We start from the raw sequence: 72,089 nt of genomic DNA, 5'->3' as shown, positions 1-72,089 counted from the left end.
TCCTTTTCCCATATGAGAGAAGGACAGAATGAACTGAGAAAGCAAATTGAACTTTCCAACAACAGTATAGGTCCTGTCCGAATGTAATGTTTCACTCTGAGGCCAGGTGCTCTAGTAGGCAGAGATGAGGAATAAGATAATCCAGGCGGGATGCAGGAAAGTCAGCAGTCACAGCTTTGTCTGATTAATTTTCTTGATCAATATAGAAAATGCATCTTTGAAGTGGCACCAATGCTTATTAAGAAGTAAGTCACCACCACAGAAGGCTGGATCTCTGGGTATGAAGTTCTTTCAGGGTATTTTACAGTACTTTCAAACAGCACTTTGTGTTAGGGGTTATGGCATCCCCTGAGCCTGATGGTTACTTGCTTGAAATGGTGTCTTTGCCTAGCAAAAGACTGCAAGTAGAGACTGGGGAGTGTTCAGTGGCTGCCTTACTTTGACCATTTCCTCAGCATGCTGGGCCTGCAGCAAGCCCTGGCTTGGACGTTGGTGAGCTAAGGTCTAGCTCTCCATTCCAAGTTGTCAGCTTTTAGCCTGCTGATGAGTTTTCCCACCCCAAAATGTGTACAGTTAGACATCTTCATTTCTATGAGGACTCAGGAGAGTCAGAAAACATTTGGATCAGTGTACTGTTATGTCAATTATAAAACTGGAAAAAAAGAAAGGATGTGCTAGGTGCAAGGCAGCTTGCAGCTTCTCTCTGCCTTTCACAGCAACTTCATTTAAAAAATTGTGCATATTTAAAACAAAATTATAGCTATTGTACAAATATGAGATATTGATATTTTGAATTATTTCTTTGTTTTTGGACAAAAATTACAGATAAACAGAGGTGCTTTTCAATTCTTTAAAAAGCAATTATACAATTTTTGAATGATGAAACATTTCAAAATTTGAGAAAAATTTTGAAGATAAAATATAGTCAGTGGGGAGTATCGAAGTTTTGAGATCAGAGGAGTAACAAAATGTGTAGTCCATTTACATAAATTTCCTTAAAAATATTGCTTCCTGTAATATAGTTTATGTGGGTAGGTGTGTGCTATCTTGATCCAGTTTTGAGGCCTGGGCTAGAGGCTGGTCGGTTCCTCTTCTTGAATAGCTGATTAAGTCCATACCACTAAACAACTCCCTTATCAGGCTCTCACACACTCTGTGCCACAATATACCTACCCCAATTGCCCCAGGGCCAGGTATCGGACAACGAAGGATAGCTCCTGTGCCCCAGAGCTCACTGAAATTATTCAAATTAGCCAATTCTAAACCTGTTTGCCCTAATACTTTCCTTCCAGCAAAAGCCACAATGAAGGTGCTTGCCCTCAGTTTGCCCTCACTCTGCCTTGTGACTGACCTGGTGCTTCCCTTGGGTGGCATGCTGTGTTCCCCCAAGAGCTGTGAGTATTAAAAAAATGGAAAATTCTTTCTAGTTTCTCTCTTGATTTGCATCTGACTTCACCATACCTCACCCAAGATAATATGGTTAAAACAGTTCCTTTCCACTGCAGCTACTATTTCAAAATCATCATGATTGGATTGGTGAAAGGGAGCTTGACACTGAGGTGCCTGCATTAGCCCCACATTCCTCCTGAGTACTAGCCCCTCAGCCTCTTGCCTCTGGTTCTTCTTTGTGCTCCCCAAAGGCAAATGAGCAGAGGCCAAGGTTGGCCAATGATTCCTGATCTTCACTTGGGAAAGAGGTAATAATAGGTCAGAAGTGTAAGCCCAGGTTATGTGGGTTCCAGTCCTCCCTCTGAAATCTGACTATATGTAAACATTTTTACTACTTATGCTTTTGCTAGAAGTTCTCTTTTTTATCACTTGGGATTTTTTTAAGCAGCAGTATGTCCTGCTAATATTACATTTTGAACACTTTATTTATTAAAAAATAAACCCCAAGTTTTATCCTGGAAAAATGGAACAAATCTGAGATTTTTATCTTCCTAAAAGGAGTTCTTAATGTTGACTTTGAAAGTTTCTGACCTAGAACAGAAAAAATAAGTTTATAAATTAAAGATCAGTTAAGTAAAGTGGTTTGGTGTGTGTGAGTGGTAGTGAGAGAGAGAGAGAGAAAAAAAAAGATGGGATAGGGTTTACTCCTGTTCTGTACAAGGAAGAAGAAATCCAAACTTTTCTGCATCACAGCCTCAAATCAGGAGCCACTAAAACTTCCTGGACTCTTGCTCTTGTCAGGGCACCCCAAGGGGTAGGCCATATGGGATGCTATAAAGAAACCAGGGGCTGTGGCTTCATGCTGTATCAGCCTGCCTAAGCTAAAGGACATTGCCCAGAGTTTCCTTCCCTATGTATTTCTGGTTGGGGAGGGAACTATGAGAGAGATTTTTGCGTGAGATTTTGGGCATGGAACCTGCTGTCCCTTATCCTCCTTGGTGGACGGCAGTAGCCAGCCTTTCAACTGCTTCACCTCGTGCTGGATCCTGTTTTAACTTCTCTGACTCTTTGGCCAAGTGTGTGTTGAGCTCGGCAAGGAAGGGTCTTCTACTAGACGCCCCCACTACCAAGGTCAGAAGCAAGGAGAACAAGGAGAACTGAGTGAATTCAGCTCCAGCTGACTTGTGAGTTCCAGCTTGTTCTTGTTGTCCTCCACTTTACATTCATCTTCCCTTCTGTTTAACTAGCTCCCACAGTGGCATAACTATCAAATCCCTGTAACAAATTATACATACACATCTCTTGGCGGTTCTGTTCCTCTCTTTGAACCTTGATAGATGCAGAAGGCCACTCAAAGTTTTAGTTGTACCTATACAATAAATGGGTACTTAGTGACATGGCTGAGTTCTTAGTGCTCTCCTACTTAACACATCTGGGAGAGAGAAATCACCTGATCTGACAAGCAGTTAACTCTGCTGCCTTTTTGACCTATGGCAGCAGAGCTTTTTTCTTTTAAGTAGTCCAGTGTACATTTTCCTAAAATGATGTATTCTGGTATTGTGATTAAATGTGCAATATATATCTATATACATTAAGAAGTTCTAGAAGGTTGTACCTGAAAATGTTAACAGTGATTTCCGCCATGATTCCCCTCTTCTGAATATTGGGAGAACCACCTGTTTCCATTATTCTAGCCCTTTGTCCTTCACAGTTTCTCCAAACTTTGGGGCCTCATTGCAGCAAACTCATTTGCAGGTTGTCCGGGAGCCTTCTGAAACAAGCTGTCTCTCTTTGTTTTTACAGGACTCAACTGCCTATTATTAACGTTAATTTTTCTGGATACCACCAAAATCTGAGGAGCATTCTCCGCATCAGAGAAAAAGTTCTTACACTCTCTTGAATGACCATTTTATAGGAGTGGAAAAAGTGCTAATAAAGACTGAGTCATCTACCTTGTTAACCTTAATGCCTGTGACTCACCAATTTAGCTGTACTTTTATGTATATACTCTTGGAAAAGAGCAGTGACATAGAAAACTAATAGAAATATTATCAGAAAGATAATATTACTTTTATGTATATGTTTATTCTTGCACTTGTAAATAGACTGGCAAATCTAGACATTACTGCAAACCAATTAACGAAGCTCCCATGTAGATATGACTCAGAAAAACAGAACATTGGGCAGAACCTCATCCCTTTCCTTACCGTACACCTCAACTCCACCTCCTTTCTCCCTGGAAATAAGGCAACTGTCCTCTTAGGTGGTTATAAGTTTTCTTGCTTTAGACATTCTCACTTCCTTCACCGCCCCTCAAAACTAGATATCTTAAGTCAGGGATCCCCAACCCTCGGGCCATGGAACCGGTTCAATGGCTTGTTAGGAACCAGGCCACACAGCAGGAGATGAGCACTAGGCAAGCAAGTGAAGCTTCATCTGTATTTGCAGCCACTCCTCAGCACTAATATCACCGCCTCAGCTCCGTCTCACATCATCAAGCATTAGATTCTCACAGGAGCACTGGTCCTTAGTGCCAAAAAGGTTGGAGACCACTGCCTTAAATAGTTAAGAGGTTTCAGGCTACAAGAAGGTGAATAAATATGCTTCCATAAAGTATTTTATTTCCCTCTGTTTAATTACATTAATAAGAATCTGAAAGCAATTTTGGAATTGTCTATGGAAAATTTAGACTATTCTACTTGTCCTCGCATGCTTGGTAGGCATCCGCTGAATGTCGTGTGGAACACGTGTTCACAACTCATAGTAACCTTGAGAGATGGATAGTTTTATATCAATTTTATAGGTGAGGGACTTGTCTAAGGACATCCTGATAGGAAGTGACAGATCTTAGATCTAAACCAGCCTGTTGAACCCTCAAGTCTATATTTTTCTTAAACTCTCTACTAGATTGTACCTGGACACAGCCAGGCCTGGCTTTGTAGGATTCCTATAAGAATAAATTTCACTTACTTGGTTTTGTTACATAACACCAGTCCCCTAACAAGCATGGTTTAAATTTCAATTACTACAGTATGATAACTGTAATTGCATAAAATATACACTTGGCTGCTAGCTCTGCAGATCACAAATCATTATGTAAATAACAGGTGTGCATCATGATCAGCGAACAGTTGGGTAAATTCTCTTAAGTCTGTCGGTGACCACTGCATTATTTAGTTTATGCATGTGGTTATGTTGCTTGTCTCCCAAAATAAACCATATGAAATTTTACAAAAATGGATGATTGAAAGAGGGAATTGACCAACAAAGATGAAAGTTCAGCAAGTAAATGAAAAGTAGTAATTCTGGGAGTGAAATTGGGATTGAGTGTAAATGGAGTTTTAGAAGAAATTGCTGACCAGGGGAATGTTGACACTGCTGCTGTTCAAGAGACTGTAGTTCTGGAGCTTGTTGAAGGGGAGCTTATCAACATAAAAGTGGAAAGTGTGGTAAAAAGGATAGAGGTGTCCTAGGGGGAAGTGATGCTGGCAAAAAACTTCTCATTAGAGGAGGCTTGGAGATATTTCATGACATTAAAAATGCAAAGGAGAAAATGTTGGAAGGTGATTCAGATTTATAAAGTATGACAATTTGCCAATGCATAGAAAAATGCTCGCTCTATATGGTGAAAAGAAGAGGCAAGCATTGTTCAAATTATAACACTCTAGGCAAGTTTTTACAAATAAAGACATTTTAATTCTCAATGTTTGTAATATACTAAATTATAGAACACTAATATTAGTATTGTTTTCATTTCCAAATACACTTATAACTGTCAGAGTCTTTAATGTTTTGGCAAACAATTTTAAACGAGCATTAAGACTGCTTTGCATGGTTTCAGCTTGCATGGTCACTTTTACAGTCCCACACTACTGTGCAAAGTGAGGAACACACAATGCACATGTATATGAACAGTGAATAATCAGTCTGGCTTAAGAGGAAGACCATTAGACTGGGTTCTTGGGCTGAGTCTTCTCAACAGTGAAATAAGGGGTCCTAGCCATGACTTGCTTCTGTCCTGGCCAGTCTGACTTCTGCTAATTGACAACCTATAAGTTATTATTGGTTAGGCTTTCCTTTTGTCCTCTAAGTGAAAGGGCCACCTGACTCAATCTACAATGCAGTCATGAATATCGAATCTATAAAAAATCTACTGAAATGTGAAAATGCAATGAAAAGCAATTAGGCATTTCTTGAAAATATGAACTGTAAACATTTAGTTTCCTATTGGGGACATTGGCTGATTTGGAGTCACAAAGTTGGTTTTTGTTCATACTGACTGCACCTGAGGAAGGCACCATTTCTGTGGCTAAGCTCCTGTGAGCATAGCTTTTCCCAGTGCTGAATATGCCCTTGGGCAATTGTGCCCCTTAAATGTGCCTTTATGTATATAAAATCTGAGATGTCAAAAACCTCATTTGCTCTATTTTAAAACACTTAAAATATTTATGAGAGTTCTTCCTAAGGATTAATAAATGCACTTATCTATTCGTTTTAAAGCATTTTACTTTAAAAAAGTTGTTAGCTTTCACTTATTTATCTATTAATTCAACAATACGCATGAACACCTACAGAAGAGACATTTCTAGCAATCACAAATACTTATTGAGAACTTATTTGAGTTCGTGCTTAATGGTATAGAAGATAAAGAGAATTAAATTGTTCTGTCCTTGTGTTTAGAGAGCTTACCACCATGCCAGGGATTTTAAATTATTTTAAAAACTTTACTGAGGTAACAGTTAATAAATTATATAAATCTCAGCTGTCCAGTGTTATAATTTGATATCTGTATACTCTATTGTGTACTCACCACCCAAAGTCTAGTTTCTTTCCATTACCATATATTTGACCCATTTTACCCAATTCATTCTCCCAAGCCCCTTTCACCTCTGGTAACCACCGTTCTGTTGTCTGTGTCTGTTTTTTTTCATTTGTTGCTTTGTTTTATATTCCACATGAGTAAAATCATACGGTTTTTGCCCTTTTCTATCTTATTTCACTTAGCATAATACCCTTAAAATCCATTCCTTGTTGTTGCAAATGGCAATATTTCATCTTTTTTATGACTGAGTAGTATTCCATTGTACATGTATGCCACATCTTCTTATTCATGTCAATGGACACTTAGGTTGTTATTGTAAATAACGCTGCAGTAGAGGGGTGCATATATATTTTTGATTTAGTGTTTTGAATTTCTATAGGTAAATTACCCAGAAGTGGGATTGCTGGGGTCATATGGTAGTTCTATTTTTAATTTTTTGAGGAACCTCCATACTTTTTTCCACAGTGGCTGCACTAATTTATAGTCCCACCAACAGTGCACAGCATTCCCTTTTCTCCACATCCTGCCAACACTTGTTTTAAGGCTGAATAAATTCCACTGCATGTATATACCATGTTTTGTTTATCCATTTATCTGTCAATGAACTCTTGGGTTGCTTCCACCTTTTGACTAGTGCAGATAATGCTGCTATGAACATTGGTGTACAAATATCTCTTTGATACCTTGCATTCAATTCTTTTGAGTATATATCTAGAAATGAATTGTTGGATCATATGGTAATTCTTTTTAACTTTTTGAAGAATTGCCATACCTTTTCCACAGTGGCTGCACCATTTTAAATTCCTATCAGTAACACATAAGAGTTCCAATTTCTCCATACCCTTGCCTCAATTTAAATTTAAAAACTGATGCTCAATTTAGTTATTGGAAAACTTTTAATTGTGTGTGGAACAACATGAATATGTGAATCTACTTTTTCAATTGTAAATTTTATGAGATCTAAATATACAGTCAGTAATCCCAATAAAAATTTAGTGTACGTATTGAGATTGCTGTAAGTGGAAAATATACATCATCGAAATTTAATACAGAGAAAAATAATACGATGTCTCATTGATAATTTTATATGTTGATTACATATGAAATATTTTGGGTATCTTGACTCAAATAAAAATATTAAAATTAATTTTACTTTTTACTTTTGTAAATATAGCTACTAGAAAAACTTTAACTTACATATGTGGCTAGCATTATATTTCTATTGGATAGCAGGTACTACTCTTCCACTATATAATGAAAGACAACAGATTCCAGAGGACAAACTCCTCCTGAAGTCTCAATTGTTACAAGTCAAATAAACCCTCTCCATCCTCTCTTCTGCTATTAGTATTTACATCCATCATTTTTACTATGGGAGGACTCGCTGAATGAAAACTATGAATCGTTACTGCAAAAGCTGGGCTGTTATATCTAGTACCCCAGTGACTATCTGGTGCCCAGACTTGGGTATCCTATTTCCTATGTTTTGTTAGTGTATCATAGCCCGATCCCTTCTATTATAGTCAATTAACTCCTGCACTTGGGGTGAAGGCTGGGGCCTTCAGGACAATGCCACACTAAGGAACACTCAGGAGATGTGTTAATATGTTTGCAGAGTTTCCTTCCTTCTCCTTTGGTTTGACAATGCTACCTTGAATCAAATTCTGTGCCTTTGTGGTTCTTACCTACTTACAGCTTATTTAATTATACTCTGAAAGCAGTCGGGAATCCTGTAATTATTTTCACCTCTGTGACAACAAAATAGTAGGGCAGGACCTAGACCAGGTGTGGTCAATTTCAGTGACTGAAGGCCACATGTCCAGAGGGGTTGAGGGTGTGTGTGTGGGGATCCAGAAAATAACCCTGGAATGCTGGGAAGAGCCAGAAGTTGGAATTGAGGCAAAAGAGCTGTTGTGACTATATTTATCACTTATGCCAGGGTACTCAAGATGAAATAACCATAATCATCACATGAGGTAAGGGCAAAAATTAGCCTTGTCTCTGGAGGATAATTTGTGCATAAGTTTAAAATAAAATTATTTCAGAATAACTTAAAATCTACAGAAAAGTTGTAAAAATAGTACAGGGAGGTCTTGTATATGCTTCACCATTTCTCCTACATTTAATATCTGATACAACTATGGCAAGTTTGTCAAACTAAGAAATTCACATTGGTATAATACTCAAGCTACAGACTTTAATCTGATTTTTACCATCAATGTCCTACTGTTTAAAATCCAACCCACAGTCCCAATTGCATTTAGCATATAAGCTTTGTATATACCAAGGTCATGCCCTATTTCACCATTCATGTTGTTTTTCTCATTCATGTATAGGCTTTAAGGTTTTATTTTTGTTACCATCATATGTAGTTCAAATAAGTAAATTTATACTGGTAATGCCTACCCAAAGACATAGTTATGATCAATGAAGACTTATTAGCTGTTATAGTGAGGAAGATCTCTCACCATGGGGAACCACAGGTTATCTCATGGAGGAGGTGTTAAAGAGGGCTTGTGTTAGATGATTTTTGGGGAGGGTCCAAGCCAACAAGGGTTTGTTCTGGTGCTGTCAGAAATTTGGGGCAACTCAGTGATTAGCTTAATTTTTATCTATAAAGCCGGAGAAATGGAGCAGAGCTAGAGTTGTCATTGGAGAAGGGGGAGGGATGTTTGGTTATCTTTTTGTTATATCTGTTCAGGCATGATTAGTCTTGTTTTTTCCTCCTTCCATCCCATTAGAGAGAGACCTCATCTAATGTCAATATTCCATGACATTGCTTATGTTCATCAGGGCATTCAAACCAGTCACCAACCCATGGCTCTCAGAGCTTTTCTTTTTAGTGCTGCACCTGATCATTAAGATGGAAAGCAAAAGGAGATTGCTTATCAGCTTTTGCTACATCAATTCTTGGTCCTGCTAATTCCAACTGTATACATGTGCTTAACAAAAATTCCTCACCAAGGGCTGGCAACTTCAGTTTGTCTATAGAGCAAAAACACAGGTGGCCTGGATGTAGCAGGAACTCATAATATTGAATTGGCCCGTTTCTCCAGCAGTGACGGTCTTAGTAGTGACACTCTCTGCCCTAGCACTTTGTCCCTGAAATCAGATCTCAGGCCAAAGCCCTGCCCTCCAGAGGCACCGGGAGCTAGGTGGGGCGACTTGACGGTGCGGAGTAGCGACCCAAGAGCAGTGTGCTCACTTCTCAAGCCGTCGGAACCGCAATTATTCGTCCCCAGTTCTCTTTCTTCTTTGGAAGGAAACGGTTCTCATTTTCTTCTCTCACGCTGGTCTTCAACCCAGGCGTCCCTGTGCTCACAGTTTGGGGGAGGGCTCTGCCAGTCAGCAACTTCAAGGACTCAGGAATACTCTGCAGAGAATTCTATCCCGAGTTCTGCTCACCTGCGTCCCGCCGCTTCCCTCCAAAGGACTTGAACCTGCCCGTCCGGGTGACGGATCCCCGGCTCCGCTCGGGGAGCCTCACAACGTCGCCCTCGCGGTCCTGGACGCCAGTCGAGGAGGCCTTGTCCCGCCGCGGTCTTTGCGTCCTTCTGCTTCGTCTGGAAGAGAGACTGCGTCGCGTTCTCTCGGAAAGGGTGGGGTTCCGTGGGGAAACCAACCTGCTGTCACGCCGACAACCGGAAGCAGGTGGGGGCGCGGGCTTCCGAGTGCTGGGGCGCAGGGCCCAACCTGGGCCAGGCACGCCCAGAGCAGCGGCGCTTCCGGAAGTCCCTCGTCCGTTCTACGGACGGGAGTTGTGGACACGGTGATGGTAAATAAGCGTCAACAGCCTTGGCTACAACTGCCAAGTCCCCTGCGTTCCACTCTGTAGGTGCTCAGAAGGACGACTGAGGTGCGAAATGTAAAGAAGAGGTGGAGCGTGGAGACCGGGAGTCCGAGGTGAGGGGAGGGACCTGGGGGTGGGGACAGCAGGAATGAGATTTGACACGCGTCCTTGCAGAAGGAGCCAAGTGAGGAGTCGCCAGCCCACATGAGTGTGCGGAGACAAGGAGAGCCAGAAGCCACTGACTTTCAGGAACCCCTTCCTTAGGGCAGAAATGTCAGGGGAGTCCTGGATGGGTGGGCATTCCAGGGTCTGAAGGTATGAGGCGTCTATGCCAGCTTGCAGGAATACCTTCAAGGGTTTTGAAACTTCGTGGAAAAGAGGCTCTTTTTTACTTTAGTTTGCTTTATTACTCAAAAACTGTTTTCTTCTCACCTTTTTCTTGCTCCCTGAGGAAATATTTTCGAACCTTTGAACTTCTCTTCAGCAGTTTTATTTCTTCCTCTTGTATCTGCATTTCTTTGTGCTCTTCATCAGCTTCACTAAATTTGAATACTTCGGTCTGAATTTTTTCCTCATTGTGACTGCGGAGCAGAGGAAATCATTGCTGAGATATTAATAGGTAATGTGTCAAATCTACACAGTATATCATTTTGAGAAGAACTAACATCTTTATTATGTTGGGTCTTTCAATCTGTGAACACAGTATGTTCATTTACTTAGATTGGATCCCTTTTATAATCTTTTTGTAGTTTTTAGCATATGAGCCTTGCATGTTTTGTTAGATACCTAAGTAATTTTAATTTTTTTTTTAGCTATCATAGTGGTATTATATTTTAACTTAGATTTCCACATATTTTATTGCTATTGTGTAGAAATGTAATTGAATTTTGTATGTTGATCTAGTAGTTTGATTATGCTTTATCAATTATAGGAATTTTGGGGATACATTTCTTGGTATTTTCTATGTAGCACATCATGCCATCTGCAAAAGGGGTAGTTGTACTTCTTCTCCAATTTGTATGCTTTTAATTTCCTTTTCTTGCCATATTTTGCTTACTAGGACCTAAAATATAATGTTGAATTAGAGTGGTGAAGTGCACATCCTTGACTTGTTCCTTACCTTGGGGAGACGCATGTCATTTTTTACCATTAAGTGAGGTTTGTAGATGTTCTTTATTAAGTTGAGGTGGTTCTCCATTTCTAACTTGCTGAGAGTTTTCTGAAGGTGGTGCTGCATTTCGTCAAATGCTTTTTCTGTGTCAATTCATATAATTATGTAATATTTCCTTAATTCATATAATTATGTAAATTTCCTCTTTAGCCTGTTGATATGCTGTATAGATTTTTCAAATGTTGAACCACCCTGGCATATTCCAGACTCTACTTGGTCATGGTGTATAAATATTTTTTTTGTATTACTGAGTTCTGTTTGCTAGTATTTTGGGAAGGATTTTACATCTGTGTTTATGAAGGATATTGGTCTAGTTTTCTTTTTTTGCACTGCCTTTGGGTTTGGTATCGTATAACTTACTTCATTTCATAAGTTGGGGAAGTGTTTTCTCCTCTTTCATTTTCTGGAAGAGATTATATAAACTTGGTTTTAATCCTTCTGAAATATTTGACATAATTTTCCAATGAAACCATTTGGATCTGGAGATTTTGGGAGGAGTTTTTAAATTACAAATTCAACTTCTTTAGTAATTATAGCACTATTCCAATGATCTGTTTTATGTTGGGTGAGCTGTGGTAGTAGGCTTTTGTAGAATTGGTACATTTTAACTCAGTTTTCAAACTTATGTGAGTAGAGTTCTTTATAGGTTTTTTCACCAATGAACTTTGAAGTCATTTTGCCAAAATTGGAATCTTTTCAGTCCTTATTTCTTTGGATACTTTCCAGCCCCACACACTTTCTCCTTCTCTTCTGAGAGACTCTCATGACATGAAAGATCTTTTGTTACAGTCCCACAGGTCCTGAGGCTCTGTTCATTTTTTGCTGCTGTGTTATTTCTGTCATTCACCCTGGGTAATTTCTATTATTCTGTATGCAATTTCGCAGTCTCCGCCCCTCCCCCCCTTTTTGGCTCCATTCTGATTTTGAGGCCATCTAGTAAGTTTTTTATTTTGATAATTATATTTTTCAGTTCTCAACTTTCTGCTTAGTTCTTTTTAAAAATTTTTTAAAATTTTAATTAGTTTCAAGTATACAGTACGTTGGTTAGACATCTGTATAGTTAGTAAAATGATCCCCCCAATTGCTCCCTCCCTCCCCTGGCCCTCCACCTAGCCAATGTATTAATGCTAATTGCATTCCCTATGCCATGCTCCCCATCCCTGTGACTATCCATCAGCTACTAATTTGTACTTCTTTAACCGTTCACCCCATTCTCCCAGCCCTCACATCCCCCTCCCCTCTGTCCGTCACCAAATTGTCCATGATATTTGTGAGTCTGTTTTTGATTAGTTTCTTCTTTTTACTCTTTAAATTCCGCATATAAGTAAAATCATATACTGTTTATCTTTGACTTAAATACCTTCTAGGTCCATCAAAGCAATATCTTTTCCCATCCCCTTCCTTTTCATATGTAGGCGTCTTGTTTTCTTATCCTTTCAGCCACTCTATTGTTTGGTTGGAACACTTAATTCTTTTCTATTTAAAGTACTTATTGATAGGACTGTAGTTGTTACCATTCTTTATTCCTGTTTTTGATACATGTTTTTTCTTCTTAAAGAAGTCCCTCCAACATTTCCTGTAATTCTGGCTTGGTGGTGATAAATTCCTTTAGTTTATTTTTGTCTGGGAAGCTGTTTATCTGTCCTTCAACTCTAAAAGAAAGCTTTGCTGGATAAATTATTTTTGGTTGTATATCCTGGGTCTTCATCCTGTCGAATATTTCTTGCCAAGCCCTTCTGTCCTGCGTAGTTTCTTTTGAGAAATCAGCTGCCAGTTGTGTAGATGTTCCCTTATATGTAATTATTTGTTTTTCTCTTGCTGCTTTTAATATTCTTTCTTTGTATTTAACCTTTGGTATTTTAATTATGATATGTCCTGGTGTGGGCCTCTTTGGATCCCTGATTTTTGGAATTCTCTGAGCTTCCTGGGGTTTTATGTCCATTTTCTTCACCAGGTTAGGGAAGTTTTCCATCATTATTTCTTCAAATAGCTGCCCAACATCTAGATTTTCTTCAGTTTACACCGATTAGACAAATATTTGGAGACTTAATCCTCCTTAAATTATTTTTATAGTCTTGGCATTTTTTTTGGTGCCATTCTGATTGAGTGTTCTGATTGGCTTTCCTGTCCTGTAGATAGGGCAAGTGATCCTCCTCTTTATTCACTTTGTTTATTCCTTTGTTTATTCCATTTACTATACTTCTCATCTCAGATAATGTGTTCTTCATTTCAGACTGGTTCTCTTTTATAATTTCCATTTCCATTTTTATGTTTTATATCTCTTTGTTGAAGTTCTCACTGAATTTATGTACATGTCCCAAAAGTTCATTGAGCATCTTTATGACTGGTGTTTTGAACTCTGCATCTGTTAGATTGCTTGACTCCATTGTATCTGGATCTCTGTTCTGTTCTCTCATATGGTTTCTGCTTCTTTGTCTTCCCATTTTGGCTGCCTCTCCATGTCTGTTTCTATGTACTAAGCAAAGCTCCTAAGTCTCCCGGTCTTAGTGTGGATTTGTGAAGTAGGTGTCCAGTGGCCCAGTCCTGAGAGAGGTTCAGCTGCGGGCCAAATTTAACCTAAGCCTCTACCCCTCCAGGGCGACCTTTTGAGATTTAGCAAGCAATCCACAGATGCTGTGCTTATAGTTGCCTCAAAAGGCCACACCAGAAACTGAGGCCAGCTGCCTCCACCATTGTGAGTCTCAGCAAGAAGTACCTGACTCGCTGAGGATATACCTGGATGTGGCTTGGGTGGGGCTCTAGTTGAGGTAGGTGGGGTTTCAGAGAATCCTCTGGGCAGAGCGACCTTTGTTATTCAGGCTGATGACGTCACAGCTGTGGTGGTGCTGTGCACAGTGCACTGGTAGAGGGTAGGGCTCAACAGGGAACAATGGATACTGCCGGCACTTCTGTACCGAGTGTCTCATTTGGGTCCTCACTCCAACAACGTCTCCCTGTAAGTTCCTGGTGCCCCCTGTGCACAGCCGAATTGGCACTGGTGTTCCGAGTGAGCAGGTCCGTCACTGCGGAAGTCTGCTCATGGACGTGGCCCCTTTAAGAGGTCTCTGCTGCTGCTGCTGCTGCTGCAGCCACAGCCTCACTCAGCCACTTGGACCGGGCAGCCCTGTGTCCTCGCCTCGTCCTACCTTCTGCCATTGTAGGGTGCTTTCTTGGATTTCTCCATAGTTGTATGGCTTGTTCATCTATATCCCAGGCAATTTTTTCTTGCTGCTGCTCCTTGGTTCTGTCACATCTTTGACTTGGTCACCAGAGGGATGAACAGAGCCTCTACTATCTACGCCATTACTCCCACCCACCCCCTCCTGTCCCCCTAACCTGCTTGATTCTTTAAATCTTCTTTCTTTGCCAAGTTGTACTTTTTCAGTTATTTGAAACATGCGTGGTTGTTCACTGATGCATTTTTGTCATAGCTGCTTTAGGATCCTTGTCAGATATTCTAGCATCATGGTGTTGATGTTGTAGGAGTGGAATCTTTCTAGGTTTTTTGGCTGGCCTAATCATTAAATAGACATAAGACTGATAATAAGAGAAAAACAAATTTAATTTTGTATATAAGGGAGCCCCATAAAAATATCAGACCCAAAGGCAGTCAGGCAGTTGAAGCTTATATGCCATCCTGAGCTAAGGAATGGGGAAGGGGCCTAGTGCTTCAAAAGGGGAGAAGGGCAGTTCACAAGAAGATAAGAGTTGATGTTCAGTAATCAGTTGTTTGCCTTGCCGTGCAGGTTAAGTCTTTCAGATAAAAAAGTTATCTCTGGTAATAGTTCTCTTTTTGGGCCAGGCCCCCTGTCTAAATTCTTTTAGGTAAGTTTTCCTGATTCTGCTGAGTCTTGATTTCCTTCAGCTCAAAATAATTCACGTGCCAAAGTAGCACATTTTTGGGGTGGCATTCTGTTCCCTTTCAATGTCTTTTAAATGTTCTTTTCTCATTTAAATGGGTATTTTCCTGGTTCTTGATATGATGATGATTTTTTCTTATCGAATCCTGAACATTTTGAGCATTTTTATTAGACTCTGGCTTGTATTTAAATCTCCTGTTTTTTTAGCGGGTCTTCTCTGACACCACACTGGCAAAGGGAGATGTCATCTCATTACTGCCAGGTAGGGCAGAAGTTCAGATTCTATACTCAGCTTCTGTTAACAGTCTGGGGATGAGGAATGGGAGGGCTGCCTCATTCTAGTGGACAGGGGTGGGGCTCCACTGGACCTTAAATGGCAGCACCTTACCTGAGATGTGTTATGTTGAAGGCTGGAGAGGGTGGAAGTCTAGGATTCCTATTAGTCCTTTGTTGATATTGTTGGGGGTGGCGCCACACCTTTTTTTTTTTTTCCTGTGGAGTTAGGCTGCAGTAGAATGGTTATTGCCTAAAAGTTTTCTATCTTGCAAAGGTGCCTCTTTGTCCATTGGCTAGAAAGAGCAGGCTTTTCTTAGGCTTTTTAAAATCTGTACCTATTGACATTTTCAGTTTGCCGGCTTCTCCAACACCCAGTCTGGGATATATGTGGCAAAAAGAAAACCCAGGGAAGCCAATGTCATGACATTCCTTGGGTCCTAATATCCCTTCTTTAAACCTAAATTTGTTATAAGGATAAAGCAGGTGGTTGCTTATAACCACAGGCATTAAGAACAATTCTTTTACTAGTTCTGTGAATTTTAACAATTGTTAAAGCCATGGGTAATGGGTTAAAAACTGGAAGGTTTGCTCATCAAGTAGAAATTCAGCTTTCATTAGTCATACTCTGTGTATTTTTTTTAATTATTTTTATTTTTTAATTAAGTTTATTGGGGTAATATTGGTTAATACAATTTATAACTTTCAAATGTACATTATAATTTGACATCTGTATATTCTATTGTGTGTTTACCACCCAAAGTCCAGTTTCCTTCAGCTACCGAATATTTGATCCTCTTTACCCACTTCACCCTCCCCCTACCCTCTATATTTGACCCCCTATACCCCATCTACCTCCCCACTCCTCCCCGTTTATTTAATGTTCAGGATGTTTAGCTGTACTTCGTGGGAGAATATAAAGTAGTATCTGCTGTGTCTTGGCCTTGAACTGGAATCTTTGCCTTAATTTTTGAAAGATATTTTTACTATCTCTAGATTTAGAGTTTGAAAGTTTTTTCTTTCGGTGCTTTAAAAATGTCACTCCGCTGTCTTCTCATTTTCATTATTTCCAGTGCCCTGATGTCATCTATATATATATGTTTTTTATTTAACATGTCTTTTTCTGGCTGATTTAAGATTTTTATCTATTTTTTATTAATTAATTAATTAATTAATTAATAAAATTAATTAATTTTTTAATGGTGACATTGGTTAACGAAATCCAATAAGTTTCAGCTGTACATTTTAACAGTAAGGTATATATATGTTTACACTGTGTGTTCACCTCCCATAGTTAGATTTCTTTCTGTTACCACATATTTGACTCCCCTACCCCGTCTACATCCCGACACCCTCCTACCCTCTGGTAACCACTAGTCTATTGTCCATGTCCATGAGTCTCTGTTTAGTTGTCCTGTTCATTTGTTGCTTTTAGGTCTATATCCCACATATAAGTGATATCATGTGGTTTTCAATTTTTTCGTCTGGCTTATTTCGCTTAGCATGATTATCTCGAAGTCCATCCATGTTGTTGCCAAATGGCAGTATTTCATCTCTTCTTATAGCTGAGTAATATTCCATTGTATATATGTACCACAGCTTCTTTAGCCAGTCATCTATCATAGGATACTTTGATTGCTTCCATATCCTGGCCATCATGAATAATGCTGCTATGAACATCGGTGTGCAAATATCTTCTTTTCAGATATGGGTTTTCAAGTCTTTGGGGTAAATACCCAGTAGAGGGATTGCTGGGTCATATGGTAAATCAATTCTTAGTTTTTTGAGAAATCTCCGTTCTGTTTTCCATAGTGGCTGTAGCAATTTGCAGTCCCACCAGCAGTGTATGGGGGTTCCTTTTTCTCCACATCCTCTCCAACATTTGTTATTACTTGTCCTGTTGATTATAGCTATTCTAACAGGTATGAGATGGTATCTCATTGTGGTTTTGATTTGCATTTCCCTAATAGCTAGCGATGTTGAGCATCTTTTCATATATTTGTTGGCCATTTGTATGTCCTCTAGGGAGAAGTGTTTGTTCAGGTCCTCTGCCCATTTTTTGATTGGATCATTTGTTTTTTCTTTGTTACTGAGTTGTATGAGTTCTATTTTGAATATTAGGCCTTTATTGGAGGTGTTGCTTGCAAATATATTTTCCCATTCAGATAGTTGTCTGTTTACCTTGTTGACAGTTTCTTTTGCAGTGCAGAAGCTTTTAGTTTGATGTAGTCCCATTCATTTATTTTTGCTTTTACTTCCATTGCCTTTGAGGTCAAATTCATAAAATCCTCTTTAAGTCCAAGGTACATGAGTTTAGTTCCTTTGTTTTCTTCTGTGCATTTTATTGTTTCAGGTCTTATATTCAGGTCCTTAATCCACTCTGAGTTAATTTTGATGCGTGGTGAGTTAGACAACAGTCTAGTTTCATTCTTTTGCAAGTGGCTTTCCAGTTTTCCCAGCAGCATTTATTGAAGAGGCTTTCCTTTCGCCACTGTATGGTTTTGGCTTTTTCGTCGAAAATTATTTGTCCATATAAATATGAGTTTATATCCGGACCGTCGATTCTTTTCCACTGGTCCATGTGTCTGTTTTGCTATCCATACCATGCCATTTTGATTACTGTCGCTTTGTAGTATAATTTGAAGTCATGCAGAGTGATGCCTCTAGCCTCGTTCTTTTGTCTCAGGATGGCTTTGGTATTTCGGGGTCTTTTGTGTTTCCATACAAATCTGATATTTTTTGTTCTATTTCTTTAAAAAATGCCGATCGCATTTTGATGGGGATTGCATTTAATCTGTATAATGCTTTAGGTAATATGTTAATTTTAACTATGTTGATTCTTCCAATCCAAGAACAAGGAATATCTTTCTATTTCTTTGTATCTTCTTCGATTTCTTTTAATAGGGTCTTATAGTTTCATTATATAGGTCCTTCACTTATTTCATTAGATTTATTCCTAGGTTTTTTATTTTTTTTGGTGTAATTGCAAAAGAATTATTTTTTCCACTGCTTTTTCTAATATTTCATTATTAGAGTATAGGAATGCTATGGATTTTTGAACATTGATTTTATATCCATTTGCTTATTGCTTCTGTAGTGTTCTCGTGGAGTTTTTAGGATTTTCTATATAGAGAATCATGTTATACACAAATAGTAAGTTTGACTTCTTCCTTTCCTATTCGGATGCCTTTTATATCTTTCCCTTGCCTGATTGTACTCTCTAGGACCTCCAAAGATATTGAATAACAGTGGTGATAGTGGACAGCCTTGCCTGGTTCCTGATCTTAGAGGGAAGGTTTTTAGTTTTTCACCATTAAGTATAATGTTGGCTGAGGGCTTGTCATAGTTAAGGTACTTTCCTTCTATACTGATTTTGTTAAGTGTTTTGATCATAAATAGATGCTGTATCTAGTCGAAGGCTTTTTCTGCATCTATTGATGTGATCATATAATTCTTATTTTTTAATTTGTTTATATGGTGTATCACATTAATCGATTCGCGTATGTTGAACCATCCCTGTGCCTCTGGGATGAAGTCCACTTGATTGTGGCGTATAATGTTTTAATATGTTGCTGTATTTGGTTGCTAATATCTTATTTAGGATTTTTGCATCTGTGTTCATGAGAGATATTGGTCTGTAGGTTTCTTTTTTGTGTTATCTTTACCAGATTTTGGTATCAGGGTAATATTGGCCTCATAAAATGAGTTGGGAAGTATTGCCTCCTCTTTGACTTTTTGGAAGAGTTTGGAGGAATAGGTATTAAATCTTCTTTGAATGTTTGGTAGAATTCATGGGTGAAACCATCTGGTCCTGGACTTTTACATTTTGGTAGGTTTTTGAAGATCATTTCAATTTCCATACTGCTGATCGGTCTATTTAGATTTTCCAGTCTTCTTGATTCAGTCTAGGAAGGTTGTATTTTTCTAAGTACTGGTCCATTTCTTCTAGGTTATTAAATTTGGTGTTATATGCTTTTTCATAGCATTCTTGTATGATCTTTTGTATTTCTGAGGTGTCATTTGTAATTTTCCCTCTTTCATCTCTGATTTTGTTTATTTGTGTCCTTTCTCTTTTGTGAGTCTAGCCAGGCGTTTATCAATTTTGTTAACCTCTCAAAGAACCAGCTTTTTGTTGCATTTATTTTTTCTATTGTTTTTTGATTTCAATTTCATTTATTTCTGCTCTAATTTTGATTATTTCTTTCCTTCTCCTGACTTTAGGCTTCATTTGTTCTTCCTTTTCTAGTTTTTAAAGATGAAATGTTAGATTGTTTATTTGGGCTTGTTCTTGTTTTTGGAGATAGACCTATAATGATATGAACTTTCCTCTTATGACTGCTTCTGTCATGTCCCAAAAGTTTTGATATGTTGTACTATCATTATCATTCATTTCTCTGAATCTCTTGATCTCTCTTTTTATTTCTTCTCTGATTCCATTATTCTTCAGTGGCATATTGTTTAATCTCCATGTACTTGCAGTTTTTCCTGATTTCTTTCTGTAGTTGATCTCTACTTTCAGAGAATATGATCAGAGAATATAGTTGGTATGATTTCAACTCTCTTATATTTGTTGAGGCTATCTCTGTGTCCCAGTATGTGGTTGATTCTTGAGAATGTTCCATGTGCACTAGAGAAGAATGTATAAGCAGCTGTTTTGAGATGGAAGGCTCTGTAAATGTCAATTATGTCCAGTTGGTCTAATGTGTCATTTAAGGATGTTATTTTCTTATAGATTTTCTGTTTAGATGATCTGTTCATATCTGACAGTGGGGTATTTAGGTACCACCTAGTACAATAGTGTTTTGGTCTGTTTTTCCCTTTATTTCTGTTAGTAATTGTTTTACATATTTTGGGGCTCTCTGATGGGAACATAGATATCAATAAGTGTTATGTCTTCTTGGTGCATGATTCCCTTTATCATTATGAAGTGTCCCTCAGGATTTTTGTTTACCTTTTTTTATTTCGAAGTCCATTTCATCTGATATTAGTACTGCTACTCCCACTTTTCTGTGAATGCCATTTGCTTGAAATATCATTTTTCACCCTTTCACTCTGAGTCTATATTTGTCTTTGGAGCTGAAATGTGTCCCCTGGAGGAAGCATATGTTTTTTTTTTGTTTTTTCTTTTTTGATCCATTCTGCAACTCTGTGCCTTTTTATTGGTGAGTTCAGTCCATTTACATTTATGGTGATTATTGAAATATGAGGTCTTCTTATAGCCATTTTATCTTTTGTATTCTGGTAGCTTGGTATTTCCATCGCTTCCTTGTCCTTGTGTCTGTTTTCTTTATTTTGATTGGTTTGTGGTTATTCCCTCTGGTCCTTCTTGTTTTATGTTATATACTTCTGTTCTGAATCTTTGACGTGTAGTTATCATTTCAGATATGTAGAGCATATTATACACACACGCACATGTGCGCGCGCGCACACACACACACACACACACACACAGAGCCGTCCATTTTCCTCTGCATTTGCCTTATCTCTATTCCCCTTTGCGAGTTTGGATCTTTGAATCCTCTTCTTTTCGGTCATTGTTGTCTCAATTTTTTCTAGGTATGCTGAACATTCATTACTATCTTGCTATAGCAATTCTCTTTTTATTGTTTAAGCTTATAATGCCCTGTTCTTAGTAAGGGTTGCAACTCCTCTGCTTCTATCAGCCTGCTGGTCACCTTACTTGTAATTATGTATTTTTTTGTCATTTTGTTTTAGGCGAACTGACCCCTTTCAGTATTTTCTGTAATGAAGGCCTCATAGTGGAGAATTCCTTCAATTTTAATATTTCTGGAAAGGTCTTTATTTCTCCTTCATATCTAAAAGAGAGCTTAGCTGGATACATTATTCTTGGCTGGTAGTTCCTTTCATTTAAGAGTTCGAATATTTGATTCCACTCCCTTCTTGCTTATAAGGTTTGTGTTGAGAAGTCCAATGATAATCTAATGGGTTTTCTTTTATAGGTTACCGTCGTCTTTTCCCTGGCTGTCCTGAGAATTCTCTCTTTGTCATGGGTTTTAATGCAGTTTGGTTTGGCGAAGGCCTATTTGGGTTGAGATAATTGGGTCTTCTGTTGACTTCTTGAATTCCAAGTCCAGCTCATTCTTTAGATTTGGGAAATTCTTGTCAACTATTTGTCTGAAAATGCTTTCTAATCCCTCCTCCTTTCCCTCCCCTTTGAGAATGCCCATTATTCTTATGTTTCCTCTCCTGATGGTATCAACTAGTTCTTGTATTTCTCCATTATTTTTCATTCTTCAGTTTCTCTCTTCTTCTGATTTATTTCTAGATTTCTGTCTTCAATGTTACTGATAATTTGGCCGACTCTATTTCCTAAGCTTGCTATTTCATTTTTCAATTCTTGCAGTGTGTTCTTTATCTCCAGAAGTTCTATTTCTGTTCTTTTTGAGGGTTTCAGTGTCCTTGCTAAAGAACTCATTCTGCTCATCTAGTTGTTTTTTCAATTAATGGAATTGTTGATAGGAATTATTTTGGATCTCACTGAGTTTTTTCAGAAGTACCATCCTGAATTCTCTGTCATTTAAGTTGCATATTTCTGGAAATTTTTCTCTTTTTTCTGAGCTGCTTTGTTACCTTAGTTGTTCATGGTGTTTAATGGACTGTTTCTCCGCCTAGGTATTAATAGAAGTGTATTCAGCTTTTTTTCCAGAAGGAAGATTTATTATAATAATGTTCTCTCTAGCCTGTTGCAACGAAGGCATTTTTCTTTTGGTTTCCAGTAGGTGCCATTTAAGCCTCTTGGATCCCTGCTTTATATAAAGTTTTAATAATGCCTTTTCTTTTTTTATAGATATTTGATCACATTTGCTACCTTCAGTCTCAGTTCCTATTAGTGTTCGTGACAGTTTCGGTAGCGTTTGCTCAGATTTCCCTGAGACTCCACGGTGTTCGGTTTTGGAGGGTATGGTGAGAGGGCCCCTCTGGGTTAAGGGATATGGGCTGTGGCTCAGCCTTTGTTTTGCAACATCAGCTAGTAAAAATCAACTGTTGTTTTTCTGTGGTCCCGTCCCGCTTCTCTGCTTTCTGTCCTGATCACTGGGCACTGTTGTTGGCTGTGTGGGGCTCACAGCTGTCCCAAGCAGGGATGTTCAGGGAACTCGCTATACCTTCTACCCTCCCCCTCCTCCTACAGGGAGCTCCAGCTGTGGAGGCAGCTTCTTTTTTTCTCCCAGTCCACCGCCTGACACCTGGGGTTCTGACCTGTGGTACCTCTTATGTGCATATCCCATGCTTAGATGTGTTGGTGTGCAGTTTGGGTTTTTTTGTTGCGTTTTAGATGTTCAGCTTATTACTTTTTCAAGGTGTGAAATCTGGGGACATTTCTCACACTGCTACTTTTCTGATGTCACTTCAAGATTTTTTTAAAAAAACTCATTTGTTTTGAGCAGTTTGATTATGTGTTCTTTGGTGTTCTTTTCTAAATGTTTCTTTTGTTTAGGTTTCATTGAGCTTGGAAGTGTAGGTTTTAGTTTTTTAAGTGTGGAAAGTTTTAGGCCATCATTCTTCAAATATGTTTTTGTTTTCCCCACTCCCCCCCATTGTTTATATATTAGTCTGCTTGAAGTCATCACACATCCCACTGATGTTTTCATTTTGGGGGAATACATTTTGGAGATGTGAACTTGATTGCCTTCAAGTTTAGTAATCTTTACTTCTGCCATGTCTAATCCGCTGTTCATCCCATCCAGTGTATTCTTCATCTCAGATGTAGTTTTGTTTTTTGTTTTTTTTTTTTTTTTTTTCAATTGGTATCTTTTATTTATCTATCATTTTTAAGGCAAATAGCAAATCTACTTTTTAGGAATGAAAGCTTGCTATTACTGAGGATTATCTTCAGCATTTACTACAACTCCAAAAACAGGAATGTTCCATACAACAGCAGCACTTTGCTTTTTACGTTGATTACTCTTAATGTAGCCATACTTATTTGCCTATGCCTGGTATAAAGTGTAATTACTACCTGGGACATCTCATAACTGATAAAGCTGGAGAGTGAAGCTGTTTACATAACTACTAGTTGTATCTCTTTTAAGACTCTCCGAGAGCAAATTAACTACTATATGATGCAATTTAATGAAAGGAAAAAAAAAGAAGAAGAAGAAACATCCTTCATGGTCTTTCATTCATTTCATCAATTAGAACACACAAGGCAGCATCTTTCTCTATAATCTGATCTCTTTGATGACCTGAATTTTCTCTTCGTTGTTCATTCTGTCCAGTGCAATTGTTGCTATCATCGGCATCCATTGGTTCAGTTTTTACTCTCATCCCTGCTTCTGAATGGGGCAAATCATCAGGCAAAGAAGCCAAGCAATTTTGAATCATTTCAGTGACTTATTCCAGATGCTTTTGAAACCTCTCATCTGTTTCAAGGCATTCACGTTTCTGCACCTCCATCATGACACTCACGGTCTCTCTTGCTTGGTGGGGTCCGTATTCATTTATGAGATGATGGACATGTACAAAAAGTAGCTTACTTAAGGTCTTCTAGCTTTTCTTCTCATTTTATACTCCCAGGGCTCCTTATCAAGATATCTAAGGTCTAAGAAATTAATAAGGATAGACATTGAGTTTTCTCAGTTCTTTCTTGTGATCAAACTGCATAAGATGAAGCCATTCAATGCCTTGACTTTCTAAAGAGCAAATGATAAGATCATCACATTGGAACTGGTTTCCAAACATTATAACAGTCTTTTATTGGAGATGGAGACTTGGGAGCTAGGCCTCCCTGAATATTTTCATCTGTATACTTCTTGATGTACTGCATTGAAGTGGGTGTAAGGGTACTCACTTGCTGTGGTTCACCTATTGTGGAAGATCAAGAACGTCAGCCCTGAGTTTACTCTGGTAGTCAGATATAGTTTTTTTTTGTAGAAGTTTGACTTGGGCATTTATACTTTTATGCTTGTACTTAACTTTTTGAACACAGAGAATATAGTTATAGACTTGTGTTTATGTCCTTTTCTGCTAATTCTAACATCTGTATCAGTTCTGGATCAGTTTCAATTCATTGATTATTCTCATTATATAGATAATGCTTTCTTGTCTGCGTGCTTGGTAATCTTTTACTGGATGTGAGACACTGTGATTTTTTACATTTTTGGATGCTGGATGTTTTGTATTCCTATAAATACTTTTGAGCTTTATTCTCAATTATAGTTGTTACTTGAAGACGGTTTGATCCTTTTTGGTTTTTGTTGTCTTTTTAGGATTTATTAGGTAGGTCCAGAGCAGTACTCAGTCTAGGATTAATTATTCCTCACTACTGAAGCAGGAACTTCCTGAGTACTCAACCTGATGGGCCATGAATTATGAAAATTTTCAGTCTGCCTCCTTGGAACAGGCCCTCAGTGAGCGCTGGGCACTTTTCCCTCCAATGCTTTTGGATAGTTTTTTCCATGAACCTGGGTAATTTCCTCATATACATTCTGCTGAATGCTCAAGAGGGTCCCTCTGCAGATCTTTGGGTTTTCCTCTCCCTGTAGTCCTCTCTTTTCTGTTACTCTGTTCTATGAAATCTAGCTGCCTTGGTCTCCCGAGACACTCAAATCTATGTCTTAAACTGTGGGAGTCTGCCAGGCTCTGCCTCGGTTTTTTGTCCCTGCAACACAGTCCAAAAATTTCTCGAAGCAGAAAGCCAAGGCAGTTGTAGGGCTCATCTCAGTTTCCTGTTTCTTCTTTGTTGCCTGAGGTCCACTGTCTTGGAAACATTTTTTCCATATATTTTGTTAATTTTTTAGATTGTTTCAGGTGGGAAGGTTAATCTGGTTTCCACTACTCATTCCATCTTTCCTAAGAATGGAAGTCCTCCATATTATTTTTTAATTTTTTTACTTAAATCTTTTTAAATTTCTAATTTTGACTGGAGGGCAGAGTGGTGAGTAAATTTTTTTTTTTTTCGTTTTACAACACTCTATGGTCCATTTTGTTATACAGTATTTATATATTTATTTCCTTTAATCTTCATTTCTTGTTTCCAGTCTCTGAACTCATTGCAATAATTTTAATTTGTATTATGTGTATTCTTTTATTTACATTTGAACTTGTAAAATGACTTGTTTTTTTTGAGCATTTATTCGCAATGCACATAGCTAGTATTCTGCTGTTGAATTTGTTCATTTGTCCTCCAGCAGAATGTTTTCATGTCATGTTGTTTTGTATAGTTACTCCATTAAATTGCTTCTTTCTGCTTGTTCATCTAACATTATAATATCCCTCCACACATTTCACTTGAAAGCAGGATTGCTAGGTCATAGTTTATGCATTTGCATATCCTGCCTATTCCCATTTAGTATATCCCATGTGGAAATTATTTGTAGTCTTAATTCTAGAATTTTATGTTATCTTAAAAAAACTGCATTAATATAGACTTAGCAATATTTTGTACTTTTCTGCCTATCACTGTTGTTTATTTATATCATGTTTTCTTTTTAGAATCAATTTTTTATTTTGATAGATTTCATCCTCTAATAATTCTTAAAAGTAGTATTTATGGATTGAGATAAATCTGCATTTAGGCCTTCCTTGATTACTTTTTAAAAAAAATTTTCTTTTCTAATGGTGAATTTTAGGATCAAAATTCCATTCCCTTTGTAGGTAGAAGCCATTGTTCTTTTGTATTCTTACCAACATTATTGCTCGATTCTGGTTCTTTTCTAGAGCTGGCCAAAAATTGGATTCTCTACCTGTGATTTAAAAAATTCTGTTATAAAAATTCTTAATCATTTTAAAGGATTTAACATCTGTATTTATGAAGGATATCGGTCTATTTTGTTGTAAGGATAAGTTTGTTTTAAGGATAAGGCAGGTGGTTGCTTATAACCACAAGACATTAAGAGCAATTATTTTATTGGTTCTGTTAATTATAACAGTTATTAAAGCCATAGGCACTGGGTTAAAAATGAGATTTGAACGTCAGGTGAAATTCAGCTTTTATTATTAGTCATACAATGTGTAAATAGCCTTGGAATCAGAGAGACTTGGGATTAAATTTCAGCTCTAAAACTACCTGATATTTGTAAGGCCCTTTATATAATTTTATTTGCCCTTACCTTTCTCATATATAAAATGGGAAAATGTTTATTACATATTTTTATTATATATATATTAAATTTAAAATTATGTAGTTTTTGCTTTGTTTTCAGCCACAAAAAGTTGTACCCAAGCTAGTTTGACACCTGCCCTGTCAAATGTCCCTGATGCTTGGCCATGAAGAAAATGGAGGTTTGGTGGCCCAGCCTTGGTGCTGTTTGCTGAGATGTACAGAATATCTAACATGGAAGTTGGGTATTAGGTGTTTATTTAATCTTTTATTAAACTCTAATCAGAAGATTATATCAAATGGCTTTGGAAAAAGACAGAAATCATGGGACAGAGATTTAAATCCCACAGAACTGAAGCAGATGGGTGTTGAAGCACAGTGACAATATAGTATTAGTCAAGACAGCTCAAGTTGCTACAGCTAGTTTTATAGGAAGACTCCACTGATTTCAGTCTAACCTTATATAGGGAACCCAGGAACAATGAACAGCTGTTATTACAGAAGTGGAAGCTATGTAACCATTTTGTACCTTGAACTTGTGAAATCAGTATTAAAAAAAAAATCCTTTTCAGTATTATGTAATACCTCAGAATGCCTCTTGCATTTCAGCTTATTTCAATTTATATTGAAGTAGCATACCTCAGAAATTACATATGTATATTGAAGTAATTTCAGTTATGTGAAATATAATTTTTGTACTATGTTGCTCTTAACACATTCAACAGCTATGCTTTTGAAAAATTCAAGGCGTTGGAGCCATAAATTTTAAAAATTTTGATTTTTCAAATTCAAATCTTTTTTTAAAATTTATAATCCTTTAAGATAAGTTGGTTTTATAACATTAAATTTGAAAATTTAAACATTATACTAATACTGTTGAATTTTGGTTTTTGTGATTATATGAAATCGTGAAGCCTTAATTTAAAGCTTTTTTTACTGTTAGTTCATTTCATGTGTTTTGCTAAGTACACATTTAACTAAAATTTTTGTTACCAAATTAAAATAAATTATTTTTCACAGACTCACAGGACTCATGATACAGTCACACTTGTGGTTAAGGTTTATTACAGCATAAGGATGCACAACAGAATCAACAAAGGGAAGAAAGGGTGGGATAAAGTCCAGAGGAAGCCAGACTTAGGCTTCCTAGAGTCCTCTCAGTGGAATCACACAGGATGCGCTTAATTCCTCCCAGCAACACATTGTAATAACTTGTATGAAGTGTTATCTACTAGAGAAGCTCACTGAGCCTGCAAGTTCAGGGTCTTTCTCAGGAGTCAGTCATGGAGGCACATAGTACCTGTGTCACTGAAATTCTAGACGCCAGAAAGGAAAACAGGTGTACAGCACACACCATGTTGTTTGTTAGTTTAGACACAGTGAGCCACTTTTATCAGGTAGGGGAAGTTTTATATGAGTATAGGCAGCTCGCCAGGCAAGTTCTCAGATGCTAGCCAAGGGCCAGCCTTGCAAGCAGGCCTTTCTAAAGATAGCAGCCTTGCTATGTTAACTCATTTTGGCATGAAATATAAATGGCATAACATACCAATTAAACGACAGAGATTGTCAGAATGGATTTTAAAGAAATGACTCAGTGTCTATATATATATGACTCCCTATAAATATAGGGAATTTTAAAGATAAAGGGTTGGAAAAGATATAACATACAGTCAGTAAACACAAGAAATCTGAAGTGACTGTATTGATATCAAAGTAGACTTCTGAACAATGAAAATTGCCAGAGATAAAGAATAATAGTATTTAATGAAAAAAAAGAACTTAATAGCCGAAACTATTGAAAAAGAATAAAGTTGGAGGAAACACATTACCCAATTAAAAGACTTACTATAAAGCTATAGGAATCAAGATAACTTGGTATTAGTGAAGGGATGGATAGGTTAGTGGAACAGAATAAAGAGTCCAGAAATTGACACAAATATGGCCAATTGATTTTTGACAAAGTTTTAGCAGTTCAAGGGAAAAAGGATAGTTTTTAACAAATAAGTGAATGACTGGATAGCCATATGCAAATAAAATGAACCCCAACTGAAACTTCGTACATTATATGTTAACTCGGTATGGATCACTGATCCAAATCTAAGATTATAAAATGATTTATTGGTTAAACCTCTTAGGACCTTAGTGGCGTGCATCTCTTGTCCTGGAATTGGATGCAGCTATAGACTGCCCAGTGCTCAGATGCCCCACCCTGCTCTTTTACCCCTTAACAAGTTCTACACTTGATGTTAGCCAAAAGGCTGAGAAGCAATTTAACAAGTTCTATTTCGTATCTCTCCAAACCACTTTTGGTTTGTCCTTATAAATGTCATGCTTTTCTCAGTAAAGTTATACCTTGATACTTATATATTTATTGCAATATGAAGAAAATTTCATTATATCTTATCTAATTACTGAACAGGAAATTTTTAGATGATTTGCTTGAACAATTCAAATGTTCTGCTAGAATTTCAGTAATTTTTTTCCTTAATTTGATCTTCAGTTTGTTTTTAAAACTTGATCTCTTTTTAATAGGTATTACATTTTTGATTTTTGAATTATTGCATTGATAAGAATTTTAGCCAATATTAGTAATAATAACAGTAATACTAAGTACCCTTGTTTACCAAATTTAATGTGGCAGAGTTCTTTTAGTGTTTTATCATTAGGTAAAATGTTATATGGGGGCTATCTAAAACTCTTTAGTTCTATTACAAGATTATATTATCTCCCTGTTCCTTTCCTAAAATCATGTTCAGAGTCTCATAGCATACCATCTATATTCACAAAACTTTTCTTTTGGTTATTAATAAAATCAGGGGAAGTAATCTCTTTTAATTACTCCTGAGGCTTTCTACTTCCTGACATGATCCTTGATCCATGGTAATGATGGTGACTACTTGTATTAATTTCCTAGGGCTGCTGTACCAGTTGCAACAAACCTGATGGCTTAAAAAAGAAATTTATTATCACAGGTTTAGAGGCCAAGAAATCTGATATCAAGGTGTTGGCAGAGTTGGCTCCTTGTGGAGGTTTTGAGATGAAGTCCATTCCAGTCTTCTTTCCTTGCTTCTTGTGGGTGCTAGCAATCCTTGGGTATTCCTTGGCTTGTGGCTGCCTTCCAGTCTCTGTCAGTGTCTTTACATAGCCTTTTCAAACTCTGTATCTCTGTATGTCTTCTTTTCTGTCTTTTGTAAGGACACTCATCCTTATAAGATTTAGGTCCACCCTAATCCAGGATAATCTCATTTTGAGGTCTTTACTTTATACCTGCAAAGACTCTTATTCTAGATAAAAGTTCATTGTCACAGGTTCTGGGGTTAAGACTTAGGCATATTGTTTTTTGGAGGCCACATTCAACCCACTATAGCACTCAACCCACTATACCACTATACCTCTTTTGGTCAGGAATGATGCCTGGCTCTGGAGATAGGAAGGTGAATAAAAGTGATGCCTTTAATCACATAGTCTGATACAAGAAAAGATACCCTCACATACTTATAATGAGATATATTAAATACAATGATGAGATAAATATAAATCTTATGGAAACACAAATTAGGATGTTCACAGAGGTATTCTTTGAAGAGTTAATGTCTGTCTAATACTGCCCTGTCCAATATGAAGCCACATGTGGCTGTTGAGCACTTGAAATGTGGCTAGTGTGACTAAGGAACTAAATTTTCCCTTTTAATTGTAATGTAAATTTAAATAAAGATAATTGATTCAGGTTTTGTAAGACTTTTAAATGTGCCTGAAATAACTTGGTATGCAAATAGTAAATTTTATGAATCTAAATGTAGATCAAATGTTTCTGATGAAAATTTAAAATCTGAATTGATGTTCTTAATTGCAAAATACACAGCAGATATTGAAGATTGAGTACAATAAAAAGCTTTGGTGTCTGCATTTCTTCATCTGCTAAATGTGATTGACAGTACATTCACTGTGATAATCCTACAAGCAACCTAATGGAGGAGCATTGTCAATTTCAAATTTTACATTATTTTATTATTAGAGCATTTACAAAGTCTACTAATTAATGGTAAGGTAGAAGACAAGTATTAGAGGAGTTCCTGCATCACAAACTAATAACTACACTGGTTTTCTGAGAAGCAGGGCAGCGATATGGTAAGCATGAGGGACCACAGGGCACTGCAGGATCTGCTCCTCAACCCTGCTACTTCTGATTCCTTTCTCCTACCTCACTTTCTTCCAGCCCCACTGACCTGCTTGCTATGATCTCCCAGATATAGACATGCTTCACTCCCTTACTTTCTTCAGATATCTACTCAAATATGACTTTTTCACAGTGGCTTTCCTCCAAGTCCTACATAAAATGCCCACCACTCTCACCACCCCCATCAATCTCCATCCCTTTAGTCTGCTTTATTTGCTTCACTACATGCATGAATATGTATGCAATAGTCATTGTTTATTTTCTTCCCATTAAAACATAAGATTTATGATAACAGGAACAGTTTTGTCTTGTTTATTGCTTCTTTCCCAGAAGCTGTAATTTATGGATTTAAATGAGTCATTCTAATCACTTTGAATTCATGACCACCAACCAGTTTGTTCAGCAATGATACCATATGTCTGTTTAGTTACTCTTCTGTTATCTCAGACAATTATTTTATACTTACTTCATATGTTAACTATTTCAATATTCAGTATGTTCTCTCTCTTGTCAGCAAGAAGGCCATCCTTACTGGTTTGAAAGTCTTAGTCTACTCCTGTTATCTAGGTCTAATGATTAGTAGCACTCATTTTCATTCTCAAAAGTGTTCATGTTAAATTATAATAATCCTACTTGGAGACATTATGATTTATAAGATATTTGATCTTTATCCACAGTTCTTGGCTTGCAGCTCCCAAAACCCTTGGAATTTCCTAAGAGTTCGGAGTGATCAAGGTATCTTTTACTGTGTTAATGAAAGTGACTTTGGACCCCACCCAAGGGTTACTGGGAGATCAACCGTGTGTTTGGAACTTTCAGTCTTCCCCACATTCCAATTCCTCCCACCTCCAGGTAGGAAAGAGGGACTGGTGATTGAGTGATTGCTATTGGCCAGTGATTTGATCAATCATGCTTATGTAATGAAGCCTTCATAAAACCCCAAAAGGACAGGGTTTAGAGAGCTTCCAAGTTGGTGAACACAGAGGTGCTATGAGAGGGGTGTGCCTAGAGAGGACATAGAAGCACGTGCCCTTTCCACTTTTGAATTTTTCCCATAATAATGACAATTCCATATGCTCAATTACTCAGGCCCAAAACATCCAGTTATTATTTGACTCCTCTCTTTCATACCTCTCATGCAGTCATAAAATCCTATCAGCTGTATCCTTAAAATACATCAGATTTGACCACTTCTCCCTCTCTCCACTAACATGATTTCAGCCACCACCATCATTTTGTATATGACTTATTGCAGTAGCCTGCCTCCTGCTTCTGATCTTGATCTACATATTCAGGCATCTAGATAGTGTTTGTAATATATAGATCATCAATAGAGGCAGATTATAGATGATTAGCGACCATTGCCTCCCATTTTACATATTTGCTTAAATATATACTAGAGGACCTTAGAGTCTCAGGTAATAGAGAACATGGGCTTCTGTACTACATCAGGCAGTTTTGTTTATGTTTACCAGCTAAAATATGTGGTCCCCACAAGAATGTGGCCTCCCATCCTAGGACTGAGAGAGTTAATTTCCCCCTCTTTCCACAGGCCTTTTACAGTGGTGTCATGTTGATACTCCCTCACCCCTTTCAAATTCAAAAGCAGAGCTCCCTGATTTGATTCATCACTAAGTATGCAACCCTCACACTGGGAGAGGAACAAGAATTAGCAAAACTCACCAAATCTGGGACTTGAACTTATATAAAATAAACTCAACTAGAAAAATGTGTCTGAACCATTTTTTAAATTATAAAGAGCAGGAGCAGAAGACAAGGTAAGAGAGTCAAAAAATGGAAAAAAAATGCAGAAAAACATCTAGAAAAGAAAAATATGGATGAGTACAAAAACCTCACACATGGGGCCCTAATTGCGTTCTACAGAAGATACTGTTACTGTCATCTCCATTCTGGGTGATTTGTCATCACAGTGATCCCTCCCTCTGGTATTCACTGTTTACTTGGGTGATCCTATCCAATAACAAAGCTTTAAATAACATCTGGTATTCACATCCTTGTGTAGACCCCTCCCACATTGTGTCAGCGTCACCTATTCCATCAAGTAAGATGTGGCAGCAGTGGTCACATGTCATTTCTGAGGAAGGTTATAAAGGACACTGGCTTCTGCCTCTCTTGGATTGCTTGCTCTGTTGGAAGCCAGTTGCCATGCTGAGAGGCCCGCATGACTTCTGTTAATAGCCATGTGAGTGAGCCATCTTGAAGTGGATCCTCCAGCCCTGGCCAAACCTTCAGGTGACTGCAGCCCAGCTGAGAGTTGAAGTGCTGCTTTGAGAGACTGTGAGCCAGAATCACCCAGATAAGCTGCTCTTTACTCTCAGAAATGGTGTGAAATAATAAATACTTGTCGTTTTATTAAATCACTGGGTTGTAGACTATTATGTAGCAATAGATAACTAATAAACTGCCTGCAAAATTTGCGACTCTATAACAATTTCCTAAGAACTGAAGTTGTAAGGAACACCTGGTCTCACTATTTTCACATGTGCAGAAGCAGTGTGCTGTACACTCTCTGAAATTCTGGACATCAACATATTAAGTAGACCATCTGATAGACAACTTAATGGTGACTTAGGCTAAAACCCCAGAAAACTTGTATTACTTCTTTTGGGACATCTTTATCCTTTATGTCACTTCTCTTATCAATGTTGATGAATTCCCCTTCAACAAGTTCCTTTGGCTACAAATATAAGGCCTCTTCAGTGGTGGCACTTTCACACATGCAGGGCTGGTATTTCTTCTGTAACAACATATATGTTCAATTAAAATTTTACTTCCAGTGTGACTACTTTTTCCTTTGCTGCAAATTTCATCTTCATTGGACAATTCCTTCTTAATAATAAACTTTTTGTAAAGTGTAACATGGGTTTGTGTAATAGTCTGACTCCATATTTGATGTTTGACGACAGCTTTCAAGCTACAGTTTTCCTTCTTCTGCCCCACATCTGGGCAAGCTGATATGAAAGCCCAGTTGCTTCCTTTTTTGGCTCTGAAAGGAAGTACAAGCCACACAAGGCCTGGCATGTGCATTGGAACCCACACTTCAGCCCCACCCCTTAACAAAAACCATAAGCCAGTCTTCTCTGCTTTCTCAAGCCATTTTTGGACCTGCTTGGGAGCCAACCCTGTACACTCCAGAAAGCCTCATTATGTGAGCAATAAACCTTTTCATACCCTCTTTATGCATGTGGAGTGTCATCAGTTTTGACATCCAAAATTTTGGATGGGAAGTCCATCTCATTTCTTAAAGTAATGTCAAAGATAAACAGCTGGAAATAAAGCAGTGAAAACATTTTATTCAGTAACTACTGACAGTAGGAGAAGTCGACTAGCTTTGTGCAGAGGTGACTTTTTAAAAATTATTTTTAAAATTTTCATTTACACTCGACATAATATTTAGTTGCTCCTTCTGTATATCTTTAGTTATAGGACTTCTGTTGAGCTAGACTTCAGGCGATTATCAATGATACTTCTGTATTTTAGTAGTAATTTTGATGTGGTTGTGAGAGGAGGCAAGCACAGAGATAACCTACTCTGCCACCTTGAACAGAACTTGAGGTAATGTTCTTTAAAAGGAGAATGGTGGTGGTTGTGGTGGTGGGGAGGGGTGTGGGGGTGAGGGGGGACAAGCAGGGGCCTAAATAGAGAAGTAACAAATTACTAAGAGTTGGTCAGTGTAAATACACTGTAAAGGCCAGCTGTGTCTGCAATTATCAAGTTAGGATTCTATCCTGGGAGACAGGCCCTGTCCTTTCTGATAATTATATTTTAAAGGAATGCCTTTCAGGTCTTTGTGAGACACTTCTGAGTTGTGGAAGGTACATATACATCTCAAAGGGAGAGAGGAAGGATTCGTAATTTTAAGTCCTTTTTAATAAATGCTCTAAGAAAGGGAGGTTGGGACCTATCATCTGGTGCTGGCTGGAACTAACATTAAATTCTGGCATCCTTGAGTTTTCTCAGGCAGGCAGGCGTGTGTGTGTGTGTGTGTGCGCGCGCGTGTGTGTGTGTGTTTTGGCAGTGTTGCGGATTTTGGCCTGTGAACCGGGAAGAACCAAGTGGCACTCAGCGAACTAAGAATCAAAGGAGGTTTATTTATGCCGGTGGGCTCAGAGTCACTCTCCAGAGTCTGAGCCCCGAACAAAGGCAGACAGGAAGGTTTATATATTGATTACTTTCGTATACTTGCGGTCTTTTGTTTTGTGTGCACGGGAAAGGTAGTGTTCCAGGGAGACGAGGTTGTTAAAATTCCTCCAGGACAGGGTGGCCATCTTAGGTTTCTTGACATTTCCCATATCATTCCCCGCTTTTGATGCTCGTCTAAATTCTTTATAGGGCATCACCTTTTTGATTACCTTCCTGATCTCCCTCTTGGTCTCCCTGGACCAAGGACCAATAATTTTATTGCGTAAGGATCTTTGCTGTAGTCTTTCTCTCCACCGTAGCTTCTATAAGGGAGGTAATTGTCCGAACAAGAGGCAACAGGCAAGGCAGAAGTAGGCAGGTAACAAGGAGTACTACTATAATTAAGGTCTTAAAGCCTCCAAAGTGGAGAACCAACCACTGAAGGTTATTAGGGTCCCATCCATGCCATGTTTGTATGGGCACATGTGCCAGTCTTGTCATCTGTTTGACAAAATCTTCAACGGCCCAGCCCTGGTTATCTATTTGCACATAACAGTTGGTGTGATTTAATTTCCCAAATACACCTCCTTCTGCTGCTAATAATCTAGTGCCAACCTATTCTAGTAGATGGCATTTCTCATCTGAGTTTCTTGATGTGCCATGAGGGTTAGGGCTCTCCTAATTTTATTAGTAACTGCCTGCAGTTGGATAATTCAATTTAACATGTAAATGGGGATGCGGTATCCCCAAGATCTCTTTTGCCCAAGTGGCAGGCCTATAGTATTAGTTATGTGTTCTGGGGACCATTCATTATCCTTCCAGTCCCCTATTTGGATTTCTCTTTTTACCTGCTGTAATAGGGACAGGACTTTGCTATGTTGCCCAGGCCAAGAGTGCAGTGATTATTCATAGGCGTGATCCTACTCCTACTGATCAGCACAGGAGTTTTGACCTGCTCTGTTTCCGACCCGGGCTGGTTCACCCCTCCTTAGGCAACCTGGTGGTCCCCCACTCCAAGGAGGTCACCATATTGGCACTGAACTTAGTGCAGGCACCCAGTTGGCATAGCACACTACAGCCCAGAACTCTAGGGCTCAAGTGATTTTCCTGCCTCAGCCTCCTGAGTAGCTGGGACTACAGGTGCGTGCCACCGTGCCAGCAAGGGCATTGGGACCGGGTGACCAAGCAATTTCCCTGTTATCAGAGGTAGGAGGAAGGCTTTATTATGCCAATTATACAGCTTCCTTCCCAATTTTTGGGGAGGGGATTATAGGCCTTGTTTCTGCAAATCTAGTAAAGCCTATGTGTGGTCACCCAGTTTCGGGCCTTGCCTGGGTAGGAATTAATTCAGTAGCTTCCCGATCTTTTCCCAGGTTTGACTATTCACAGTTCCTTCCTCCGGGAACCAGAGACAAGTTTCCTATAGGAGATCTAAAATTGCTGAATCTAGTGAGTGTGCACACCATATTCCCTAGCCCTAATATATACTTTAAGCTCTGTACACAAACATTGCAGTCCTTTGACCCTTGTTGTCTTATGTTTTACTCCTGGTTATGACTCTCTGTTCCTTAAATTTATTTAACACGCGTGCTTTCTTGAATTCTACCAGGCTGTGATCTGTATTTTCTTCCTCCTACTCTTTTGAGTATGCTTTTCCTGAGGGAGTCTAATCCTCTTACCTCATTTACATGGTTTCCCATACTCAAGTCTCTGTTCAGGGGCCACTTGCCGCGTTCAGCAAGTGGTAAATCTTGCCACGTCCAGTGCGGCACTGGAAATTATATCTGAAAAGCACTGCCATTCACGGTAGCTATAGAAAACTGAGGTAGTGGACACTTCTCGACCTCTTTTGGTAACATGGATACATAGTTCACACTTCTTTGCACCAATTTCCTCCCTAAAGCCCAATTATAAGGAGTCCCAGGATGAAATTCCTCAAGCTTCTGCTGAGTGTAGACTGACCAGCTTCCAGGGGTGGCCAGAGCAGGGCCGACGATCTCAGGGGGATTTTCTGCTGCCTCTGGAACACGATCCAGAGTGGCTGATCAAGAAAACGTTCTGTAGTCTAAGTTTCCTGGTTCTCTGGAGACGCTGTTTTCTTTACCCACTCTGTGGCAGATTCACAGAGTAATACCTGTAACTTTAATGGCAGTGAGAGTTGCTAATATAACAATGTGAGAGCCTGTTTAGTTTGGCTAGAATGGCTCCTTTTTCTAATCTTTAACCTATTACTTCTCCTGACTAAATGGGGTGGACCTAATTCCCTAGAAGCATGGGGGCTCTTTCTAAAGTTTAATTTCTCTTTTAAATGAGAATTATATTACAATAGTTAGGAAAATAAGCCAATTATGATCTAAGTCTTCCGACTATGACTCTAAATTTATTACAAATCCCTGGGTATAAACCTTTATCAAAAAGTTAATTCAGCCAGCCAGATCCTAACACAGAACTTACTAAATTTCTTTCTCTACTGACTGAATACCCTTAAATCTTTATTTTTCCTAAATTTCTGCTAACATAGTTGCAGTTACATCCTTTCCCCCTTTTGCACTGTGGGGAGTCTCCCAAAAAGGATTTTGTAAGGGGAGAAGCCTAAAGTCCTTGGGGTGCATGATGGATTATAGCAAACCCCTTCTGAGACAGGATGACCTCAGTGTCTTTGCAGGCAGACCTAGAAACCCCTTAACTAATTTTCCTGCCTAACTCCTTTCTAAGAGCCATGACCCCCCTTATTACTATGGATGTTGCAGGACAGGAGATCTCTTCTTCCGTATCTGCTTCCTACTGAGAAGGGTCATAGTCCCTGCCTACTGGGGTTTCATGGAGCCCTTTCCCTTTCTGCCTCAGTCAGGGTGGGGTCTTGGGTTTCCTGCTGAGATGCAGCCTTAGTCCCTAGACAAAGAAAAAGATTCAAACTGATTATTTAAATCATATATCTATTAATTTGCCTATTAAGCGAGTAAAGGAAAACAGACTTGGTTAATATATTGCTTAAAGAGTAAAAAGACCTGTGGCCTAAAGTCCCCTCCCATTCAGACTTTAGGGGCCCTGCCTGTCTTAACACCATTTCTGCTTAACAATGGGCTGATGACCCTTATCAATAGCCAGAGGATCTGAGTTTCGGGCAATTATCAGGATTTGAGGGAGAGGGCCTTTTTCTATAAAGAAAGGAGGGAAGAAAACTTAACTAGGTTTACTAAAAAGACTAACTCTGCAAGAGATGTCCCATTTCATTTCCTCTCTCTTTTGATGGGTCTCATATCTGAGACTAGCTTAAGATGAAGTTGATTGCTTTGTTGCTGTAAGAAAATTCTTCCTTTGGCTTTGGTTTTAACATACGAATAAATAGTTCTTCCATTAATAAGAAACTATCTAGTGAGTAATTTGCATAACTTACGGAAGTAGTGGTGCTGTTGTTTGATGTCATATTATTTGAGGTAAATTGGAGCCCTTTCTGTTTGCCTCGAGGGCTGACTTTTAACAGATTGCTGGGAGGTAGTTGGCCTGCTAGTAGGAAACCCTGACAGAGGTGGGTTGTCTATGAATGTTTTAGCCCTAGGTTCCCTACAAACGTGCACTGTGTGGTGGGCAAGGGGGCTTCCCTTTTTAGGCTGTGTCCTACTTTCTCAGACAAGGCACTTTCTGCACAGGACTCTGGTCCTGATGTGTGGCAGAGAACTTCATTGCTAATCCTGGTCTCACAATGGGAAAGGAAATTTACATTAGGCTGACTGTTTATTTCTGTCACTGGGCAGTTAGCATTGGAGAGAGAGACCTATGGGAAGGGTCAGGACAGAGTAGGCAGCTCTAGTATCTAGTAAAAATTCAGTATTTTTCTTTTTGTCACTTCGAGGGTGACCTAAGGTTCTACTGTTGTGATCCTGGCAGATTTTTTCTAGGACTAGAGCTTGCAAGTGCTTGGGCCTCAATTGTTGGAGGAGAGAGCAACCCTTTCATGAGAGGCTTGCTATGTGGGGTGAAGGCTTATGAGGTCCACCCCTCCCTGGCTTCCCAGGGCTGGATGGACACTTGCCCTTCTAGTGCCCTTCCTTTTGCAGTCTGCATATTGTTTATGTTATGTCTCAGTCCCAACAATGCCACTCATAGCCAACCAAGATCGAGGCCCTCCAGGTCTGCAAGGTTTTTACTGCCTAAGGTCACCTCGAGATGGTCCCTGTATTATGGCAGCTAAAATTAGCACCCTTTTATACTTTGCTTCCTTCTCTGCCCAGTCCCAGTTATTGAACACCTTAAAGACCTCTGGCACCAAGGCAGTCTGCAGGGTTTAAATGTACTTACAGTTTTGAGATGGACTCATGGTTTTCACACAGCAGTCCCTGATAATAAGTTATTCTGGCATTGGTCAGCTGCTTATGTTCTTGACTATTCATTAATGGAATTACAGTATAGGGAACCCTTACATTTAAACCTAGTACTCGGAAGTGACAGAATTCAGCTGCCCCTCAAAACTTACTCTTTTTTGATGTTTGGCCGTGGCTATGGTGTTGAGTGTCCACTATACAAATCATTGATTGCCCCCTCCCTACTTCTATTGCGACTGTTCCTAGTCTGATTGTCCTTCGGACCAGTCTTCTTTGACAACTGGCTCAGGTTGATGTCTTAAATTCTCCAGCCCTTTTGCACTTACAGTTTCCCTGCGACGAGGGCACTCGTTCTTCCAATGGCCGATCTCTCTACAGAAGGCACATTGGTTATGGTGTAATTTCCTTGTGGTTTCTTTCTGCCTGGTGGGAGCAGCCGTCTGTTGCATTAGACCTGGGTTCCCTAATGCAGCTGTCAACAGGGACACCTTCTGCTTTTCCTGTTCGTCAGTTACCTCCTGGTGTATCTCTGCTGTTTTTGACACATTTGTTGACTTCCTAGACCCAGCCTTTACCTCTAATTTGGACTTTTCACGATGTTTTCCCTGTAGTGGGGATCTCACAAGCTTTCTAACAAAAGGGACAAGGATCATTCTAACCTGGCCGTCTTGTTTCCAGGCACTCCACTACTGTTCTTCGGGCTTTTCTATTAGCAAGTCGAACTTGAATGAGATGTCAGGCCAGGGCTCTGGGGCGGTAGGGGGCGGCAAAGGCACTGATGGTAGAGGCCTGTCTGGCAATTGATAGTAAAGCGGCTTCGCGGGGACTGACGGAGCTATGGGATGTACAGCAGTCATTAGATAGAATCTTCCTTAGGGCCCCTGGGTGAATTATTTTTGTTGGTGCCTCCTTGTCCTTTCACCTAGCCAGATGGGTTACAAGTGCCTGATTCTGTCCCTGCCTATTTGTGCTGAACTGGACCCAAGGGAGCACTATAGTAGCGGTCTGCTGCCATATGTCTATGTACGGAACTTGGCCTAGATATCCTGGGGTCCTGTCACTACCCGATACACTGCTCTCACTGTGGGGAGGTCTCAGGTCCCTTCTGAGGGCCAACCTACCCCTAAAGCAGGCCATTCAAGCTCACAAAGAATACGAAGTTTTTCCAAGGTCAGCGTCACCCTATACTCCTCAGAGAAACCCTCCTTAAAATTTTACAACATACAATCTCAGACAGTTGGCTTAGTGGAACTCCCCCCATATTTGCAGGGAGCTTCCTTTGAGAAGTAGGCATAAGGGCTAGTGTTAATATATTCTCTAAAGTCTTAGAAATCTAGTTAAAGCAATGCAAAACACTAAAATTATTTTGAAGAAATACAGAATCCTAGTTTTCTTCCTAGAAAACCTTTTCAAAACATTTGCATCAGACCAATAATCTAAAGAACATTAGAAACAATTCCAGTTTTTTTATTGTTTGTTTGTTTGTTTTGCATCGGCTTGCTCTGGGCATTTAAATTTCCAACCTTGTTTCACTTTATTACATAAAATTACCTTTCAGATTTTCTTCACAAACCTTATCCTATACTTTCCCTTCACAAAATTTCTTCTCAGGATTTCCCTTCACAGACCTTCTACTACTTCCGCAAACCTTCTTTCACACTTTCTTTATTCCTTCAGTTTGCCTCTTTTTACCGGTTCAGTAATAACCACCTCCTAGGCAAATACCTTTCTTGAAATTCTTTGACGTATTCTCAAGGACCGTTGCCTTATTCTGACCTGACCCCATGTTTCCCACTGTGTTGGTACCACAAAAACAGACAAAGGGTGGGGTGTCCCTTTTCAGAGACCACTCAGATGCCTGCCTGGCCACATCTCTCTCAAGACTTTCAGCGTGTGCTGGCTAAGGTGTACCCGTATAAACCCCGGGCCTGGTCATTCCCTGGAGGGATGAATCACCTTTATGCCTTATGATGTCACTACAGAACTGCAGGTTGGGGCCCTCTCAGACCCCATAGTTTTTCACTGTGGGGCCACAGATTGGAAACTCAGAGACAGGTCTCTGAGATCCACACAGATGCACACATGCTCTCAGAGATTAAAACATTCCCTCCCTGGTGGTCCCTGCCTGAGGGGCCTTGCCCCTGGGAGGTGATCAGTCTCTCCTTCCACCCTTAGGGTGGGCCTGTCTACCGTGGGCCTCGGCCTTACCGTGGGCCTCGGCCTTACCGTGTCCGATGTGGATCTGCTGAATCTCCTTGTTCTCGCTGCTCAGAGTCGGGAGTGGGGCCAGCCTAGTGCAGCTGGGCCTAAGACCGCTCAACTGGGGCGGGGTGCACCTTCTAGTTCCTCAGTTGCCTTGGCCGACCAGCGTCTCAGCGTTGTGCCCAAACCCGTGGCTTCAAGGGGCCAGCGCGGTTGGGTTTCCCGGTCAGGGAACCAAAATGATGCGGATTTTGGCCTGTGGACCTGGAAAAACCAAGCGGCACTCAGTGAACTAAGAATTAAAGGAGGTTTATTTATGCTGGCGGCCTCAGAGGAGTCACTCTCCAGAGTTTGAGCCCAGAACAAAGGCAGACAGGTAGATTTATACATTGATTACTTCCGCATACTTGGTGGTCTTTTGTTTTGTGGGTGGGGGATGAGGGGTAGAAGGTAGTGTTCCAGGGAGATGAGGTTGTTAAAATTCCTCCGGGACAGGGTGGCCATCTTAGATTTCTTAAATTTCCCATATCAGCAGTAATGGGGAGAGACATCACTCTAGGGACACAACCTTATGCAGCTATGGAGGTCTGAATGGACTCTACCCAGATTCTACAATTCTTAGTAACCACAATGGTTTATCACTGGGAGACAAAGAGCCCACACAACTACAACTGTTGCCGCTCTTCGTGAATTGAATAACAGATTTGCAGTGACCATTCACCGACAAACTTTGAAAGAAGTGATGTGACCGGTCACTGATTATGATGTGTATCCATTATTAACGTAGTGATTTGTAGACCGAAGAGCTAGCAGAGAAGTTTGCCCTTCATGTAATTATGGTTAATATACACTGGTAACTGAAGTTTGAATTGTGTTATTAGGGAACTGGTGTTATTTAACTAAATCATGATGACTGAAATTCATGCGTATCTAAACAATGCAAAGGATTGCCTGTTGTGTTATAGTGCTGCTACATTTTATGAGAATGTAAATTGTGCAAATTTGAAATAATGTGAATAAATTTTTGAAAGTTGTATGTAATGCATAAAGTTTCAAATACTGCAATTCTCTTAATATTTAAAAATATTTTTGAGAATCACAGAATTTCAGAACTCTTAACAGCAAATTGATGGCAGAGTTTATTGCTATACATAGTCCCCTTTAACTAGCACACAAAATTTAACTGTATTACATGTCAATCTCCTATAAATGTTATTTCTGTGCTTTCAAAATTGTGAATGATCTGCTGACTTGTGCTGTTATTTTAATACTCAGTGTTGTTGAAATAGAAAAAATTTAAAACAACTAACAAATATTTAGAAGTGTTAATGCTTGTGCTGTAAAACATGCCTGAAAATTGATAACTCTGGAATAGAATTTTGATTTTTTAATAAAATTTGATTTTGATGCACTGTGCGGTAGTATTGGTAGAGAATACTCTGGAATGCTCAGAAAATGCGAAACAAAATTAAAACAAAAATTTTCTACCTATTTGTAGATTTATGCTCTCTGAGAATATACTCTCTATACTTATTCTAATGGGAAAATCAGTACTTGATTATTTAGGGAGTGAATTTTCCCATGTCTTCATTTATTTATTCCTCATATCACTTTTATGTAATATAATATGTGGGTTTTGTTGAATCCTAGTTTAAAAAAACACAGCTTCACAAAACTTAACAAAAACCTCTGTAATAAACATTCTTGGGACAATTGGGGAAATTTGAATATGGACTTGATATTAGATGCTTTTTATGGAATTACTGTGAAAATTTTTATAAGTGTGATAATGGTATTGCGATTATGTAGTAGTATGTCCTTAATCTTAGAAGAAACGTAATGACATATTTAGGGCTGATGTGTCATCATAAATAAATATACATCTAGATAAAGCAAATATGGCAAAATATTAACAGCTGTTGATTTTGTAATCTCAGAACCTGCTCAAACTGGTCCCATTCTGTTTCTAACAAGACCTGGACCAAAGTTGAAATCTTGGATATAATACTTGTGAGTAACACTGTAAACCTTTAACTGTTCCCCACCAGGAAACTAAGGAACTGAGACATGACCGGAACTTGAATGCTGGAACCCTTTCAGAAGCTAAGGGTCCATTGTTCAGGAAGATATGCTGCTGTAACCCCTTTAATCCTGCCTGAACTCTGGATCCGGAAGACGGATTTGAACCTTGCCTTCTGTCACTTTGTTGGTCCACCTCACAGCCTTTTTCTTTCCTCAAAAGCCATTGCCATAGTATCAGCTTCTATGCATATAGGGCAGGGAGCCCTTGCTTGGTAATGTCAACCGATGATTGTTGGTGCCAATTCAATGCCAAAAGGAATCCCCAATTTGGGGTGCGTTGAAGAAAGAAACTTTATTTGGTGCAAACAGCAGAATTGTGATACAACACAGCTGTGAAAACAGCTCAGTAATGAAGCAGTACAGTTGTGCCACAAAAACAGCATGTATGCAAGGTAGCCCTACCCCACTCCCTGTGCTCCAATCTTGTCTGCCCTGCTATGGCAAGACTTCTTCAGTATTTCAGCTCCAGCCAGAGAAACTCAGTCTTCCTTCTCTGGTGAAAAGGAAAACTGTGCTCTACAAGCCACCTGGGGAGTTGACATATAGATAGGAGTCCCTGCCTCTGGTCCCTAATTGGTATGTTCTCATGCAAATGAGGACTCTAAATCCTTGCAGTTTGGTCCAAAAGGTACTGTCCTGAATAAGGATAAAGCTGTCGGAGCTATGCTTGGATGGGGAAAGCCTTAGTATTAGTGGTTGAAATATAATTCCAGGAACTCCTTTATAGGGACTGGTTCAGCTAGCAGGAATGCAGTGCAGGCAGGCAGTTCAGTGCAGTTCAGAGTGGGAGACAGGCTGCTTAGTGCAGGCTTCTCCCTGAAATGTGGCTTGCGGGGAGAGATTCTGCTTTTAAATTTGATCCCATTTATCTACCAGGAGCCTTTCTCTATAGCAATATTCTTTCTCAGGATCCATAGGAACAACTAGAGGTATGTCTGCTCATTGAAGTCTTTCAAATTTTGTATTTGAAGTTTTCAATATGAAAGAACTGGGAAATACATTGACCAAGTTAATCTTTACATTGTTTACAGAAAACATGCTCTAATAGCTATGCCCTTTATAATCCCATTTTTGTAAAACCTTTTGTCTGAAGGTTTAGCACAGTCACCTAAGATATGAGGCTATGTTATAGTAGTTTTCTTTGAGTTTGTATTTTTATCTACAATATTTTGTATATTGTAATTCTGAGAAGATGGCGTCACATTTTATCTTCATGACTACTACTGCCACCACTACGAGCACTAAGCTTCTGTGCTTTTTTGGGAGAAACCCTGCTGTCATGGGCCTTGTTTTCTTTTTAAATATTTGCACTGTGGGTCTCCTCTCCGGTCTTTCACCCGCGTTAGGGTCTGGGATCGAGAAAGAGCCTCACACCCACTCGGGGCTCCAATCAGTGCCCCTCCGTCTCTACTGCTCCGCTTCAGAATGGCGAGGCTCCTGCGTGGTGCCCCGTAGGAAACCACTATCGGTGCACTGTAGTCACCGATCCGGAGCTGGGGACAGGCTCTCTGGCGCATGCGTCGCCCTGCACGCGGTCCTGGTCCGGGCGCCACCGCAGCTGGAGCGCGGTTGGGGTGCGGCAAGAGCGGAAAGCAAGCGGAGCCTACAAGAGAGCGGGGCGGGGCTTCGCAGCCTAGCTCTACCGAGCAGCCACAGCGGATCGCTAGGGTCTTTGCGCGCTTACCGGCGTCTACGGGTCTTCAGAAAGGCCGCAGTAGTGTTGGCGGCTCCATTTATTGGGCTGCAGAACAGTCAGCGAGTGCTGCGGGGAGTCCTTGCCTTACTGGTAACAGATTAGGAAATGGAGACGCAGAGAGGCCAGTGACTGTCTCAAGACTACCCGTTCCGCGAGAGAAGGCTCTAGGAGACACATCTACATCTTTCCCTAAAGAATGATTCTGCCTAGAGCCAAAGGACATTGCTGTCAAGTATAACGTGGACTCCGTTTTATTACTGGGTGCTTGTATTTCTGGGATTCTTGTTATCTCTTCAGGGTTCTTGGGTCACACTTCATAATGGTTAGTTCTGAATCTGGTCTGAACTGTTCAGCCTGTGTGTCCTCAGTGGTCCTGAACTGAGTTATGTTAAGGACCAGCCGGAGTTTCTGGGGCATAGGAAGTTCCAAGATTTGGGGCCCTCATGTAGGTTCCAACCAAAAAGATTTGTCCCCTCGGTTTAGGTCCTGGTTCCTGGGCACAGGCGGATCTTTTGAGGTAAAGAGGACTCCCATCTGGAAGATGGACCATCTGAATGGAGACCTCCCACCAGTGCTTCAGAGCAGAAGAGGACCAAGGCCAAGAAAAAGCAGATCCTAGATTTGCATGGCATCTAGCAATATGTGATCCTTGTGCTCGGCAAGCCGTCCTTCAAACTAAGACAACCTGAGGTTGAGCCAAGTTTCAGGAGAGGTGAGCTGAGGCTAAGGCAAGAGGCAAGTTTGCTCAATAAATGACACTTTTTTTTTTTTGGAGGATTTAAGAGAGCACAGACTTGGGAAAGAAATACCACCTACCAATAAGAGAATCTTATCTCAGACCTCCCTAACAGCCTTTGACTTCTTTTAAATTCCCCACCCATTCCAGATCATGGTGTGAGGGCCATCTTACCACATGCAGTATTGAAAGACATGAGTGCTTCTTCCATAATGACTTCACAGACTTAGAAGATAATACAGGTAAAAGCTTCCTGGATCACTTATTTCTGCCTAGCATGAGAAATGAAAACTACTGAGCCTGAGAAGGTGAATGTCTGAGTCATCCCATTTATTAGTGTGCCCTGGGCAATAGTTAGATTTCCAGACATGGTAAGTCAAAACCAGTTTCTATCAAAAGACTGGGAAAAGTAGTTAAGGACCAAAGGATGTTCTTCTACAGTAGGACATTTTATCCAGCTAGTGGGTAGACCTTTGTAGGCAGGAGTATCCAAGAGGTTCAAGGGAAATCAAATCTCTTATGATCCATTCTTTCTTTCTTCAACCCAGCTCTATCTTTGTAGTTCTCTACCTGTTTCCTAGAGAGGCAGAAAATGAACATCACAAGTGAGTTGTTTACTATTTTCCCTACTTGTTTAGAGTGTCTTGTATGAGGCTTAAGAGTCAATAGGTTAGAATGGAAATAGAGGAATAGATGAAAATCAGCTTCAAGGAAAAATATACAGGAGCACATTAATATTGGGACAAAGTGGTATGCAGAAACATGCGAGTTCTATGCTATTATTTTTGCTATTCTATGCTATTATCAACCAAATTTGTTTGATTTTTCTAATGCTCAGCAAAAATGCAAATGTTCTCTGTTACATGATTTGCATTGGCCCTTAAAGAAATCATCATGTTAATTCCTAACGAGACATTGAAAGTTCTAAAACGTGTTCCTTTTCTGGTCTTATAGGTAACAATAAATAATCTTTCAGTGACTACTGGAAATCAGTGCAGCCTGCTCCTTGTAATCACTCCTTAGGAGAAGCAGGACACTTTGTGCCAAAGGAGAACTTAATACAGGTTTCTAGGGGCCAAAACACTGTGGTCCATGATCCTTTTTGATCCAGACATACATTCTGGGATATCTGCAAGAAATAATGGATTATATAATCTTCAGATAATCTCCTTTAACATTATAGATTGTACAGCAAATAGATTAAAGATGTATTTTCTGGCTAATATTTCTCCATTTCCCTTTCACATTTCAAATCTCATCACTTGCTAAATCTGTTAGGGACACCAATGACCTTACTATGGCAAATTTTATGGATACTTCAATATTTGCCTTACCTGAGCATTCTGTCCAGTTGAAGCTCATGGTTAGTCTCTCCTAGATTCTTGGTTGGTTTCTGGTCTTTTCCTTCCTCTGTGGATATTTCTTTAAAAAAAATTAAAAACACTGTTTTTCACTTAGAGTTGACATTCAATATTATATTAGTTACAGGTGTAACTAATATTATATTGGTTAGACATTTGCATAGTGGTTAGATATTTGTATAACTTATGAAGTGATTCCCCTGATATGTCTAGTACTCACTTGGCACCATACATAGTTATTATAATATTATTGACTATATTCCTCACGATGTACTTTACATCCCCATGACTATTGTGAAACTGCTAATTTGTACTTCTAATCCCTTCACCTTTTTCACCCATCCCCCCACCCCAACCTCCTCCCTTCTGGCAACTATCAGTTTGTTGTCTGAATCTATGAGTTTGTTTCTGTTTTATTTGTTTACTTTGTTTTCTAGATTCCACATATAAGTGAAATCATATGGTATTTGTCATTTTCTGTATGACTTATTTCACTTAGTGTAATATCCCTAGGTCTATCCATGTTGTCACAAAGGGTAAGATTTCATTCTTTTTTATGGCCAAGTAATACTCCATCATATATATGCACTATATCTTCATTATTTGTCTATCTATAGACACTTAGGTTGCTTCCATAATAAACATAGGGGTGCATATATTTTTTCTAATTAGTATTTTGGATTTCTTCAGATAAATACCCAGAGGTGGAATTGCTGGGTCATATGGTAGTTCTATTTTTAACATTTTGAGGAACCGCTATACTGTTTTCCATAGTGGCTGCACCAATTTGCAATCCCACCAACAGTGCACAAGGTTTTCTTTTTCTTCACATCCTTGCTGACACTGTTATTTGTTGACTTATTAATGATAGCTATTCTGACAGGTGTGGTGATATCTCATTGTGGTTTTCATTTGCATTTCTCTAATGGTTAGTGATGTTGAGCATCTTTTTGTATGTCTGTTGGCCATCTGTATGTCCTCTTTGGAGAAACTTCTATTCAGGTTCTCTACCCATTTTTTCATCTGATCATTCACCATTTTGGTATTAGTTATGTGAGTTTCTTATATATTTTGGATATTAACCCCTTATTGGTGACTATCTTCTCTCATTCGGTAGGCTGTCTTTTGAGTTTGTTGATGGTTTCCTTTACTGTGCAAAAACTTTTTGGTTTGATGTAGTCTTATTTGTTTATTTCTTCTTTTGTTTTCCTTTCCCGAGGAGACATATTCAAAAAAATATTACTAAGAACAATGTCAGAGAGTTTACTACCTATGTTTTCTTCTTGGAGTTTTATGGTTTTGGATCTTACATTTAAGTCTTTAATCCATTTTGAGTTTGTTCTTGTACATGGTGTAATAAAGGGGTCTAGATTCATTTTTTTTTTTTGCATGTATCTGTCCAGTTTTTTATTGAAGAGACTGTCTTTATGCCATCATATATTCTTGACTCCTTTGTAGTAAATGAATGTATAGATGTGGGTTTATTTCTGGGCTCTCTGTTCTGTTCCATTGATCAATGTGTCTGTTTTTATGCCAGTACCATGCCATTTTGATTACTATAGCCTTATAATATAGTTTGAGATCAAGTAGTGTGATATCTCCAACTTTGTTCTTTCTCAAGATAGCTGTGGCTATTTGGGATCTTTTATGGTTTTATATAAATTTTAGGATTGTTTGTTCTAGCTCTCTGAAAAATGCCATTGGTATTTTGATAGGGATTACATCGAATCTGTAGATTGCTTTGGGTAGTATGGACATTTATTTATTTTTATTTTTTATTTTTTTAATCGAAGAAATGATTTAAAATTTTTTCCCTGTCTACCTCTCCCCTCCTTGCTCCCTCCAGCACTGACATTTTAATGATGTTATTTCTTCCTATCTATGAGCACGGTATATGCTTCCATTTATTTGTATCTTCTTCGGTTTCTTTTTTCAATGAGATTTTTCAAGTATAGGTGTCTTACCTCCTTGGTTAAATTTATTGCTAGATATTTTATTGTTTTTGATACAATTGTAAATGGGATTGTTTTCTTAATTTCTCTTTTGGATAGTTTGTTATTGGTATATTAAAATGTAATCACTATCTGAATATTAATTTTGTATTCTACTTTGCTGAATTCATATATTAGTTCTAACAGTTTTTTGGTGGACTCTTTAGTAGGGTTCTCTCTATCTAGAATAATGTCATCTGCAAATAATGACAGTTTTACCTCTTGCCCTCCAATTTGGATGCCTTTTATTTTTTTTCCTTCTCTGATTGCTGTGACTAGGACTTCTAATACTATGTTGAAAAGAAGTGAAAATGGAGATCCTTGTCTTGTTTCTGATCTTAAGGAAAATGATTTTAGTTTTTCATTGTTGAGTATGTCGGTAGCTATGGGTTTGTCATATATGGCCTTTATAATGTTGAGGTATGTTCCCTCTATTCCAACTTTGCTGAGAGTATTTATCATTAATGGATGTTGGATTTTGTCCAATATCTTTTCTGCATCTAATGATATGATCATGTGATTTTTATCCTTCCTTTTGTTAGTGTGGTGTTTCACATTAATTGATTTGCAGATTTTATCTGAGAATAAATCCATTTGAGCATGATGTGTGATCTTTTTTAATGTGTTGCTGGATTTGGTTTGGTAATATTTTGTTGAAGATTTTTCATCTATGTTCATCAAGGATAATTATTTTTGTTTATGTTTTTGTCTGGTTTTGGAATCAGGTTTAGGCTGACTTCAGAAAATGAGCTTGGGAGCCTTCTCTCCTCTTGAAGTTTTTGGGTTTTTTTTGGAATAATTTGAGAAGGAGAGGCGTTAATTTTTCTTTGAATGTTTGGTAAAATTCACCTGTATAGCTATCTGGTCCAGGACTTTTCTTTGTGGGTATATTTTCATTATTGATTTGATTTCATTGGTAGTTACCAGTCTGTTCATATTTTCTTTTCAGTTCAGTCTTAGAAGATTATATATTTCTAGGATTTATTTATTTCTTCCAAGTTGTCCAATTTGTTAGTAAATAATTGTTCATAGTATTTTCTTATAATTCTTTGTATTTCTGTGGTGTCATTTGCCACTTCTCTTTCATTTCTGATTTTATTTATTTGGATCCTCTTTGTTTTTTTTCTTGATGAGTCTGAGTAAAGGTTTATCAATTCTGTTTCTTTTCAAAACACGCCTCTTGGTTTCACTGATCTTTTGTATTGTTTCTTTTTTAAGAATATTTTGTTTATTTCCACTCTGAATTTTATTATTTTCTTTTTTCTACCTACTTTGGGTTTTGTTTGCTGTCTTTTTATGGTTTTGAAGTGTGTTAGATTGTTCATTTGAGAGTTTTCTTGTTTCTTGAGGTAGGCTTGTATTGCTATGAATTTCCCGCTTTAGGACTACTTTCACTGTGTTCCATAGATTTTGAGTTATGTTTTTGTTTTCATTTGTGACAAAGTATCTTCTAATTTCTTCCTTGATCTCACTGTTAACCCATTCGTTTTTTAGTAGTGTGTTATTTAGCCCCCATATATTTGTGTATTTTTCAGGTTTTTTTGTAATTGATTTCTAGTTTCATGCCAATATGGTTGGAGAAGATGCTTGATTTCAACCTTCTTAAATTTATTGGTACTTATTTTGTGGCCTAATGTGGTCTATCCTGGAAAACGTTCCATGTGTGCTTGAAAACAATGTATATTCTGCTGCTATGGGGTGAAATGTTCTAAAAATATCAGTTAAATCCATCTTGTTTAATCTTTCATTGAAGACTGCCATTTCCTTTTTGCTTTTCTGTGTGGATGGTCTATTTTAAGTTCATTCACCATTCTTACAACCAGTGTTTCAAACTCTGTATTGCTTGTCTCTGTTTTGTTTAGTTTCTTTTTTGGAATTTGGTTCTGTTCTTTCATTTTGGACTTTTTTTTTTTTTTTTTTTTGTCTCCTTATTCTGGCTGCCTCTCTGTATTTGTTTCTAGGCTTGGTGGTAGAAAGGCTCTGGAAAGGAACAATGACTTCTGCCTGCCGGCTATGTTGGAGGAGGGCTAAACAAAAGAACAATGGTGCCTGCCAATACTTCTGTTTTGGCAGAGCTGCCCCACCAGCCCTTGCCCTGAAGCCAGATGATTTGATTCCTCCCAGTATGGCCCTATGCTTTTTGAGCTACTGCCCCAGCACTGGAGCTCAGAAGGAGTGATTCTGTCTGCAAATAAGTTCATGTATGGGCCCTTTAAGAGGAATTCTTGATACTCTAGTAGCCCTTTGTCTCATCTGGACAGAATATACACTGATTTTCATGGCCAGATATTGTGGGAACTCCTTTTCCTGGCACTGGTGGTCTGTGCTGGGGATCTCAGTGTGGAGCTGAGAACTGGCTCCTCAGGGGGACCTCTGTAGCCTTGATATTCCTACCAATTCTTAACTGCCACACCTGGGTGAAGGACCAGCCCATTTCATGTCTTTTGAGCATACCAACTAAAGCTAATCCCCTAGCTTCTTGGAGCTGGAAACCCAGTCACGCCCAACTCTGGTCTAGAATGGAGCAGAGTTGACTGGGCCTTCTATCTCTCCATGGGTAGAAAGAATGAGCCCAGGGGCTGACATGGACACTTAGTGCCCCTATGCCAGAACTGCACTTAGAACTGAAGACTTCCAGGACCCATGTCTGCGTCATCTGTTTCTCTCTAACCTTCACCAAGCCATGTCTGGCTTAAAGCAAGGGCTTGGGAATATTTGCAGCAGTGAAAGTCTGATGGCCATGGAAGAATGTGTCCAATGGCTCTGTTCTGTGCTATCCTTCCCTTAACTTGGTTGGGCTATTGCTTGCACCAGAGAGGCAGTCAACAACCTGCAGAATTTGAATAGCTGAGCCCACGGAGCTCCAATGAAGGGAAAACAGGAACAGGCTAAAGTCATGGGCAAGGGGCACAGCAACCAATGCCCTCCACTATCTTGGCTGTTTCTGGTAGATCTCCAATATATGACTGCCCTCCAGTGCTGGCATTTATGCAACATAAGCCTTCTTCAAAGCCATTTAGCTCTTACTCTACTTTGCCCAAGCCTTTAGCCCTGGTCTCAGTACTCTAATCCTAGTTGCTCCAACATCTGTCTCCCTCCTTCTGGGATCCCCTGTGTTCCAGTCTGTGGAGGATGTCATCATGCAGGCTGCTCAGCTGGGCCTCAGATGCCCTTCTCTAGGAACCAGTCTTTGAGCTGCCAGTCAAAGTAGCCCTGGGCCCATGGGGTACCTGTCACCTCATTGATCTGAGTGACAGGTGTCTTCCACTGCAGTAGATTCAGAAAATCTTCCACATCCTTCTGCAGGGCTCAGATGTCCCCTTCTACCTTCAGGATCTCAGTTATCTGGTGGTTGCCATGTGTGATGTCCTTGTAGACAAGGATGTTGTGCCTCCAAGAGTGCTGCCTAAAGTATGGCAGGGTGGATGGCACAAAGTAGGGCAGAGTTGGTGTGTGGGAGATCTCTGGGGGAAAGCTGATAGTCACTAGGAGTGGGGTAATGTTTATGCTTTGAGGACTTTGAGATGCTGGTAGTGGTGGGGTCCAAGTACTCCACAAACTGATATTCATGCACAGTCTCCATGAAGCTGGAGTAATCGGGAGGCCCTGGGTCTGGCTCACCCACCCTTTCCCACTTTAAAAAATTATTTAAAAAACTACAAAAAAGCTATTAATCTGAAAGTCATGGGAACTTAGCAGGCTTGAACAAGATGGAATCAGAAAGGCTGAGTATTTCACTCTGATGTAGTATGTGCCATCAAATTTGGGGGAGGGGGAGTGAGAAAGCAAAAACATACCACAGAGCTGAAAAATATCCACAAATATATATCCACAAATATATCCACAAATATATAACAATGGTAAAATTATAGGACAATCACGTGACATTTCACAGCACTAAAATTTCAGAATACAGTGGAGGACACATTATTTATTGGTAAAATTTTAACAAAATTGATCCCCCAAGAAGATCATTGACCAGTAATTACAGACAAGATTTGCAAATCCATTGATGATGTAAAACCAGCAAGACTGGGAATCTTCCCCTTCTTTCCCCAGCATTATTGAAGTATAATAGACAGTTGCTCATATTCACACTGTAGTTGGCATATAATAATATATTAGTTTCAGTTGTACAGCATATAGTGATCAGAGATCTATATAACTCACGAAGTGGTTACCCAACTTATCAGGTACCCATCTTCCCCCTTACATAATTTTTACAACACTGTTGATTATTTTCCTTATGCTACACTTTATATCTCCATGACTATTTTGTATCTATCCTTTTGTACTTCTTAATCCCTTTGCCCTTTTTCACCATTCCCCTAAACCCCCCTCCCGTCTAGAAGCCCTTAAAATATTCTCTGAATCTATGAATTTGTTTCTGTTGTTGTTGTTTATTTTGTTCTTTAGAATCCACATGTACATGAAATCATGTGGTATTTGTCTTTCTCTATCTGGCTTACTTCATTCAGTACAGTACCCTTTAGGTCCATCAAGACAATCTCTTTTCCCATCCCCTTCCTTTTAGTCTGTATATGTCTTTTAATCTGAAGTGAATCTCTTGTAGGTTGCATATGTAGGAGTCTTATTTTCAGCTTCCCTATCTTTTGGTTGGAATGCTTAATTCTTTTCTATTTGAGGTACTTGTTGATAGGAATGTAGTTATTTTCATTCTTTATTTATGTTTTTGATACATGTATTTTTCTTAAAGAAGTCCCTCCAACAATTCCTGTAATACTGGGTTGGTGTTGATGAATTCCTTTAACTTATTTTTGTCTGGGAAGCTCTTTATCTGTCCTTCGACTCTAAATGATAGCTTTGCTAGATAAAGTATTCTTGGTTGTAGTTCCTGGGTTTTCAACACTGAATATTTTGTGTGAAGCCCTTCTGTCCTGCAAAGTTTCTTTTGAGAAACTGGCTGCTAGTCTTTATGGGAGCTCCCTTGTAGGTAATTAATTGCTTTTCTCTTTCTGCTTTTAAGATTCTCTCTTTGTATTTAACTTTTGGCATTTTAATTATGATGTATTTTGGCGTGAGCCTCTTTTGGTTCATTTTTTGAGACTCTCTGAGCTTCCTGGGGTTGTATGTCTATTTCCTTCACCAGGTTAGGGAAGTTTTCCATCATTATTTCTTCAAATATATATTTAACTTCTTGTTCTCCCTCTTCAGATACCCTCTTCAGATGACATGGATGTTGTTACCCTTAATTTTGTCCTATATACTCCTTAAATTATTATATTCTTGGTCACTTTTTACTTGCTATTCTGATTGGGTGTCCTTGGCTTCCCCATCCTCTATATCGGTGTTTTGATTCTCTTCTTCCTCCACTCTGTCGAATCCCTCTAATATACTCTTCATCTCAGATAATGTAGTCTTCATTTCTGACTGGTTCTCTGTTATAATTTCCATTTCTATTTTTATGTTTTTTATCTCTTTGTTAAAGATCTCACTGAGTTCATCTACCCTTCCTTTAATGTCATTGAGCATCTTTATAACCAGTGTTTTGAACTCTGCATTGCTTAACTCCAATTTTCCTAGATCTCTATTCTGTTCTCTCATATAGTTTCTGCTTCTTTGTCTTTCCATTTTGGCTGCCGTTCTGTGTCTGTTTCTATGTACTAATCAAAGCTCCTACGTCTCCCAGTCTTGTTAGTGTAGCTTTGTTTTTTTTTTCCCCTCTCTTTAATTCCCCTCTCTCCTCACTTCCACCCCTGACCTACAGATGTTGCCGTCTCCCCTTAAGAACTGGATCTCTGAAGGCAGGGCGTCTCCTCCCATGTGCTCGTGGCATGTACCAGGGGCCTGGCGCCCCCAGTGCCTGGTGCATCCTGGGTATGGTCTGTTGATCCACTTGAGGCACAAACCTAGGACCTTCTGTGTGTAAAGCAGATGTGCTAACCACTACGCTATAGATCGACTCTAGTGTGGCTTTGTGTAGTTGGTGTCCAGCAGCACAGTGCTAGGAGGAGTTCAGGTGCAGGCCAAATTTAGCTCTAGCCTGAGCACCTCTGGAGCCACTTGTTAATATTCAGCAAGCAATCCATAGATGCTGTGCTTATAGTTGCCTCAAGAAGCCACACCAGAAACTGAGATCAACTGCCATCAATGTGAGTCTTGGTGCCACTCAGGAAGTGGCACAGGACTTGCCAAGGACACAACTGGATGTGGCTTGGGTAGTGTCACAAGTCGGGGGAGGCAGAGTTTCAGAAAATCCTGTGGGCAGAGTGACCTCTGTTATCCAGTTTGATGATGTCTCAGCTATGGTGGCACTGTGTCTACACACTGGGGAAGGGACTCAACAGAGGAGCAATGGATACTTCCAGCACTTCTGCCCAGAAGAAAGCCTTGCCTCTGGCCCTTGCTCTGACAACACATTGTCCCCCCTGTAAGTCCCTGGTGCCCTTGAGCAGCCGAACTGGTGCTGGTGCTCAGAATGACCTGGTCCATCAATGTAAAAGAAACGTCTGCAGCTGCCATAGCCTTTGTTCCACTCAGCTGCTTGGGACCAGGCAGCCTCTTGTGTTCACCTCCTCCTACCTCCAACTGTTGAAGAATGATTTCTTATTTCTCTCCATGGTTGTAGGACTTTTGTTCATCTAGACCCCAGGTGACTCTGATTGCTGTTTGCTCTGTGTTTCCATCATGAAAGAGGAGATGAAAGAAGCTTCCATCATCTACTCCATTTTTCACAATTTTGACTTGTTGGGAGATTTTTGATGATTGTTTCCATTTCCTTACTGTTGATAGATCTAATTAGATTTTCCAGTTCTTCGTGATTTAGTCTAGGAAGGTTTATATTTCTAAGAACTTGTCCATTTCTTCTAGGTTATTGAATTTGGTGACATATAGTCATCCATCATATTCTTTTATGATCCTTTTGTATTTCTGTGATATCTGTTGTACCTTCTTCTCTTTCATTTTTAATTTTGTTTATTTGTGTCTTTTTTCTTTTTACCTTAGTGAATGTAGCCAGGGATTTGTCAATTTTATTGATCTTTTCAAAGAACCAGATCTTTGTTGCATTAATTTTTTTCTATTGTCTTTTTGTTTTCTGTTTCATTTTATTCTGCTCTTATTTTATTATTTCTTCCCTCTGCTGGCTTTGGGCCTCATTTGTTCTTTTTCTAGATCTCTAAGGTGTAATGTTTGGTGTTTATTTGGGATTTTTTTTTGTTTCTTGAAAAAGGTCTAACAGATAGAAACTTTCCTCTTATTACCGCTTTTGCTATATCCCACATGTTTTGATATTTTGTATTTTCATTCTCATTTGTTTCTGTGTATCTTTTGATCTCTTTTTGAGATTAATTTCTCAAATAATTTGTTTTTTGACCTAGTCATTCTTTAGTAACATGTTTAATCTCCACATAGTTGTGGCTTTTCCTGCCTTTTTTTTTTTTTGCAGTTGAACAATTTCAAAGCATTGTGATCAAAGAATATGCTTGGTATGATTTTCATCTTCTTAAATTTGTTGAGGCTAGTTTTGTGTCCCTTTAGTGTACATGGAACATTCTCAAGGATATAACCTATCCTTGAGAATGTTCCATGTACACTAAAGAAAAATGTATAATTTTGTATTCCTGGATTTGGTCTAATGTGTCATTTAAGGCCAACATTTTCTTATTGATTTTCCATTTGGATGATCTATCCATAACTGTCAATGGAGTATATATATATATATATATATATTTTTTTTTTTTTTTTAATTTAAAAATTTTTTTTTTGTCCATTTCTTCCTTTATATACTTTGGTGCTTCCTGATTGGGAGCATATATATTGATAACTGTTATGTCTTCTTGCTGTATTGTCCTCTTTATCATTTTGAAATGTTCAGCTTTGTCTCTTGTTACCTTTTTATCTTGAAGTCTGTTTCATTAGATATAAATACTACTACACCCACTTTTCTATGGATACCATTTGCTTGGAGTATCGTTTTCTACCCTTTCACTTTGAGTCTGTATTTGTCCTTACAGCTGAGATGTGTCTCTTGAAGGCAGCATAGGGTTGGGGTTTTATTTATTTATTTATTTTTTATCCTGCTACTCTGTGCCTTTTTATTGGTGAGTACAGTACATTTCAATTTAGAGTGATTATTGATACATGAAGATTTTCTATAACTGTTTTATTTTTTGTTTTCTGGTAGCTCTGTATCTCCATTGTTCTTTTCCCTTGTGTTTCTATCCGTTATTTTAGTTCGGTGGTATTCTATGATATTTTTTTCCTGTTTCCTATTTTTTAATGTAATGTGTCTCACTTCTGGGTTTTTTTGTTTGTTTGCTTTTTGTTTGTGTGTATGTGTGTATGTGTGTGTGTGGTTACTATTAGGTTTATGCAAAAGAAATTTTCATATGTATGGTAGTCCTTTTTCTTCTAATTGAATCTTATCTCCATTCACCTGTGAATATTTAGGACTTTTCCTCCTCTCCTTTTATGTTTTTGTTCTTAAAAATTATTGCTCTTTAGCTGTGAGTTCATTTCTAAATTGCAGTAGCTATTTTTCTTCTTCTTTTTTAAATGTTTTTACCTCCTTTAACCTTTATGTTCCATTTAATATGGTTTGATACCCCATTCTGAGCAAGGGGTTGCAATTTCCTACTTCTGACTGTCTATTAGTTATTTTACTCATAGTGTTCTATGCTTTTGTCTTTTTGTTTAAGGTAGAAGAACACCTTTTTGTGTTTTTTTTTTTTTTGTAATGTTGATCTTGTGGTAAATTACCTCAGCTTCTGTTTGTCTGGAAATTTATTTCTCCTTCATACCCAAAGGATAAATATGCTGGATATATTATTCTAGGCAGGTGATCTCTCTTTTTTAATAATTTGAGTTTTTGTTTCTACTGCTTCCTACCTGCTAAGATTTCTGCTGAAAAATCTAGTGATAATCTAATGGGATTTTCTTCATAGGTTACCGTCTTCTTTTCCCTGGCTGCCTTGAGAATTTTTTCTTTGTTGTTAATTTTTGACAGTTTTAATATAATTTGCCTTGGAGAAGGCCTTTTTGAATTGAGATAATTAATGTTCTGTTAGCTTCTTGGATTTGAGGATCCAATTCTTTTCATAGGTTTGGGAAGATCTCTGTTTGAATAAGCTCTCTGTTCCCTTGTCGCAGTCTTCTCCTGTCATACTCATTATTCTTATATTGTTTTTTTTCTGATGGAGTCAGATAGTTCTCATAGATTTCTTTGTTTTTTTTTTTTAATTCTTGATTCTCTCTCTTCTTCCATTTGAGTTATTTCAATATTCTTATCTTCTATGTCACTAATTCTATCCTCCATTTTGTCTTTTTTCTTTCCTACGTTTGCTAGTTTATTCTTCATTTCTTTTTTTTCTTTATTTATTTCTTTATTTTTTTAATTGAAGAAATTATTAAAATTTTTCCCCACATCTACATTCCACTTCCTCCCCTCTCCTCTGGTAACCGCTAGTCTCTTGTCCATGTTCATGAGTCTCTGTTTGTTTGTCCTGTTCATTTGTTGTTTTTAGGTTTATATCCCACATATAAGTGATATCATGTGAGATTTTCAACTTTTTCTGTCTGGCTTATTTCACTTAGTATGATTATCTCAAGGTCCATCCACGTTGTTGCAAATAGAAGTATTTCATCTCTCCTTATGGCTGAGTAATATTCCATTGTATATATGTACCACAGCTTCTTTAGGCAATCATCTATTGTAGGACACTTCGGTTGTTTCCATTTCCTGGCCACTGTGAATAATGCTGCTATGAACATTGGTGTGCAAATATCTTTTTGGATATGGATTTTCAAGTCTTTGGGGTAAATACCCAGTAGAGGGATTGCTGGATCACATGGTAGATCAATTCTTAGTTTTTTGAGGAAACTCCATACTGTTTTCCACAGTGGCTGTACCAATTTGCAGTCCCAGCAGCAGTGTATGAGGGTTCCTTTTTCTCCGCATCCTCTCCAACATTTGTTATTACTTGTCCTGTTGATTATAGCTATTCTAACAGATGTGAGATGGTATCTCATTGTGGTTTTGATTTGCATTTCCCTAATACCTGGCGATGTTGAGCATCTTTTCATGTATTTGTTGGCCATTTGTATGTCTTCTTGGAAGAAGTATCTGTTCAGGTCCTCTGCCCATTTTTAAATTGGATTGTTTTTTTTTTGTTGTTGTTATCGAGTCATATGAGTTCTTTGTATATTTTGGATATTAGGCCCTTATTGGAGATGTTGCTTGCAAATATATTTTCCCATTCAGATGGTTGCCTTTTTACCTTGTTGATGTTCTTTTGCTGAGCAGAAGCTTTTTAGTTTGATGTAGTCCCATTCATTTATTTTAGCTGTTATTTCCCTTGTCTTTCAGGTCAAAATCATAAAATCTTCTTTAAGTCTTAGGTTCATGAGTTTAGTTCCTATATTTTCTTCTATGCATTTTAGTGTTTCAGGTCTTATATTCAGGTCCTTAATCCATTCTGAGTTAATTTTGGTGTGTGGTGATAGACAACAGTCTAGTTTCATTCTTTTGCAAGTGGCTTTCCAGTTTTCAAAGCACCATTTATAGAAGAGGCTTTCCTTTCTCCACTGTATGTTTTTGTCTTTTGCCCATATAAACATGGGTTTATTTCTGGACTCTCGATTCTTTTCCACTGTTTCTTGTGTCTGTTTTTCTTCCAATACCATGCCATTTTGATTACTGTCGCTTTGTAGTATAATTTGAAGTCAGGCAGAGTGATGCCTCCAGCCTTGTTCTTTTTTCTCAGGATGGCTTTGGCTATTCGGGGTCTTTTGTGCTTCTATACAAATCTAATGATTTTTTGTTCCATTTCTTTAAAAAGTTCTGATGGGATTTTGGTGGAGATTGCATTAAATGTGTGTATTGCTTTAAGGTTATAAGATCATTTTAACTATGTTCATTCTTCCAATCCAAGAACACAGAATATCTTTCCATTTCATTGACCTTCTTCAATTTCTTTTAACAGGGTCTTATAGTTTTCATTATATAGGTCCTTCACATGTTTCATTAGATTTATTCCTAGATATTTTATTCTTTTTGTTGCAATTGCAAAAGGAATTTTTTTTCCACTTCTTTTTCTGACACTTCGTTATTAGAGTATAGGAACACTATGATTTTTGAATGTTAGTTTTGTATCCAGAAACTTTATTGTATTCACTTATTGTTTCTAGTAGTGTTCTTGTGGAGTCTTTAGAGTTTTCTATATAGAGAATCAGGTCATCTACAAAAAGTGACAATTTAACTTCTTCATTTCCTATTTGGATGCCTTTTATATCTTCTTCTTGTCTAATTGCACTTGCTAGGTCCTCCAATGTTATATTGAATAACAGTGGTGATAGTGGACAGCCTTATCTTGTTCCTGATCTTAGATTGTCCTGTGTATTTGTGAGTTTGTTTGTAGTTTGTTCTTTTTGTTTCTTAGATTCCACATATAAGTGAAATCATATGGCATTTATCTTTCTCTGACTCATTTCACTCAGCATAATTACCTCTGGGTCCATCCATGTTGTTGCAATGGTAGTATTTGATTTTTTTTAATGGCTAATATTCCATTGTCCATATGAACCAAAAGTTCTTTTTTTTTTTATTCCTCTTTAATTCCCCTCCTCATTTCCACCTCTGACCTACAGATGTTGCCATCTCCGTTTTTTTTTTTTAAGAACTGGATCTCTGTAGGAGGGGCGTCTCCTCTCATGTGCTTGCGTCATGCACCTGGGCCTGGCGCACCCGGGGTCTGGTGCCCCTGGGGCCTGGCACACCTAGGGTATGGTCCATGGCTGCACCTAGGGCGTGAACCCAGGACCTTCTGCGTGTAAAGCAGATGTGCTAACCACTACACTATGGAGCCACCCCCAAAACTTCTTTATCCAGTCACCCGTTGATGAATATTTAGGTTGCTTTCATATCTTGGCTGTTGTAAATTGTGCTGCCATGAACAAAGTGTTGCACAGATCTTTACGAACTAATATTTTGATTTTCTTCAGATAAATACACAGAAATGCAATTTCTAGGTCAAAAGGTAGATACATTTTTAATTTTTTGAGAAACCTCCGAACTATTTTCCATAGTGGCTACAACCAATTTGCAATCCCATCAACAGTGTACGAGAGTTCCCTTTTCTCCACATCCTCACCAATACTTGCTGTTCTTTGATTTATTGATGATAGCCATTCTGCCAGGTGTAAGGTGATATCTCATTGTGGTTTCAATTTGCATTTCTCTGATGATTAGTGACTTTGAGAATCTTTTCATATGTCTATAGGCCATCTGTATTTCCCCTTTGGAGAAGTATCAGTTCAGGTCTTCTGCCCATTTTTTAATTTGGATTGTTTAACTGGATTGTTGTTGTTGAGCTGTATGAGTTCTTTATATGTTTTTGGATATTAACCTCTTATCAGATGTATCATAAGCAAATATCTTTTCCCATTCAGTCGATTGCTTTTTGTTTTGTTGATGGATTCCTTTGCTGTACAAAAACGTTTTAGTTTGATGTAGTCCCATTTCTTTATTTTTTCTTTTGTTTCCCTTGTCCAAGGAGATACATCTGAAAAGAAATTACTGTTAGCAATATCAGAGAGTTTACTGCCGATGTTTTCTTCTAGAAGTTTTATGGTTTTGGGTCTTAAATTTAAGTCTTTAATCCATTTTGAGTTTGTTTTTGTATACAGTGTAAGAAGGTGACCCAGCTTCTTTTTTTTTGCATGTATTTATCCAGTTTACCAGCACCACTTATTGAAGAGACTGTCTTTGCCCCATTGTATATTCTTGCCTCATCACATATTAAGTGAACGTATGGGCGTGAATTTATTTCTGGGCTCTCTATTCTGTTCCATTGATCAGTGTATCTGTTTTCATGCCAGTACCATGCTATTTTGATTACTGTAGCCTTGTAGTATAGCTTGATATCAGGTAGTGTGATATCTCTAAATTTGTTCTTCTTTCTCAATGTTGCCATAGTATTTGGGGTCTTCTATGGTTCCATATAAATTTTAGAATTATTTGTTCTAGCTCTCTGAAAAATGCTATTGGTATTTTGATAGGGATTGCATTGAATCTATAGATTGCTTTGGGTAATATAGCCATTTTAATGATGTTGATTCTTCCTATCTGTGAGCACGGTATATGCTTTCATTTATTTGTATCTTCTTCCATTTCTTTTTCAATGACTTATAATTTTCTGAGAACAGGTGTTTTACCTACTTGGTAAATTTGATTCCTAGATATGTCATTGTTTTCGAAGCAGCTATAAATGAGATTGTTTCTTAATTTCTGTTTCTGAAAGTTCATCATTGGTGTATAAAAATGCAACTCACTTCTGAATATTAATTTTGTATCTAGCTACCCCAATGAATTCATTGATTAGTTCTAACAGGTTTGTGTGTGTGTGTGTGTGTGTGTGAAATCTTTAGAGTTCTCTTTATATAGTATCATATTACCTTCAAATAACAGTTTTGCTTTTTCCTTTCTAGTTTGGAAACGTTTTATTTCTCTTTTTTATCTTATTGCTGTAATAGAACTTCCAATACAATGTTGAAGAGGAGTGGTGAACGTGGGCATCCTTGTCTTGTTCCTGATCTTAAGGGAAATACTTTCAGCTTTTCCCCACTGAGTATGTTAGCTGTAGATCTGTCATATATGGTCTTTATTATGTTGAGGTATGTTCCCTCTATTCCCACTTTCCTGGAGATTTTATCATAAATGGATGCGGATTTTGTTGAATGCTTTTTCTGCATTTATTGATATGATCATATTAATGATCATATGGCTTTTATCTTTCAGTTTGTTAATATTGTATATCACATTAATTGATTTGTGAATATTGTTTTAACCTTGCATCCCAGGAATAAATCCAACTTGATCATGGTGTATGATATTTTTAATGTATTGCTGAATTAGGTTTGCTAATATTTTGTTGCGAATTTTTGCATCAATGTTCATAAGAGATATCTGCCTATAGTTTTCTTTTTTTGTGATGTCTTTGTCTGGTTTTGGAATCAAGGTAATGGTGGTGTCATAAAAAGAGTTAGGGAACATTCCCTATTTTTGAGTTTTTTGGAATAGTTTGAGAAGAATAGGTGTTAATTCTTCTTTGAATGTTTGGTAAAATTTGCCTTTGAAGCCATCTGGTCCAGGACTTTTGTTTTTTGGGAGGTTTTTGATTACTGATTCTATTTCATTGGTGGTAATCCGTTGGTTTAGATTTTCTGTTTCTTCTTGACTCAGTCTTGGAAGATTGTATGTTTCTAGGAATGTGTCCATTTCTTCCAGATTGTCCAATTTGTTGGCGTATAATTGCTCATAGTATTTTCTTATGATCCATTGTATTTCTGTGGAGTCTGTGGTTATTTCTCCTCTTTCATTTCTGATTTTATTTATTTGAGTCCTCTCTCTTTTTTTCTTTGATGAGTATGGCTAAGGGTCTGTCAATTTTGTTTATCCTTTCAAAGAACCAGCTCTTGGTTTTATTAATCTTTTGTATTGTTTTTTCTAGACTCTATTTCATTTATGTCCATTCTGATCTTTATTATTTCCTTCCTTCTATTCACTTCGGGCTTTTTCTTTTTTCTTTTTTGCTGTTCTTTTTGCTGATTCTTTTAAGTATAGGGTTAGATTGTTTATTTGAGCTTTTTCTTGTTTCTTGGAGAAGGCCTGTATTGCTATGAATTTCCCTCTTAGGACTGCTTTTGCTGTGTTCCATAGATTTTGAGTCATTGTGTTTTCATTTTCATTTGTCTCTAGGTATCTTTTGATTTTTTATCTCATTAATAACCATTCATTGTTTAGTATCATGTTTTTTAGCCTCCATGTGTTTGTTTTTTTTTCCAGTTTTTTTCTTGTGGTTGATTTCTTATTTCATACCATTGTGGTCAGAGAAGATGGTTGATATGATTTCAATCTTCTTAAATTTAGTGAAACTTGATCTGTGTCCTAACATGTGGTCTTTTCTTGAATTTGTTCCATGTGCACTTGAGAAGAATGTATGTCTTGCAGCTTTGTGGTAAAATGCTCTGAAAGTAGCTATTAATTCCATCTGTTCCAGTATGTCTTTTAGGCTCATTGTTTCCTTGTTGATTCTTTGCCTGGAAGATCTGTCCATTAATGTCAATGGGGTGTTAAAGTCTCCTACTATTAGTGTATTACTGTTGATCTCTCCTTTTATGTTAGTCAATAATTGCTTTATGTGTGTAGGTGCTCCTAGGTTGGGCACGTATATGTTTACTAGGGTTATGTCCTCTTGATTTATCGATCCCTTTATCATCGCGTAATGCCCTTTTTTTGTCTCTTATTATAGCCTTTGTTTTAAAGTCTATTTTATCTGACATAAGTATTGCTACTTTGGCTTTTTGTTCATTTTTGTTTACGCGAAATATCTTTTTTCATCCCTTTACTTTCAGTCTGTGAGTGTCATTTGATCTGAAGTGGGTCTCTTGTAGACAGCATATGCATGGGTCTTGTTTTCTTATCTTTTTGGTTACTATGTCTTTTGATTGGAGCATTTAAACCATTTACATTTAAAGCGATTGCTGATAGGTACATTGTTACTGCCATTTTATTATTCATATTTGTTATTTCTATTTTCTTCTTTATCCCTTCTCTTTTTACAGAAGACCCTTTAATATTTCTTGTAATTCTGGCTTGTTGGTGATGAATTCCTTAAGCTTTTTCCTGTCTGGGAAGCTCTTTATCTAACATTCCATTTTCATCGAAAGCCTTGCTAGGTAGAGTATTCATGGTTGTAGGTTCTTGTTTTTTTCATAATTTTGAATATTTCTTGCCATTCCCTTCTGGCCTGCAAAGTTTCCATTGAAAAGTCAGCAGACATTCTTATGGGGGTACCCGTGTAAGTAACTAGCTGCCTTTCTCTTGCTGCTTTTAAGATTCTCTTTGTCTTTGATCTTTGGCATTTTAATTATGATGTGTCTTGGTATAGGTCTGTTTGAATTCCTCTTGTTTGGGACTCTTTGTGCTTCCTGAACTTGTACATCTAATTCCTTTTCCAGGTTAGGGAAGTCTTCTGTCATCATTTCTTCAAATAGATTCTCAGTCCCTTGCTGTCTCTCTTCTCCTTGGAGTACGCCTATGATCTGGATATTGTTATACTTCATGTTGTCCCAGAGGTCTCTTAAGCTATCCTCATTTTTTTAAAAATTCTTTTTGTTGTTCTGATTGGGTGTATTCTGCTACTTTGTCTTCTAGTTTGCCGATTCAGTCTTCTGCTTCATCCAATCTACTCTTAAATCTTTCTGTTGTATTCTTCCTTTCAGTTATTGTATTCCTCATTTCTGCCTGGTTTGTTTTTATGGTTTCTATGTCCTTTTTTATGCTGTTGAGGTTCTCATTGTGCTCATCCATTCTCCCCATAAGTTTGTTGAGCATCCTTATAACCATTATTTTGAACTCTGTCTCTGGTAGGTTGCTTGTCTCCATTTCATTTAGCTTATTTTCTGGAGTTTTCTCCTGTTGTTTCATTTGTGGCATGTTTCTTTGTTTTCTCATTTTATTAGCCTCTCTGTGTTTGTTTCTATGTATCAGGAATATTTGTTTAGTCTCTCAGCCTTGGCCAGATGGCCTAATGTGGAAGGTGTCCTGTGTGGCCCAGTGACACACTCTCCCTGATCTCTTATGCCAGGGGCTCTGGACGTGATCTTTGTGTAGGTTGTGTGTGATCTTCTGTTGTCACCAAGCCTTTATGTCGTTAGTAGATTAGTGGATGGTATTAACGCTCAGGCTGTCTAATTGTAGGAATTGGCTGCCCCCACAGGGTAAGAATCGTTGTGTGGGAGCTGATGTCACTGAGTGGGATTTGCCCCAGCAGGCTTGTGTACTTGTTGCAACCATCCTTTGTGTGTATCACTAATGGGACTAGTTGGGACTTGCTCCGCTGTGGTCTGGTGTCAGCCGTCAGATGTGTTGATTTTGTGGCCCCTTGGGAAGGGCTTCCCCGTAGGCCAAGGTCAGCCACTGCTTTTGATTGCTCAGGGCTACCTGGTGAGAACTACAAAGCAATCTACAGATGGTTGTTGCCCATCTGTAGATTGCAGAGGGACTTGTGCTCCTCAATGCCTGACACTGCCTGTTAGTTGCCTGTAAGTCTCTGAAACTGAATGAACCTCTGGGTGATATGTGTGTTGGGTGGCGTAGGGACCCTGGGAGTCTCCTGGGTCTATTGAATAAATTTCTCCCTGCCACTGCAGTATCAGTTTACTTGCCAACTCTGTCTCTGTGGCTCCCTGTATAAGTTTCCAGTTGTAGCAATGTCAGCTGCTATCCACCCTGGGCCTAAATGCACTACCCCAGGGCAGGAGCAGCTGCCTATCAACGTGCAGCAGGCACTTTGTGTATTGGATGGGACAAGAGCTCAGGCAGTCAAGGGCCATTAGGCCAATATAGACCCCTGCATTCCCCTCAAGAGATATTGCAACTGGTACACACAGCAGTGGTCTGTCCACAACTATTTTCCTCAAAATGCACTCACTGTGCTAGCCAAGGTCTGTTGCTTGCACTGACTGCACAACCCCAGAGCAAAGCAGTGCACAAGAGGATGCTTGTCAATGGGCTGCAAGCACTTTGTGGCTTGGGTGAAGTGAGATCTCAGGAGACAAGGTCTGTTCAGCCAATATAGCTTCAGTTTTGCTGCAACTTCTGTGTCTAGGCATTCCCTCTGTAGACACAGAACACAGTGAGAGCAGCTGCCATCTGGGGTGGTCCCACAGACACTTGTGCTCCCCAGACACGATATTGCAACTCTTGCAGGCAGCAAAGGTCTACCTGCCTTTGATTTCAGTGCATTGCCCACCCTGTGCCAGCCAATGTTTGTTGCCTGTGTGGATTGGGAGATCAGGGGAGAGGAGAGGCAGGGCTGTGGCAATTTATTGACAACGGGCTGCCTGGGGCAATTTGTGGGTAGGGTGGGACCTAGTCTCAGAGAGACAATGACAGACAGATCAATAGGCCTCAGTCTTATGGCACCTTTGGTAACCTTTCTGGAGTCTCAGATCACAGCAAGACCAGCTGCTGTCGGGAACTGGCCCACAGGATCCCGATATTCACCCAAGTTCATGTTGGCAACAGTGATCTGCCTGACTCTCTCAGAAATGGGGCTCACAGTGCTGGCTGACCACTGGGAATACTTGGTCCTGAATCAGAGCAGGGCTTTGCAGCCATCCAGCAAGAAATGCTCTGAGCAATCTGCAGATTGGGTGGAATGGGCTGATTCCCTCAGTCCAGCGCTTCCTAATGGCTCTGTAGAAGGGGTCTACACAGTCAAGCTGGTATAGGGGGGCCGAACTAAGGCACAATGGTGGCTGCCCTTCCAGCCTTCATTCTGGCGCCAGGTAATGCAGACTTTCTCAGAATGAATCCCACGCAAGCCTCTGACCCACCACCGGTATCCAGGGTAAGTGTCCGCAGGTCAGAAAGCCTATGCGTGAGTCCTTCAAAGGGATGTCTAGGAATGCAGTTTCCTTCTGTCTCACCCAGACAGCCAGAATCCCTTCTGGTTTCTACAGTCAGAGTTAATGGAACCTCTTCTTCCCTGGGCTGGGGAGCCTCCAGATTAGACCAGGAATCTCCTCTACTTCAGGAGAGCCTCCGCAGCCTCACTCCCCCTCCTGGTGATCCTCTACCATCTACAAGTGCGGGTGCAGCCTTATTCATGACTTTGCCCTTCTTACCAGCTTCGATGTGGCTCCTTTATATTATCAGATGTAGGCATTATGATTGGCTGGATTTCAGGTGATTCTCCACGTTGATTATTTTATAACTTGGTTGTAATTTCAATGTGGACCTGGGAGGAGATGAGCCCTGCTATTACCTAGTCTACCATCTTCCCCCACTCCTCTTCAATTTCTGGGAAAAAAGTAGAATACACTTCTATTAATGCCCAGGTGGAGAAATAGTCCATTAAACACCATGAACAACCAAGGTGACAAGGCAGCTCAGAAAGAAAAAGAAAAATCTCTAGAAAATAAGCTTGCAGACAGAAATATGCAACTTAAATGACAGAGAGATACGAAATAAGTCATATCAACAATTTCAGGAATTGAAAAAACAACTAGATGAGTTGAATGAGTTCTTTAGCAAGGGGATTGAAACTCTCAAAAAGAACCGAATAGAACTTCTGGAGATAAAGAACACACTGCAAGAGTTGAAAAATGAAACAGCAAGCTTGGGAAATAGAGTCAACAAAATGGAGGAAAGGGTCAGTGATATCGAAGACAGAAATCTAGAAATAAATCAGAAGGAGGAAGGGAGGAACCAAAGAATGAGAAATAATGAAAGAGAAATACAAGAATTAGCTGATACTATCAGGAGAGAAAACATAAGAAAATGGGCATTCCCAAAGAGAAGGAAAAGGAGCAAGGATTAGAAAGCATTTTCGGACAAGTAGTTGATGAGAATTTCCCAAATCTAAAAAATGAGCTGGAGCTTGGAATTCAAGAAGTCAACAGAATATCCAATTATCTCAACCCAAAAAGGCCTTCACCAAGACACATTCTTTTAAAATTATCAAAAATCAACGACAAAGACAGAATTCTCAGTGCAGCCAGTGAAAAGAAGATGGTAACCTATAAAAGAAAACCCATTCAATTATTATAGTACTTCACAGTACAAGCCTTACAAACCAGAAAGGGAGTGGAATCAATATTCAAACTCTTAAATGAAAAGAACTATCAGCCAAGAATAATGTATCCAGCTAAGCTCTCCTTTACATATGAAGGAGAAATAAAGACATACAGACATACAAAAATTGAGGGAATTCTCCACTACAAGGCCTGCACTGCAGGACATACTGAAAGGGGTCAGCTCACCTAAAACAAAATGAGAAAAAAAAAAAAACATAATTAGGAGTAAGGTGACTAGCAGGCTCATAGAAGCAGAGGCGTGTAACTCTTACTAGGAGCAGGGCATTATAAGCTTAAAAATAAGTGATTTGCTATAGTAAGATAGTAATAAATGTTCAGCATGCATACGGACAAATTGAGATAACAATGACTGAAAAGGGGAGGATTCAAAGATCCAAGTTTGCAAAGTGAAATGGAGATAAGGCACAGGTGAAAAAATGGACTACTATATATATAAAACTATTCTCTACATATTCATAATGGTAACCACACACCAAAGATTCAGAATTGAAGTATATAACATAAAACAAGAAGAACCAGAAGAAAAACCCAACAACAACAAAAAACAGACATACAAGGACAAGGAAGCAATGGAAACACTGAGCTACCAGAATACAAAAGATAAAATGGCCATAAGAGGACCTCATATTTCAATAATCACCCTAAATGTAAATGGATTGAACTCACCAATAAAAAGGCACAGAGTTGCAGAATAGGTTAAAAAAAACCCAACCATATGCTGCCTCCAGGAGACACATCTCAGCTCCAAAGACAAATATATACTCAAAGTGAAAGGGAGGAAAGTGATATTTCAAGCAAATGCATTCAGAGAATAGCGAGAGCAGCAGTACTAATCTCAGAGGAACTAGACTTCAAAATAAAAAAGGTAAAAAAAGATACTGAGGGACAGTTCATAGTGCTAAAGGGAATCATGCACCAAGAAGACAACACTTATTAATATCTGTGCTCCCAATCAGGGAGCCCCAAAATATATAAAGCAATTACTAACAAAACTAAAAGGAGAAACAGACCAAAACACTACCATAGTAGGAGACTTAAATATCCACTGTCAGATATGGACAGATCATCCAAACAGAAAATCAATAAGGAAATAACATCCTTAAATGACACATTAGACCAACTGGACATAATTGACATTTATAGAGCCTTCCATCCCAAAGCAGCTATTTATACATTCTTCTCTAGTGCACATAGAACATTCTCAAGAATCGATCACATACTAGGACACAGAGATAGCCTCAACAAATATAAGAGGGTTGAAATCATACCAACCATATTCTCTGATCATAATGCTTTGAAACTAGAGATCAACTGCAAAAAGAAATCAGGAAGAAACACAAATACATGGAGAGTAAACAACATGCTACTGAAGAATAACTGGGTCAGAGAAGAAATAAACAGAGAGATCAAGACAGACATAGAAACAAATGATAATGATAGTACAACATCAAAAATTTGGGACACAGCAAAAGCAGTCATACGAGGAAAGTTCATATCATTGCAGGCCTATCTCCAAAAACAAGAATGAGCCCAAATAAACAATCTAATGCTTCATCTTAAAAAATCTAGAAAAGGAAGAACAAATGAGGCCTAAAGTTAGCAAAAGGAAAGAAATAATCAAAATTAAACCAGAAATAAATGAAATTGAAATAAAAAAAATAGAAAAAAATGGAACAAAGAGCTGGTTCTTTGAGAAGATTAAGAAAATTGACAAACCCCTGGCTAGACTCACTAAAGAAAAAAGAGAAAGGACACAAATAAACAAAATCAGGGATGAAAGAGGGGAAATTACAACTGACATCGCAGAAATACAAAGAATCATGCAAGAATACTATGAAAAAGTATATAACACCAAATTTAGTAACCTAAAAGAAATGGACGAGTACTTGGAAAAATACAACCTTCCTAGACTGAATTAAGATCTGGAAAATCTAAATAGACCAATCAGCAGTATGGAAATTGAAGCAATCATCAAAAAGTAGAAGTTCAGGACCAGATGGCTTCACCAGTGAATTCTACCAAACATTCAAAGAAGATTTAATACCCATTCTAAAGAAGATTTAATACCTATTCTTCTCAAACTCTTCCAAAAAATGGGCAAAGGACCTGAACAAACACTTCTCCCTAGAGGACATACAAATGGCCAAAAATCTTTGAAAAGATGCTCAACATTGCTAGGGAAATGCAAATGAAAAACACAATGAGATACCATTTCACATCTGTTAGAATAGCTATAATCAACAGGACAAGTAATAAATGTTGGAGAGGTTGTGGAGAAAAAAGAACCCTCATACACTGCTGATGGGACTGCAAATTGGTACAGTCAATATGGAAAACAGTATGGAGGTTCCTCAAAAAACTAAGAATTGATCTACCATATGATCCAGCAATTCCTCTACTGGGTATTTACACCCAAAGACTTGAAAACTCATATCCGAAAAGATATTTGCATACAGATGTTCATAGTAGCACTATTCACAGTGGCCAGGATGTGGAAGCAACCAAAGTGTCCTATGATAGATGATTAGCTAAAGAAGCTGTAGTACATATATACAATGGAATATTACTCAAACATAAGAAGAGATGAAATACTGCCATTTGCAATAACATGGATGGACCTTGAAATAATCATACTAAAGAAGCTGTAGTACATATATACAATGGAATATTACTCAAACATAAGAAGAGATGAAATACTGCCATTTGCAATAACATGGATGGACCTTGAAATAATCATAAGCGAAATAAGCCAGACAGAAAAGGTTGAAAACCACATGATATCACTTATATGTGGGATATAAACCTAAAAGCAAGAAAGGAACAGGACAAACAGAGACTTATGGACATGGACTATAGACTAGTGGTTAGCACAGGGGTAGGGTGTTGGAGCGGGGAGGTAGACGGGATAAAATGGGTCAAATATGTGGTGACAGAATGAAATCTAACTGTGGGAGGTGAACACATAGTGCAAATGTATATATATGCCTTACTGTTAATGTGTACAGCTGAAATGTATTGGATTTTGTTAACTAATGTCACTATTAATTAGTTAATTAATTAAGGTGGGAAAGGGCCATTTATAAAGGACTCACTACTGGGGACTTCCAGCCTGCCAGGTAACACACACACGCACACACACACACACACAATATTCAGTTCTCTAATTTTGGTTATTTTGTTTATTTCCAACTTTTAATTACTTATATGCAATTCTTTAATGAACATTCAATCAATTAGGACATTTTGAGCTTCAAGTAACAGTAAATCCCAATGAAAATGGCTTAAACAATCAGGATAGAGCAGAACTTCATACCTGAAACCCAGAGGTGGGAGGTTCTCTGGTGAGTTGACAGAGAGCTCACTGATCTCATATTTAAAGTGCAAGAGAAAGC

General features: G+C 38.6%; 1 long non-coding RNA gene and 1 pseudogene across 1 annotated transcript in view; one reads left to right on the top strand and one right to left on the bottom strand.

Annotated features, from left to right (window-relative positions):
* The window catches only part of LOC120594835 (uncharacterized), a 7,797-nt gene extending 4,442 nt beyond the window's left edge, over positions 1-3,355 (top strand). The window contains exons 2-4 of the long non-coding RNA XR_005650712.1: positions 1,293-1,394; positions 2,467-2,573; positions 3,193-3,355. This is a non-coding gene — a long non-coding RNA (uncharacterized LOC120594835). The remainder of the gene's footprint in view (positions 1-1,292; positions 1,395-2,466; positions 2,574-3,192) is intronic.
* A 20,077-nt stretch (positions 3,356-23,432) lies between these two features.
* Positions 23,433-47,084, bottom strand: LOC120594872 (mediator of RNA polymerase II transcription subunit 7-like; annotated as a pseudogene).
* Between the last annotated feature and the right edge of the window lie 25,005 nt (positions 47,085-72,089).

The sequence above is a fragment of the Pteropus medius genome, unplaced genomic scaffold (genome assembly GCF_902729225.1).
Source record: "Pteropus medius unplaced genomic scaffold, Ma_sr-lr_union100, whole genome shotgun sequence".
Taxonomy (NCBI): Eukaryota; Metazoa; Chordata; class Mammalia; order Chiroptera; family Pteropodidae; genus Pteropus; species Pteropus medius.
This window is presented reverse-complemented; position numbering and strand designations above follow the sequence as displayed.